This window comes from Hyla sarda, chromosome 7, assembly GCF_029499605.1.
Source record: "Hyla sarda isolate aHylSar1 chromosome 7, aHylSar1.hap1, whole genome shotgun sequence".
NCBI classification, from domain to species: domain Eukaryota; kingdom Metazoa; phylum Chordata; class Amphibia; order Anura; family Hylidae; genus Hyla; species Hyla sarda.
The window spans coordinates 106,153,888-106,225,976 of NC_079195.1; the positions used below are offsets into that span (position 1 = coordinate 106,153,888).

At 40.9% G+C, this 72,089-nt stretch overlaps 1 protein-coding gene across 1 annotated transcript; it reads right to left on the reverse strand.

The window, feature by feature from the left end:
- Window positions 1-1,802: 1,802 nt before the first annotated feature.
- LOC130282274 (uncharacterized) lies at window positions 1,803-56,730 on the reverse strand. Its single transcript, XM_056530324.1, has 8 exons — window positions 56,400-56,730; window positions 39,014-39,753; window positions 16,564-16,725; window positions 13,617-13,803; window positions 12,398-12,552; window positions 10,545-10,663; window positions 6,282-6,392; window positions 1,803-3,836 (listed from the first exon to the last, which is right to left on the reverse strand). Exons 1-8 carry the CDS (start codon window positions 56,446-56,448, stop codon window positions 3,818-3,820), a joined length of 1,542 nt encoding a protein of 513 aa, XP_056386299.1. The 5' UTR covers window positions 56,449-56,730; the 3' UTR covers window positions 1,803-3,817.
- Window positions 56,731-72,089: the final 15,359 nt, after the last annotated feature.

Consider the following 72,089-nt stretch of genomic DNA (forward strand, 5'->3'; position numbering starts at 1 on the left):
AATGCTTGTAGAAATGTAGAAACAGAGTATGGGTTAATTTTATAAAAATTATATGAAATGGAATGTGAGTATGTAACAATGGTATATAAAAATACATCCGAACCAATAAAGTGAGACTATTCACAGAATAATCAGATTAAACAATCTTTTCAGCCACACAAATGGCTAATAAGATTTGCAGCAAGAAATAGGAATATATCATTAATACATTACAATTCCAACAATTGCAGTCACATAACATCAGTCCAAATTCCATAGACAGATATATCTTGTGCATAGGACAGTATGATGCATCATCTATGCCAGTGTTTAACAACCAGGGTGCCTCCAGCTGTTTGAAAACTACATCTCCCAGCATGCCAGGACAGCCTCCGGCTGTCCAGGCATGCTGGAAGTTGTAGTTTTCAAACAGCTGGAGGCACCCTAATTAGGAAACACTTATCTATGCTCCTGGCTAGAAGTCGAGATAAACATATGTTCTTCCTATGTTAAGGTAGATATCTGATCGTTCCCTTTATGCTTACCCATCATTTTCAGGAAGGAAGGAACAGGCGTTGCACATTTCAGGCACCAAATTTTAAACATATTTGCAAATTTTTGTCCTTAGCATAATAATATTCACACATGAACTCAGATACTGTTACAATCTATTCAGGATCACAGGATTTACACCCAAAAGTGGACCCAGCAGAATTGAAAAGTCTTTCCTTTATATTTCCTATTCCTTTGGTATCCACAAATGGCTATGGTACAAAAAATACCATCAGAACCTGCCACAAAAACCTCATGTGTGATTCCAGCCTCGATATGTTTGGCATTTGGCACAGCATCCATGTTGGTGACCCTTAGGGTATGTTCACACGACGGAACGTCCGACATTCTGCTGCAACTTTCAATGGGATTCTGAAGCACTGTGCACATGGTGGACAAGGTGAAATCCCGATTCCGTCATCCGCAGAAAGAACAAACCTGTCTATTCTTTCTGAAGACTTTGCTCGGAAATGCATTGCCGTCTATGAGACTGTGCATTTTACGAGCGGTCTTAGCGCCCTAGCATTCCGCACATTTTACACACCGTGTAAACATGGCCTTATACTTCAGTCTGGAAAGGAAACAGTTAATATGTGAAATGTCTTATATTACACAAGGAGTTTGAATTAAAGGTACAGATATGGTACAGTTTTTAGATACAAATCGTATCAGGGTCAACCTGTATAAAACACTTCCATCTATGCACATGTAACTATTTACATCATATACATCTGACTTTTAACAATGTACAGTAACATCAATATATACTGCACACTGTCATTTTATATTAATATATTTAGTAGTTCCCATCTGTGAAACTCATTGGTTGAATGACATGTTGTTTAAAGGGGTACTCCCGTGGAAAACTTTTTTTTTTTAAATCAACTGGTGCCAGAAAGTTAAACAGATTTGTAAATCACTTCTATTAAAAAATCTTAATCCTTCCAGTACTTTTTAGGGGCTGTATACTAAAGAGAAATCCAAAAAGAAGTGCATTTCCTGTGATGTCCTGACCACAGTGCTCTCTGCTGACCTCTGCTGTCCATTTTAGGAACTGTCCAGAGCAGGAGAAAATCCCCATAGCAAACATATGCTGCTCTGGACAGTTCCTAAAATGGACAGCAGAGGTCAGCAGAGAGCACTGTCGTCAGGACATCACAGGAAATGCATTTCTTTTTTGGATTTCTCTTTAGTATACAGCCCCTAAAAAGTACTGGAAGGATTAAGATTTTTTAATAGAAGTGATTTACAAATCTGTTTAACTTTCTGGCACCAGTTGATTTAAAAAATAATAAAAAGTTTTCCACGGGAGTACCCCTTTAAGGTATAAGTCTTACATTTGGCACAAAGCTCCCTTATATATTATTATTGGCCTGTGAGGAGTAGTAAACCTATACTAGAGAATGGTATCAGCAGAGAAATATATGTGCCCTGTTAGTTTGCTGTATACGGCAGTCTGTATTCTTATCTATGGCACAGCAGACACATCTTTGATAAAACACATTTACTAGAGACCGGCATTTGAGTATATTAATTTTTTTTACAACAATTTGCTACTTTTGCAGGCCAGTTTTCTGTCATACAAGTCATAGTAAATTTTGGCTGCTGATGACTGGCAGAAAAGTTGTAGAGAATCTGAGGCGCTTGTGGCCTCACTGCTTTATTATCTGACCACTCTTATATTCTCATCACATATATATCTTATATAATAGCTATACTTGACATTTTGCAATAAGCCGACATACACTCTACATCTAAATGCTAATCCTTATAATATTCAGTAGGTCCATAATAAAATCAATGAGTGCTATTAATATAACAAAGTGTTGCCAATATTATAAACCAAATAAAATGTTCTATTGTGATCTATGCCCTAGTACAGTAATAAGTAATAATAAAGGTTTTCATAAGTGCTTCAGCTATACTTGGGGTCAGTTACTGTTACATATTATCAATAACATTAAAGAGGATCTGTGGTGACTTCTGACTTTTCCCGCTTTTCTGGCCTGATTGCGGTGAAAAGCCTAAAGCAGCCGTAGAGGGGAAGATACACAATTTGTGTAACTTCCGTAAACTTTATTGAAAGTGGTGCAAATGGTTTAGCCCCACAACCCGCACCTCTTATGCCGATTATCCTGCAGGGTTATGCTACTGAAACAGCTATTATTAAAGTCATTGGGAGCTCTGCAAATTGCGTAACTTCCCATCTTTGGCTGCTTTTGGCTTTCCCAACCATATGCTGCTGCAAACAGGCTGGAGGAGCAGGAAAACCCTAAGGGTGCGTTCACACTACGTAATTCTCATGGAATTCTGCGGGCAGAATTCCACAAGCAAAATTACACCCGGCGAACTTTAACACCAGTGGGAATGAGTCTCCCTCGAGACCCATTCACACTGAGCAATTTCAGCAGCAGAAAATTCCGCTGCTGAAATTGTTCTGAGCAAAGAATGAACATGGCGCAGTGCCGAAGAATTTAGGAGGTGGCTGCCAGACTGAATCTCCGCGAGCAGAGATTCAGCGAGATTTACTCAGTGTGAACGCACCCTAAATGTTATAAGATGGGACAACCCCTTTCTTACTACTGACATATATAAACGGAGGGTAAAAAGCACAACTTTAAGGCAAATTCACACATGTAGTAATTTTATGTTCACGTTCGATGTGGATTTGAATGCAGATTTGCTGCAGACTTGTTGTGGACGGATCCATGGCCTATGATTGCACCACGTGTGAATCCAACAGAATCATTCCTTAAAAATGTTTTTTATACTCAAAGTGCATCCTGTGCTGTAAAATGATGGTCACTAAATATTACGTGTATACATATAACAAATCAAGCGATAACATTTTTCGATCTGTTTCACAAAGTAGATTTTCATGATTTCTCATGAAAAGGAATAACATAATATATCACATTTTCATAAGGTGTAGAGCTGTGGTTTATAACAATGGGAGAAATTTAACTGGTACATAGGTGACTACTCTGCATTTCCTTGGCACCACATATAATGAATCAAGATACAATACAATTATGTCTGGCTTCATGAGTCCTCCTAAAATTAGGGTTATAGGGAATAAATAGAGAGAGTGCTTCATAGGAGCACATATGGGTATAATTCACAGATAACCATCCTTCCAATAACTCTGTGTATAAAGATGTAAATTCTTATAAACTTCATAACACATTCTCATAACACATTTTCCGTATTTTTTAGTTAAACATTCTGAAACATTCTACACATCTGTCTTCTATATCTTCTTTTTGTTGCTCTGACAACCGGATATTCACATATCTTCATCTTTCCTGCAAATATACAAGATACATTCTGATTATATTATGCTACATGCACAGAGGTTAGCAAATTATCTTATTAATGCCCTTTTTCACAATATTTTTCACAAAATATTTACCCCTAGTATAAAGGGCAATAAGTCACGAAAAAACAAACTCAAAATCGCTTCGCTCAGTAAAAGCATTTCAAAGTTATTACCACATAAAGTGCCCGCCACCTGGGGACCCCCGCAATCTCTGGGCCAGCAGCAGCGGCATCCAGAACATGGAAGCCTGCAGCTTCCGCATTCAGGGTGTTATGTAATGCCCCTGGGGTTATGAATATTGATGAGCCGGGTGGAACAGCTGCCTGGCGAAGAGGACGTCAGTGTGTCCCAAACTTAGATCGGAGCTCCGCCCGTGCCACAAGGCCCTCATTAGCATAAATAGAAAAACGTGATTTGCGGCGGGACTGCTGGTCGAATCTGGACAATGTGAGTACCGCTTTAATCAGCATGTGTGACAGGTTTAGTGTGGGTGATACTACTGACAGATTTCCTTTAAGTAGACTATGTTCGTTCATTTAAAGTGTATGGCCGCACCATGGGAATGCGTTGTAATACAACAGCATACAGTTTTTTAAGTATTTGTTCATTTCTTCACTTTTCATCTAAGCGCGGGGTTAAAGTTAGTGGCTCATATCATTACCACTATCCACAGAGGCCGCTTTTTCATATTTGTAAACAGTGCCACTACCTTGATTTTTTTTTTCTTTTAAGATATACTATGGTTTGGTTTTCTGGAATGCATACTACCCGCTTAAAGTCCTACATCTTAAAGGGGTACTCCGCCTTTAGACATCTTATCCCCTATCCAAAGGATAAGGGATAAGATGTCTGATCACGGGGGTCCCGCCGCTGGGGACTCTCACGATCTTGCTGCACCCTGAGTTCGTTTAGAGCGTTGGGTGCAGCACTGGAGGCACGTAACATCACGGCCGCGCCCCCTCAATGCAAGTCTATGGGAGTGGGCGTGACGGCCGTCACGCCCCCTCCCTTAGACTTGCATTGAGGGGGCATGGTCGTGACGTCACGAGCCACCGCCAGTCATCCAGCACGGAGTGAAGTGCACTGGACACCTGGGGCGGTACCCCCGCGATCAGACATCTTATCCCCTAACCTTTAAATAGGGGATAAGATGTCTAGGGGCAGAGTACCCCTTTAAGGCACAACTAACAAAAGTTTTGTTTTACTCACTATGGTTTAGTGATTTGCAGCCCTTGTTGACCTAGTGTGTTGCCTACTTCTATTTAATATTAGTTTTTTTTGTGAAATTATTTGGATATATACCAGCATTGTGGCCCTACATAAAGATGTGCATGGGGCATATCCTCTGTGTGTAGTTAACAGTCTTGATTTAATATTGATACAATTTACCTACACTAATACAATGTATAAATGTATCAGAGCAGGGGGGAAATTTATGCTAGAGTTACCTAGAATATACACAGATGCATTCCCTTCTGAGTTGCGTAAAGTATTAGGATTCAAGGGTAGGTTTTTAAACAAGTGTAATATGATAGCATTTCTGCTTCTGTATAATGGCAGCAAGCCCAAGTCCAAATATGGGTCTAATAAACCCAAACTAAAAACAACAATATTGCTGTCAGTTCATATCATTAGAGCTACAGTCTGTCTGGGACTCGTGACAATAATGCAAACACAGAGATGCAGGCATAGTAAGCTTGTCTAAAACTGGCCTAAGGGATTGCTCATCTGAATAGAGTTGTTTTTGTAGCAAAAACACTGATTTTAGTATGCCCCATTAAGATAAATAGGAGTTGTAGAAATGTATGCAAAAAAATCAGTTGCATGTGAATAGATTGTAAACACGAATATTCCCCATTCAGTAACAGAGGTAGAGGTAAAAAAATGAAGGGTAACTCTCTGGTAGATAGTAGGAGAAACGAAGGGGCCCAACTCGCCACCCCATCTTGGGTTTTGTCCTGGTCCACCGGGAGATTCCAGTAGAGCAAAACAGAAACCCTCTGCGGGGAGAAGGATGAGTGGGATCTATGCAGTGTGCAGCTCACTTTCCCTTCTTCAGTATTTCCATGGGTACGGAAATGTGGATGCGAAGTAGACAGGAAAAATCAGGGGATTTTTGGTGGAGCACTTCTGCTTGTAAAGAACAGGACTCAACAGCCACGGTTGCACAGGACAAAAGGATTTATTGAATAGAAAATGATAGGACAACGCGTTTTGGCGCTAGCAACGCCTTCCTCTGGTCCACAGAGATCAAGTGAGTGCGTCCTGTAGGTGTTTGCTGTGCATAGGCGGCGTCGCCGCTGCCTATGCACAGCAAACACCTACAGGAGATTTTGAAATAGTGAAGAATAAAGTACAAATTATATTAGAAAGTTGCATAGACAGTCTGTCACACAATGATCATATAATCTTTACACACTGTTGTATTCACCTGTTTAAGACAAACAGACTGGACCAAGTGTTTTCTCTGTTCACATTCTGTCCAAACAAAATCATGGAGTTTCTGTCTCTTCTCTTTATCTCACCATGTACAATATCAGGCCTGGAGGAAAACAGTGCATTATATGATTGTCTTTATGAGCATAAAACAAGAAGAAGAGCGTGAAAGGTTATCACAGCAATAATGATTCATTCTACATGTAGACATGTTAGTGTATCTGGAGGTTCTGGACACCTGGTGGAAACATCTACGTTATCATTCCTTATGATTCACATGTAACAAACATTCTATTCTTAGCCACATGAATAATTTGTGGAAAGGCACATTCATGCTCACTTTGCCCGGATTTGGCACTAGAAAATATGAATTCTATAATGAGAAATCTTTAGGTGTCCCCCAAACTATATAAATGAAGGGGCAACAATACTAGTCCTACCGGTTGAAGCTGTGCTATGTACATTGTGTGAGGAAAGCATAGAGGAAGGCAGTGTACAGGCTCTCAGCCATGGTTGGTCCAGCCAGGAGACATATTAAAAGAATTGTTTTCAAAACAAATAAATAAGAAATGTTATGTATTCAGCCAATACTTAAAAACAAAAAAAGCAAAACAAAAAAAAAACAGCTCAGACAGCCCAGTTGTCTACTTTGGAATTTCTCATGCACATCACACAGATGGTCATGGTCAACAAGCATGGAAGACAGTAGGGAAGGCTCTATTTCCTGGATCTAAGTATCTTAAGAGAAATAGCAGGTATGAAATGGTAGCTTGTAACCTGGCTGTATAGAGAGGCAACTAGCCCCTGATGATTACTCTTGCATAAAGAAATGCGTTGGAATATATTTCATCTATAGGCGTCTATGTGATGTGTCTAAGAAATAGTGGTTGGGAGCCTCATTACAGCATTGTACTATAAATGTTGTGTAAAAAGCATTTAATAAACAAGGCAGTTAAGTAAAACAACTATTCAAGTTTCCAATTTTTCAGTGAATGCATTCTACAAGGAAACCAACTTGGTACTAGGGTAACTTATCTTTAGGTAATTACATTAATTGAAGCATGAACAAAAAAAAAATGAAATTTTATATAAACATTTGAACGATAAGGCTATGTTCACATCTGCCCTGGCATTTCCAGTTTATGTTTCATTATAAAAATATAAAACTAAAATAATTGTACAGGGACCTGCTCATGGCGGACACTACCAGCCTAATGGACTCCATTGACTGTAATAGGTTCTGTTGGATTTCTGTCATGGTGTCCTTCTGTCATGTTATTTTAGTTAAAAATAGAGCAACATGCTGTACTGTCTGATATTTTACCAGGCTCTGCAATACAGTGAATATAGCCTAAGAGATGGAATTACACATGAATCTTTCTCTGCTCTGTTCTTGGACAACAGGGTCAAAAAAGTTATGACATTGTTAAAAAAGGAAATGCACAGAATATGCTGCAGTCTGGGTTTTCTTTATCTTCAGACAATAGAAGGAAATTCAGAGCTTGACTACAGATGTTAATGTGAAAGTAAGGGCTTTGTATAAAGAATATGCATATATATATATATATATATATATATATATATATATATATATATATATTGTTTCCACTACACTCATGTACAAAAATGTCACCTCTACTTTTCTCTCTATTTCTGTTGTATGAATTATGGCCACGAGAGGATATCACACACGCTCTAAGCACAGAATTGCTAGGAATGTGGAGCTCCATTTTTAAGTCCATAGTTAATAACAATAGACCAACAAGGCCAAGTATACCTGACATCTGCAAAAATTATTCCCACAGGCTCTACATCAGCAGTATGCATTTAAGGCCAGGGTTATGTGTGCTCGCCATTTTTGAGATTCATTTTGAGCTTTTAAAAAAATCGTCCATTCCACAGGTAAAGAAAAGTCGGAAAATGTCAGATGTTTTTTTTTTTTTTTTTTTTGCCTAATTATTATGCATTTAGATATTTTATAAACCTTTTTTGGCCGGGCACTTTTTTAGATGTTTCCTGAGCAACTGCACATCTATAGCCCAATAAACATGTAAACGAGCCCTTATGAGGCAAAATACAGACATACACAAAATCAGCCAAAATAAAGACCTTTATCCACCCAATGTTAACTTTAACTATGTTTTCCCATTGAATTGGAACAAATACAGCCTAACATATGCTATTTTTTTCTTTATTGTAATCCTATAAAATGTTTATTATGGTAAATCCTATTTGCCCTGTTTAAGAAGCTAGGTTAGATACCACACAAGCATGGAGTGTTTTTTTCTTAGCACTGTACATGTAGAGTAAAACTATCCCAACCAGGTAGTATTTTCTCTACAGCCTGGTTCCAAGATGGAGTCTGAAGGGCACAGGGGTTATGTGGAGAAGGAAATGAGGATTAGAAGAGAAATGATGTTGGGATGTTAGGGACTGAAGGGGACACGTAAGGGCAAGGGGTGGCTGGTCTAGTCATAGCCGGTGTTTGTGATACTGTACATCTGTAGTGCTTATGTTGCTGTATCTGATAAATCTAAGCATTGGAAAAAGATAATGAAGTTCATACGTGTGTGGGATGGTTTTTATTTCCTCTCAATGAAGGGAGGACTCTGTGCAGGAAGCACATGTGTAGCTGTAGTATAAGATGGTAATATGTTTCATTGGAGAAGCATTGGCCTACTTAGTTGCATGCTGTGCCTACTCTATAGTGCAGTGTTTCCTTATGCGTGCAAACCCTGTAAAAATCTATTTAACACCAGTACTATGGATAACTATGTAGCATTATATGTAGAGTTTGCATTGGTATGTTGCTGGCTAACACAACTGTTTTTCTCAGAGAGACAAGAGCACTATTTACTGACTTCATTCCATGTGAAAATAGCATGTGGTTTAAAAAGCACCACCTTGGTAAATGTAAAACCTTGGTTTGGGGCCCCCTGAAATCTTAAGAATTGGGATCACAGCCTCCGGTTAGAAAGGGGCGGCTCACTCTTTCATCCCTTCCCTCTCTATAGACTTCTATGGGCATCATGTAAAAACATCCCTCAGTGAGCTGATATTGTCTCTTATTAGGAATTCAATAAACTGAGAAAGAGGCAATAGTGAAGGAGGCAATAGGGTGTGATGAAGAAATTACTAAGTGAATAAGCATTATTCTCTAATAACATATTTGACAACATTTTTATATTTGCTTGTATTATTGAAAAATGCAAAGTTTTATGGAATTGAGGCAGCCATTTAAAACTGTACCTACTTTCTGATGGGCCACAATGCTCTTCAATAAAAACTGGACAATGCCACCAATATACATACTGTCGGGTATTAACAATGATTACTCATGTGCATGAAGTTACAAAAAGTAACAGATGTCCTGCTTAAAGGGGTACTCCGGTGGAAAACTTTTTTTTATTTAAATCAACTGGTGCCAGAAAGTTAAACAGATTTGTAAATTACTTCTATAAAAAAAAAAATCTTTACCCTGCCAGTACTTATTAGCAGCTGTATGCTACAGAGGAAATTCTTTTCTTTTCAAATTTCTTTTTTGTCTTGTCCACAGTACTCTTTGCTGACACCTGATGCTCATATCAGGAAGTGTCCAGAGCAGGAGAAAATCCCCATAGCAAACCTATGCTGCTCTGGACAATTCCTGACACGGACAGAGGTGTCAGCAGAGAGCACTGTGGACAAGACAAAAAAAGAAATTCAAAAAGAAAAGAATTTCCTCTGTATTATACAGCAGCGAATAAGTACTGAAAGGATTAAGATTTTTAAATAGAAGTAATTTACAAATCTGGCACCAGTTCATTAAAAAAAAAAAGTTTTGCACCGGAGTACCCCTTTAGACAAAAGCACTGGTATTGAAATGGGGGTATCTGGTCCTGGCAGAAGGGTTAATTCCCCCTGTGTTCGGCTTTGTTACTGTGAGGATGCCTGGCATATCAAGGGTTTGGACAACAAGCCAATTACATCTGTCCTCGGGGTCCTCGCTCTTCTCAGGTGGGCTATATTACCTCACCCCATCTGTGATTCACTTGGCTTTGTTCGAATTTTCTATCAGAACTAGGTCGTGTGTTGTTCCCTGCTATATTTATCCTGCATATTCAGACCTTGGCTAAGTGACCTGACTATCCTCTGTTTTCCAAATTGGTACTGTGCTGCCATCGAGGTTTTGATTCGGCCTGTCTGATTTCTCTGCATACAACAATGAGGAATATGTTAGTGCAAAAAAAAAGTGAGTACAACATTGATTCTAGTTTACCTGTATAGTTGAGGGCACGATCTTTTTAATGAAGCTGAGGATAGTCCCAGTTTATTTTGGTTCTTATTTTTTGTCTTTTTAAGAAGATCTCTGACTCTTCCCCACGGCTGGAGATCAAGCTTAAAGAAAGAAGAAGGATTATGACAAAGTGCAGACAAGCCATATATGCTACTCAATAGCTGTTACCCTATGACCCTCTAAGACTAATAAGATAATGATGGAGTAATATTTATACAATATCCAATGCCATGAGACTAGGCCACATAGAATCAGAAACATATTTTTCTAGTTTATCTTTTCCATGCATGATAGCACGTTAATAAAACAGGCTTTGCTATTGTGGCTTCACATATTCTGATGAAACTTCTCTGACCCTGTGCATAATAATATATTTCCCACTGTGGAGTAATGTCTTTTGTGCTGGAAGCTATTTTCTTATGCTGCAATGGACTTATCCAGTGCTAACAACCCAATCCTGCCAGAGAAGTCATGCCGTGTGGAAAGGCAAATAATGAAGTGCAGGTTTAGGCTTGTCCAGAAATACTGAAGGAATGTCCGAACATGCATTAGGCAAGCAGGCTCTTATACTGTCTCAAAAGCATGGCTGCGGATTCCTGTGCTTCCTTGTAATCACAGTTGTAAGAGCCAGACTCACACCTGGTACTATCATTAGAAAGCCTTTAGTACCCTTCCATTTGTTAGTCCTGCTTCAAGGTGTCTGTTAAAGGATCAAATCCCTTTAACCTAGGACATATAGCAGATATCCTAAAAATAGCGAGGCACTGAGTGTCCCTGCGCCCAATGAATGATGCAAGATAGCTCACCCTACTATGCAAACTGAATATATTTCATTTTTTTAAGGCTATGAACACCATAGATGTTCTTTTGTTTCTGGAATGCAACTTTCTAAGTAGTCTTTATTAAATAAATTCCTACTATTTAGCTGCTACTTGAAAGCTAGACTAAATCTATCAGATTAACTTTCTGCTATCCTGGTTTGAGGCTAGGTTCACAGTAGCAAAATATAGACACTATTTTGCAATTATGACAGTAAGTCCCGACCCGACCGTGGGTCTGATGACTGCACCATAGTGGCTATGCAGCTCCTTACTGAACTTGTTGGAATTATATTAGATTGTAATATTCCTAAAATAGACAACATAACATAAGCATCCTGCTTCAAGGAACATATTAAAACTATTTGAGAAAGTCACTTCAAAGTCTATTTATTCAGCTGCATGTTTTATGTAGATGTTTGGTTTAAACACCAGATGACATTTTATGTATGCACTGTTACTTAATATAGTCTTCCCTGTAATCATCTGCCAAGTAATGTAAAGGTATTCCAAAAACTAAAATACTGCTTTTAGAGTCTTAAAAAAGAAATTTAAGAACTGTAGTAGCTACATGCTAAACCTATAGTTAGAAGTTCATACTATTATCTCACTATTTTGCAAGCACTTATTTTGGGTGGAGTACTGATGCATTAGGTAGTTATTTAATTTTGCAATAATAAAGTTGTTTTAATATAAATTTGACATGGGTTAGCCAAATCCGCTAGCAGAACCAGCGGATCTTATGTGTATATGGGCCATCCAATTCTCCCCCGAAAGGTGATGTTAGGGGATAGAAGAATCAGTCATAATAAATTTCCACTGCCCAATCATTTTGTTTTCGGAAGACAAACCTCTGCCAGAAGCTAGCAGCAGCTTTCCCCCTCTTCCAATTTTATATGTGTATTAAGGGATCCGGACATATATGTCTGAATGAGCATTTGGCCAACAAGTATCTGATGTGTAAAGCTACAACAAATCAACATGAATAGGCATAAAAAAAGGAAAAAAATAAAACACCTTTTTCATATCTTGTTCTGATTGTGCAAAGGGGTCTCCGAAATTTCTGTCCCACATTTGCTTACTCTCTTTTTCATCACATTTCAATTTGGTAAAGGGTTTTCTTACACCCAGAATAGAAGGACTTCTCCAGCCATCTGTCTGTGCAAGATTTCCTAAAACGAAGTAATAAAGATCTTAAAATTACATTTTTACAGCGCAACGTAACAAAGTTTAACCTAACCATTCACTTCGGTCATGTTCTGTTTTTGAAATGATGACTTCACCTTTCTCAATGCAGACAGCTACTAAATATCTGTATTTATCTAGGTGTTGGTTTGTAAATGTGTCAAAAAAAAAATCTTCAGGAATGTATGTATTCAAGAACTAGCCTCTGTCTCCAGAGAATTAGACTGTAGCTTAGGTTGGGTCTACATTATCATTCCAAAGGCAACCAAGCTTCTAAACCTGATATACATGTAGTGGTCCCTACAATAGTGCCTGTATGAGAACATGTTTGTCAAGCCCCGTACATTTCAATGATGGTGCCAGGAACTATTCTCCATTGAAATAGAAAATTGAAAATCTGCTAAAATGTTTGACGTGACACAGAGATGTCAACGTTTTGATTGTTTAGTGTCTGGGTGTTCAGGCACTTTCCTAACTGGCTCGCTGCAATCTTCATCTTGCTGCAGGGGACAGGCTCCATTGTAAGTCTATCCTACAAGATCATAGCAAGCCTAGGAGAGAAGAACTCAAGAAAAGCCACATACTTTTCCTTACTCGTTGTAATAAATGGTGCGGGTCGGAAAACACAAAGCCAAAGTGTCAAAATTGTTTGTAAATGACTGGGACACTTTAAAATACTTCTCACATGTCATGCAGGCATCTCTAGATATAGCTGGGAGATGCACTTGGCAGCATGCTTCACTCCTCGGCTAAGCACTCAATCCTTCTCATTGCAATATAATAATGGTGATATCTTTTGCATTGTCAGATTGAGAGTAAAGCACGCTGCCAAGCGCATCTCCAGGCTAAATCTAGAGATTGCTGCGGGTCACAGCCTTGAGACCCTGACCAATCAAAACTTTTGACTTCTCTGCATGTCAAAAGTTTTTTATTTAAACGATAGTAGTAATGCTTTAAAGTGTACATCAAATAAAACTCATCCTTCGTACTATTGTTCTCTTGACTTGTATCAGGGCGTGTTAAAACAGACACATTGAGATAAGAAACCAACCTTTGTAGCCAAACTTTTCAGAGTTAACGCCAATTTCTGGGATCATGGAGAGGTCAGAGTGGTTTCCACTTTGTACAAACATACTATGTGGCCGATTCCTCCTTACAGGAAAATGCTTCTTAGACTCCTGGTACGGATTGAGGAAAATATTCGCTGCTCCACAGGAGCAGTGCTGTCCAACGTACTCCTACACCAAGAGGAGAAAGGAGTCATGCAAATGTTACATCTCAAGCCTTCCAGTGAGTGCAGTGATATCATATGCCCACATTGCTGGCATTCCAAAACTAAGCCCCTTCTAATGGAATTCCTGGATCTTTGACTCAACATTTTCTTTATGCGCTCTCTGGGTAAGCAGGCTCGGTGATTGATTATTTCATAGATTGATTACTTTAACATATATTTACAGCATCACTTAAAGTGTGTTTGTATGGTAGGTTATCTCGGTTCTGTACTCAGCATTACCTGTTTTTCATGTCTAGCAAGTGGTATAATAAAAATACATTAATATATAGATCCATACATTTCAGACCACTGGTAATAGGTTTATAAGAGGTTAAAATACAGGTATAGTAGGACAGCATCTCATTGAATTGTAAGAGGAGAAGGTGTGGACTCTAAAGGGGAATTTATAAGTGCTTGACAGAAGAAAACTAGCACAAAAAGTAGCAAATTTATGTGCAACTCTAAATTTTTGCACGAAACACTGGAAAAGTAAAAAAAAAATTGTCCAAAAATTTGTGAAGACTATCAAAGTTCCAGCTCACCTTCCTATACACTAGACACATGGATCCACACCGGACGGGCGTGTGTGGCATTTAAAAGCAAGTGATGAAGAATTGATCCAGTTCTTTTTGTAAAATAATTTTGTCTTTATTGTAGCTTTTTAACCCCTTAATGACCAAGCCCATTTTCACCTCAAGGACCAGGCCAATTTTATTTTTGCGTTTTCGTTTTTTCCTCCTCGCATTCTAAAATCCATAACTCCTTTATATTTCCATGTACAGACCCATATAAGGGCTTGTTTTTTGCGTGACCAATTGTACTTTGTAATGAAACCTCTCATTTTACCATAAAATGTACGGCGAACCCAAAAAATAATTTTTTAGGGAGGAAATTTAAATGAAAACCAAAATTTTGCACATTTTGGAGGGTTTTGTTTTCACACTGTACACTTTACGGTAAATAATGATAAGTGTTCTTTATTCTGTGGGTCAATACGATTAAAATGATACCCATGGCTAGATACTTTTATATTTTTGTACCGCTTAAAAAAAATCAAAAACTTTTTGTACAAAATCAGTAATCTAAAATCGCCCTATTTTGACCACCTATAACTTTTTCATTTTTCCGTATATAGAGCGGTATGAGGGCTCATTTTTTGTGTCGTCATCTGTACTTTTTTTAGATACCACATTTGCATATATAAAACTATTACATCATTTTTTATAAAAAATTTTTATAAAATGTGACAAAAAAGCAGGATTTGTGGACTTTTTAAATTTTTTACGTTTACGCCATTCACCGTACGGGATCATTAACATTATATTTTGATAGTTCGGACATTTACGCACGGGGCGATACCAAATATGTTTATTAAAAAATGTTTTTACGTTTTTTGGGGGTAAAATGTGAAAAACTGACAATTTTCATTTTTATTTGGGGGAGGGGATTTTTCACTTTTTTTTACTTTTTATTTTTACATTTTTCAACTTTTTTTTTTTACACTTTTTATGTCCCCATAGGGGACTATCTATAGCAATCGTTTCATTGCTAATACTGTGCAGTGCTATGCATAGGACACAGCACTGCTCAGTATTATCGGTCATCTTCTGCTCTGGTCTGATCAATCTCAGACCAGAGCAGAAGACCCCGGGAGACAGCCGGAGCTAGGTAAGGGGACCTCCGGCTGTCATGCTGGATGATCGGATCCCCTGCCGTGTATGACGCGGGCACCCTTCCGATGCTCACGGTCATACACAGGACGTAAATGTACGTCCTGGTGCGGGAAGTCCCGCCAAACCAGGACGTACATTTACGTCCGTGGTAGTTAAAGGGGTACTCCGGTGGAAAACTTTTTTTTTTTTTATGAACTGGTGCCAGAAAGTTAAACAGATTTGTAAATTACTCCACAGAGGAAATTCTGTTCTTTTCCTCTTTTCCTGACACCTCTGTCTGTATCAGGAACTGTCCAGAGAAGGAGAATTGTCCCCATAGCAAACCTATGCTGCTCTGGACAGTTCCTGACACGGACGAGGTGTCAGTAGAGAGCACTGTGGACAAGACAAAAAAGAAATAAAAAAATAAAAAACAGAATTTCCTCGGTAGCATACAGCTTCTAAAAAGTTCAGGAAGGGTAAAGATTTTTTAATAGAAGTAATTTACAAGTCTGTTTAACTTTCTGGCACCAGTTGACTTATAAAGACTTAAGAAAAGTATGTTTTCCACCAGAGTACCCATTTAAGGGTCTATTCACACGTACAGTATTCTGCGCAGATTTGATGCCCAGGATTTCAAGCTGTGTTCAGTCATTCAGTTTACATTGAAATCTGCAGCAGAAAATCCTGTGCATCAAATCTGCGCAGAATACTGTATGTGTGAATAGACCATAAAAGGCAACATCACACAGTGCGCATATGCGCGAAGTGTGTCCAGAGGTCTCTGTTTTCCAGAGGTCTCTGAGGCTCAGCACCCAGACATCTCTGTTTCTTAGCACTGTGTGATGTTACGGTCACATGTGCCATTTTTTGCTGCATAATTTCTATATTCGCTACCCATTGACTTCAGTGGGTAGGAAAATATGCAGCAGCAAATATGCAGCACAATATGAAGCAAAAGATGGCACTTGTGACCCTACCCTAATAGTGTAATAGGTTTTTTGCAAAATGGTATTTCCCATCTGATCACATGTGAGGTATCTAAGATTATCCTAGACCTTCATGCTTCTTACCTCTTTCATTTGTTTCACTCTATCTTCCTTTTGCAGGACAAATATTTGCTTTTGTAGTTTTAGATTATGCTCCTGAAGTTGTCCTATTTTTTCTATTAATTGACAAATATGTTCCAAATATCCAAGACCTGATCCAAGCGCTTTCGATGCTCCCTGGTTGACCTGTAAAATGGTTTCAACAATTACATAAGAAATGCATTCCTCAAACATACAGAAGACTATACAGAAACAGCTGACAGGATTTTAAAGAGGTAAGTGGAAGAAATAACACAACCTGGGGCTGTTTTTTTATGCTACATAGAAATTTTCTTCAAGTAATATCTTTTAGATTGTTTAGCTATGTGTGTTAGGCTTCATTCACACTGCCGTTGGAATACAGCAGTGTGATGTCCATCGGGAAAGCCGGGGAGAATAGCGGGAGGAAAAATACATCATATGGACCCTGCCAGATGGACTCCATAATAGTAAATGGGATCTGTTGGGACCTGCTGTTTCCCGTTGTGCCCCTTCAAAAAGAATGTCCGTTAAAAAAAAAAAAACTTGACGGATGTGGCACAACATCAGTGTAAAGGAAAAACTATTCTTCTAAGACCTTTAAGGATCAAAAAATATTTTCTAAGAAAACATTTGCCCTTCACGTTCAACTGAGATTTACAACAAGGTGTATCTGAGTTACAAGGAGAGGAAAGGGTCACTGCATTTAACGAGATAAAGAAGAGTGTTACAATGTGTTAAATCAACAAAGTAAGTGTAATGATGCATGGCATGACTGACCTCATGACAGGATTCTGGGAAGAAGTAAGATTTGTGTTCTGAGGGTCAAACACACTATATATTAATACCTTTAACATATCTGCTACTAACTGACAGCAATCCCTAGCCCAAGGGATGTTCCCTATGAATGCCTAGGAATTGTATTTGTTACTTTGTTCAATTATGTCTTCCTATAAGAATCTGTAGCAAAAGGATGACCTAGCCCTCTGGCATCTTGTTGGTTAAGGTGGACCTGTCGATATGTTTTGAAAAGTGCATTTAAGAAGGTGAATCATGGTGGATCTACTTGAAACACTGAGGCCATCAAGACCCATCCATCTGCCTTGAGTTCGAATATCTTCTCTAACTTTGTATGAACTGTCTCTAATAACCCAAAAGCCACACTTAGTAGGTGTTCTATATAATAAGCCCAGGATGGTGCTTAAGTGAATTCATTCTATATTCAGTATGGTGCCATGTGCCAATGCTATGGGTAAGCGGATGGTTCCTGGTGGTAGCTAACTATTACTAGCTTGTCTTAAAACACATTTTCTAGTGGATTTAAAAAAATTAAAGATAGATCTTAAAATGATCCCATTTTGGTGGCAGATGCCCGTCACTGTTTATACGCATACATGAGTATTGAAAGAAGCATTGGCTTTTTCCAAACAGTCCAAAAATTATATATTTTTGGGAGTAGCAACAGGCATGGCTTATCAAAACCTGCCAAAAAAAAGATGTAATTTTCGGGGAGTGGCAACAGGATTGGTATCCAAGAAAGTACTCAAACATGACATAAAGTGTACCACAAAAAAAGAACTGGCACTATTAACTTACAATGAAACAGATTTTGCACAGAATAGATATTGAACACTCTTTGCTCCTTTGCTACAATTATTCTATATTTGTGGTCCTACTCCATGTGTGTCCCTCACAGTAATCTTTTCCAAACACCTTCTGTTTGCAAGGCATTATGGTCTACCCTGAGGTCACGTGATCTTTCCTCCTTCTCCTTTCTGCCATGTAGCTTACATTATTATGGCAGGTTTAGCCGAAACCACCCACCCACTGAACTTTTAGTAAAGTTTGGACCAAACCGAGGTGTGATGGTTTTTGTCCAGTCATCTCTAGTGCATTACAAAATGCCACATTTCCACATTTTTGCCTTCTACTAGAGTTTGGTGGGCTTGAAGGCTATGATTCAGTCAATCCCCTAGATTTAACTGCATGGACAGCTTATGCCAATCTTACTTCCTACAATGATCAGAGGTTTGATGCTTTCATAAAATGTCCCCAAAAATAATAATTTAAAAATAAGGAAGGGAAAGGGAACTGTGTTTTTTTTCTTCAGTAACTCATAGTATAAAATCCTTTGCATACACAGACTCTTGGGCGGAATTCAAAGGAATCCAGAAGGATACAAATAAACTGTTCAGGATTTACATATAAGAACTCGGCACCTGTTGTGAATGGCCGCCATCGTCATCTCCATGACACATATTAGATATTAAAGTTTTTTTGTTTTTTTTCATTTACCGAACAAACATCAGCTTTTCCTTGCTGCCAATGTCATCACTTTGTAAAAATAACCGAGCTGATTTGTGGAAACAAGCTGTACTCATTTCTTTTACACTCTTCATCTCCCTGTACAAAGGCAGGATGTAAGCTCAAAGCTTTCCCATAACAAACGCAATATTTAGGGAAATGCCAAACCAATGACTTTCCGTTCACTGCATTATGTGTGGACTAGTGTGGAGATCAAATGTTTAACAATAACACCACCCGGAGCACATGATGAATGCGCAAGATTTCAAATGATGTGTAAATTCACAAAATTTTTGATCTATGTGGAATTATACAGTAATGTTTCAAAATTATCTACACAAGAAGAAGTATTTGCCCCCTTATCTTTTTACTATGGCCACACATAAGAAATTCCCATTTAAAGGTGTCCAAGATATTTTGACATAAAATTAATGCTGTAGCTGATTCTCATTTTCCTGTAGGCTAATATGCACTTCCTGGAAGGTTAGATAATGTAGGCATGCTACAGTGTTAAAGAACAGGGGCTTTTTTAGCAGCCTTTGGCTAAGTTCACATTACCATTATGTTCTATCCTGTTCCGGACCCCAAACCGGGTCACAGCACAACTGCCTCCACAAGGTCACTACCGGTTCCGATGGATTCAATTGACTTGAATGGGGTCCATTGGGGATCCGGTAATTTACCAGAGTTTAGCAGAAAAAAGAAATAGCCGTTGCACTGTTTTTATTCTCCGCTAAACTCCCGTTGTTTTGATGGAGCTCCATATAGCGGAGCCCAACCATAATGTAAAAGAGGCCTTTAAGGGATGTTTTGTTGGTAATTAGCTGTTATCGCCATATTATGTTTGACCCAGGTGTTCTAGATGAATTTCGACTTAGCGGGACCCTATCGAGAAACCAACGATGTCCATTCGTCCTTATAGACAAACCTTTCAATGTCAATATTTCTGTGATTCCATCATGATCTAGTCAAAGCACAATGTATATGAGGTCCACCTGACTGGCTTTTTATATTTCAAAATGCTCCATTTTTCTACTATAAGAAAATTCACTGCTGGAGGTGTCTGGCAGTTGCATGTCTCCCCATTGAGATGAAGCAAAGATTTACTGTTCCCTTCCTGACAGTTAAGTGTTGGTTTTTGTGACACAATTGTTGGGCACTTTACAAAAACAAACCTGAACAACCTCACAAATTGCATTTTTAACCCAACATGGTGGATTTGTCTACAAGTTTTTCTCAAAACTCTACAGATTTATTATTTCAAACTAGTGATGAGCAGCAGGGTCCATATTAGAATTTGCGATATTTCACGAATATTTGCATAATCGCTATGTTCATTCTCTTTTTTTTTATACGAACATTTGTAATGAAATTCGCATAGTGTGCATGCGCAATTATATCTTTCACCTAAAATAAGGGAGGTCCAGCCTGGAAGTGCCGATATTCGCATAAATCCGCATATTAAAAAAATCTAATATTCGTCATTACAAATGTATATCACTATATTCTAAATGTTTGTGAAATTGCGACGTGCCGATATTCTCGGAAAAAATTCGCATTCCGAATATTCACGCTCAACACTATTTCAGACAACACAAATCTTAAAGGGATCAGAAAATGCCAAATGTGTAGGAAGAGAAAATTGCTGTGTTTTTTTTTTTGTATTAAAATGTTTCTGTTAAAAGTTTGTTTAAATCTAAGTAGAGCACAATGCAACACTTTTTTTATCAGTATGCCACAATTTTACAGTTTTTGGTGGAAAAAAAGCCAAGTCGGATAAAATCCAACTAGGGAAAACATCTACAAAAATTGTAAATCTGGGCCAAAGATGCATTTTGCTGCTGTGAATGAGGACCCAGAAACGGACTATGAAGGATCATCTGTTACCCACCATATGTCACATGAGTTTTTTTTCCATGTTTCCCTGTATGTGTGCTAATTATAGGAACCTCTAATAGTTTTATAACAATTTACTATAGTGGAGTATGTTATTCTACCACAATATGAAATAACCGCCGCTTATGTATCCTATGTGATTTTGTTAACAGAATCATGGGATGCTCCAATATTATTTCACAGGTCACTGACGTATATTATTTGCACGTGAAGCTTGTTCCCACATGCCTGAATTCCACAAAAAAAAAACCTTCTTATTGCTCCAGTAATCTCAGTCTGAGGACGTGTAGCTGGAAGAGCAGATGTACACTATTGCCTTAGGTCAATAAATAGAGCTTTCTTTGAAGTTAAATAAGCATGTAAACTACAAATAAAAGATGAGACTGGAATGAAGTGATATTTTCATAGAAGGCATAACCTTTGTGGTTACATGAGTGTAATTAAATTGCAGGGTCTATTACCCAGCTCACCCGCCACAAGGTATCTCCATGTTCCATCCTGCACTTAAAGGGGTTTTACCATGATCCACTTTCTACAGCAAACATAATATTTTGTTAACTTGAAGGAAATTACATGTCTGCCTCTGAAAAATAATGCAGACATGACCTTATTTCCTTCCGTCTCTGCCTTCTTTTTATCCTCTTCCCTTTTTATATGAAAATCTGTGGGGGCGGAGCTTCTGACTGTCACATGATTTGCTTTGTACTTTTTTTTCCCCCAGCAGTCATTAGTGCAGATGATCATTCATGTGTTAATTAGCAAGAGTCATTTGTCATTTATCAGGAGAATGTACTCTTTATAAGGTAAAGGAAAGGGATTTAGGAGTAATTATTTCCGAAGACTTAAAGATAGGAAGACAATGTAATAGAGCAGCAGGAAATGCCAGAAAAATGCTTGGATGTATAGGGAGAGGTATAAGCAGTAGAAAGAGAGAAGTGCTCATGCCGCTGTACAGAACACTGGTGAGGCCTCACTTGGAGTATTGTGTGCAGCACTGGAGGCCGTATCTCCAGAAGGATATAGATACTCTAGAGAGAGTTCAGAGAAGAGCTACTAAACTAGTACATGGATTGCAGGATAAAACTTACCAGGAAAGGTTAAAGGACCTTAACATGTATAGCTTGGAAGAAAGAAGAGACAGAGGGGATATGATAGAGACTTTTAAATACATAAAGGAATCAACACGGTAAAGGAGGAGAGCATTTTTAAAAGAAGAAAAACTACCACAAGAGGACATAGTTTTAAATTAGAGGGGCAAAGATTTAAAAGTAATATCAGGAAGTATTACTTTACTGAGAGAGTAATGGATGCATGGAATAGCCTTCCTGCTGAAGTGGTAGCTGCAAATATAGTGAAGGAGTGTAAACATGTATGGGATAAGCATAAGGCTATCCTTCATATAAGATAGGGCCACGGACTATTCATAGGATTCAGATTATTGGGCAGACTAGATGGGCCAAATGGTTCTTATCTGCTGACACATTCTATGTTTCTATGTTAAAGGGGTTCTCCGGTGCTTACACATCTTATCCCCTATCCAAAGGATAGGGGATAAGATGCCTGATCGCGGGAGTCCCGCCGCTGGGGACCCCCGGGATCTTGCACGCGGCACCCCGTTTGTAATCAGTCCCCGGAGCGTGTTCGCTCCGGGTCTGATTACGGACGACCACCGGACCGGCGGCGTGTGACGTCACGCCTCCGCCCCCGTGTGACGTCACGCTCCGCCCCTCAATGCAAGCCTACGGGAGGGGGTGTGACAGCTATCACACCCCCTCCTGTAGGCTTGCATTGAGAGGCGGAGCGTGATTACAAACGGGGTGCCGCGTGCAAGATCCCGGGGGTCCCCAGCGGCGGTACTCCCGCGATCAGGCATCTTATCCCCTATCCTTTGGATAGGGGATAAGATGTGTAAGCATCGGAGAACCCCTTTAAAGTTGTCTCTTCTCTCAGTGTACTTAGTTATAATAATATCCTTCCCCCTTCTGTCAAGTGAATTTAGTGTTACAGACTGTAATATAGTAGCTATAACAGTACATTATATTATATGAGGTATATTTACCTTATCCTGGCCAGTGAATATTCAGCCAGAAAGCCCTCCTCATACATCAGTATGTAAGTAAACTGTATGCAGTACAGCAGCTGTATATGCTGCAGTCTATGGGGCTGTATGTTCATTGGGGGAGATTTATCAAAAGATTTAGTCTGGTTTTTCCCATCTAAAATTGTCGCACAGAAAGTCGCAGTCTAAATACGTGTGACTTTATCGCGACTTTTGCTTTAGAGTATTTTTAGAACATGATGCATTCTAGTCCATTTTAGATGGAAAAATGCATTGGCACTGAATTTATCAATAGCGACTTTTTAGCAAAAAGTCGCATTGCCCGAAAGTACGCTGAAATGTCCGAAGATGCTGAAGCAGGTTTAAATATAGTCTAAACCATAGATCCCGAAGTCTGTGCGCAGAATTTATCAAGAGCCGTGCGACTTTTGATAAATTAGGCGCACAATAGACCGGCCTAACCCTCTGTAGTTTGGTCTATATTGATGCAGGACATGGACAGTTTTGATAAATCCACCCCCCCCCCCCATTGTGTGTGAGGAGAACTGAACAACTGAGCATGCCTGACCAGAAGAGGAAACTGCCTACAGGACGAATCTCATAGCAACAAGAAACCATCTGTATGTGTTGCTGAGCCCACAGTAACAACTGATAAATAATTATCCAAAGGATAATATAGTGTATGATTTACCCATGAACATCAAGCTTAGTCCACTAAGGAGTACACTGTACATTTCTCCTGAAGTAGGAAACAATGTATGTAAACAGTGTTTTGCAATACAATAAAACAAGTAGTAAGAACATCGTATCTCTTGTTTAATGTAAAGTGGGTTGTCTAGGTTAGGGTGGGTTCACACCACGATTTTGCTATACGGTTTCGGCACACGGTTTCATAAAAAAACTTATACAACCGTACAGAAAACCATGCCCATAGACTTCCCATTCAAAACCTTATGCACCATAATGTATACGGTTGTCTCGGTTTTTCAAACCATACCTTTTTTTACTTTTTTTTTTTCCGGACAGAAAACCGCTGCCTACCACGGTTTTTGGTCCGGGTGAAAAACTGTATTAAACCGTACATGTTTTTTTTAACATGGGAGTCAATGGGAACCATACAAAACCAATTTTCACCTAGGGAGTGTTAGTGTGTTAATGAAATAATACTGTTATTCAGTATGACATGCAGATTACAGGCATCGCTATTAAAATCGCTGCCAAAGAGCGTCTGGATGTGGCAGCAGGGTCGGGAGACCATATGGCGTCACAATTGAAGAGATAAAAGAGATTTTTGAATGTAATTGTTATTTAATTTTAATTTGATTAAAAATGTTTTAAGCCTTTTTTGAGGACCCATTCTAGTGAGCATCGAACTGGCGGTCTGCCGCGGGGCGAGCTGCCACCTGTTCCAGTCCCTGCCTCTCAGGGCCCCCTCCCCCCAACTGTCTTACTCTGTGTGGAACAGCGAATGTTTCATTTAATCAGTTATGGTTATCGCTCCAACCTGTTTCATTGAATTCTTGTGGTATGACCATGGGGTCTTGAAAAGATTACATAGATTTTTTTAAATTTAAATAGAAGATTTTGAATAGATTCAAGTTTAATGTGCCAGCAGCATGAGGAGATCACATGGTGGCACAATGACAGAGCCTGGTAATTGGAGTGAGCAAACTTTAAATCCTTTTTTGAGGACCCATTGGAAGGCAAGTCTGGTGCCATATAAACTATGGCATAGCTCCTAGTTGTATCTTAAAATTGAGCTGGCGGTCCGCCACGAGGCTAGCTACCACCTGTCCCAGCCCCTGCCTCTCAGCGCAGTACTGCAGTACCAGCAACTTGAACAGGAGCACATTCAGCTTCTGTGCCACTGGATAAGTGGGCGCATAAAGCTACAAGTGGTTGCAGTGAAAAAGCTTGTACTTGTATCTTAAAATCGAGCTGGTGGTCCTCCGCGAAGCGAGCTACCACCTGTTCCAGCCCCTGCCTCTCAGCATCCCCTGACTGTGAAAGTGGGGGATGCTGTATGTGTCGAGTCAAAAAGGATGTCTTATGTACAGTTCCCTTAATGGTAACATAATTTTAAATCTTTAGATTTATATCTTCCCAAAAGGAACACAGTACAGTAGTTGGTAAAGGTATAACATTTCCGTAGACAGAGGTACATCATTTACTTTAATTACCTCTCCTAAGCAGGATTCAGTGACCTTACCCCTTCCCTTATCCTTTTCCTTCTCCTGCATTCCCTATGTTTTTTTTTCCGTTTTTTTTCTGTTTCTTTTCACTGTCTTACATCTCGCCCCCACTTGTTTATCTTCATACGTATACTCTTATGTCCCAAATACTGTGAATCTAGCACGTATTTCAGCTGACAATATTGTTCTCTCTTTATGCTGGAGAGAATGACTGTTTTACTTCCATGTTTGACATTTTTACTGCCTTTCTGGAATTTCTCCTCATTATGTTGCGGAGGAATAACTCCTTGTTTTCTATTATTGTTGTTTTATCATTAGTATATGAAATGTTCTGTAAAAAACAGTTAATAGAAAATAAAGGTATAACTTTAAATGTAGGACAATGTGGCAGCTGGTAGAGTAGTTGTTGAGCTGAAAATACTTTTACATAGAACCTGTGGCCTTTCCTGATCTATTTTAGTAAGTACTTGTATTCTCCATGAAATACTAACTCTGACGCAGCTTTCCCTATAGTTCTGTGTTGTGCCATCCCTCTGTTATTCTTGCTAAATAGCCAACTGGGTGTTACCAGTTGGAGGGATGCCGCCACACCGCCTTCCTCCAACCAGTAATATCGGATGGCTATTTAGTTATACTGTACATTTCTAGTAAGAATAACAGAGGAATGGCACAACACAGAGCTATAAGAAAAGGTGCTCCAGAATTGATATTTCATAGGGAACAGAAATATTTACCAAAACAGAGAGATTAGGAGAAGCCACAGATGCTTTCTTTTTATATCTGGCCACCATTTTCTTTTGTGTCTGACAGGTTTCAGTTTAAGGGTGTGCTTTTAGCATTAATATGCCCCAACTGTATGGGGCTAAGCTGCAATACCAGACATAATTTATGAACAAGAGTGGAGCTGTACCTATTGGTTGGATATACCCACAATAAAATGAATAGTGCGCTGTTAGACACTCTGCTCTTACAGGTATCCCTACTGTGTTTGCTCCCCACTTTCATCTCTAGATAAGAAGTGGCACAGATGCCCAATAATTAGTCTATCTTCCTCCTGCCTAGGAATTACTATTTCCCCAATGGTAAAAACCTTTTGCCCAGCGGTAGCTATTTATCACATGATCATATATAGTTCATGTATGCCCCACACAAAAAATACATACAATTGCTTGCATGCAACTGGCACATTGCTTCATAAAGCTTAGTACCAAGCATATAGCTATTACTGGAAAGAAAAAAAAATCATGCTAATCCTTTTATGAAATTGACCTTAAAGGAGTACTGCAGCCATAAACATTTATCCCCTATCCTGTGGATATGTTTCTGATCACGGGGGTCTGACTGCTGGGACCCCTGCGATTTTCCGTATCTGGATCCGACATTGCCGCAGCTAATGCGCTTGTCGTCGCCCTCCCTGAGGTCAATGACACGCCCCCTCCATACAGCGCTATTGGAGAGGCGGGGATGTATAAATGCTGCATCTCCACCTCTCTCATAGAGATACATGGAGGCAGAGCAGAGTCAGGGCCCCGTATAGGAAATTTTTGGAGTTCCCAGCGTTCAGACCCCCCCGCGATCAGACTCTTATCCCCTATCCTGCAGATAGGGTATAAGTGTCCATGGCTGCAGATCTCCTTTAATGTGAGTAAGAATTCGACTGTCTGCATAGTGACATACATACAGTGTCATACACATCTATTTGGGCATTCAGAAGTGAGACTGGTGAATGGGACACAGACCTTCACTCCTGTTATATTTTCTCTGCGACTGGATTAGCAGGTTATATGGAATTTGAGTTATGGTCTTTTGTATATGTTATTTTTTCAGCATCAGTGAACCACAAAGAAACAAGAAAGCAAATATGGACTGGACTTCCTTGCCATTCTAAAAAGTTAGAAAATGTCAGGTGTTTTCTAACTTTACAATTGTATTAATTTCTATATCTATTTATTATAAATGACATGGACTTAAAAAAAAAAAAAAAGATCCAGATCTATCCTACAGTGTGTCACCTAGTAATACTGATTTCCATCAAATAACAAAGGTGACATAAAAATAAAAAAAAAGGACAAAATTCCCCTTGAATACCAAAAACCTGCGTAGTACTCAATTCCCTGAGGAATGTGCAAGGCATTGTCTACTTGGTGAACTTCTTTTAATAACATCCCAGTGATTAGAAATAGAGTCTGCAGCTGGGAACAACTTCACAGCATGGTTTTCCTTTTCTTGATCTTAGCTTCCTCTACTGTGAGGCTCAGGACGTGCGTGAAAATCCTGATCTTCATACTGCCTTTTAACTGAAGTCATCTGACCAGATGAGAGACGATTCACTACATACACTGTTATTTTCATGTTTGGATGTTCAAATAAAACATATTAAATAATGTTGAAATGAATAGCTATCTAAGGGTGCGTTCACACGGCCGTCTGTCCCCGTTTGTTTCCCCATTTAGGTTCCGTTGTTGCAGCGTGTAAATGGATTACAAGCGGTTGTAAAATAATCCCATTGATGTCAATGGGATTTTTTTTTATAACCCTTTCACATCTGTTTGCACCCATCTGCGCTCATTTCCGTTTTTTTTTTTTTTGATGGGGGAAAAGACGGATACAGTAAATTTGACATTGAAGTCTATGGGAAACAGATGAGCCTTTAATGTCATCTGTTTGCATCCGTTTTTTTCAATCCCTTTTTTGATCTGTTTTTACTTCCAAGCATGCTCAGAACAAAAAAAAATTTGGGGGGGTGTTTATTAACTGAACAATAACGGACCCAAATGGAAACAAATGGATAACATCCGTTTGCATCCATTATTGTCCGTTTCTTTTTTTTTACTGGAGAAGAACAGGACGGGTCTAGATGCCCATGTGAACGCAGCCTAAAATGACAGGATTCCTTTTGAATATGTCCCCCAGGGCGTGTATTTTGGAACTGTTTGAAATCAACAGTTTGGATACAAGAAAAGTCTTATGATCAGGCATGAGAAGCCATGCTTATTGCCATTGGGGACTTTGAGGGTGGATCTGAACCCTATCTATACTATTGCTTAGTTCTACAGCCCCTGTGGTATTAGTTTTCTGGTGTAATTTAAACTCTCTGATATATTCCTGTTTACTGACCAAGCTCAACCCTAACATGACTCCTATAGTTGAATTCCAGATGACTATACATTCTTGCTGATGTGCTTTAACAGTCCACGATCGGCGCACGAGACTGTCTGCCCCTGCTGCATGCTTTACGTGCTTTGGCCTTCTCCCTTTTCCAGCTAAAATGTAAGTGCTGATTTAGAATGCAGAGTGCTGCTATACTTTGCTCCACCTGTATCTATGTTTCAACTTATGCTTTCACAGTTCGAGTGTCCCAACCAATATTTGGCTCTAGCTACATCTAGGTTCTTGCTTATACATCTCCCTGTCTGTAAGTGCCACTCCAGAATTCCAACCTCTGCTGTCTGCTTAGACTGTTCACCATATTGTAATGGCATATTGTCCTACTTACTCAAGACTTACACCTTAGGGATATCAAACAAATCAAAACTCTTCATAAGAATAAAAGGGGTACAATGCCCCTAGACATCTTATCCCCTATCCAAAAGAGAGGGGATAAGATGTCTGATCACAGAGGTCCCGCCACTGGGGACCCCCATGTTCACTCTGCTGCACCTGACGCTCGTTTAGAGCTTTGAGCACAGCGCCAGAGGCTCGTGACATCACAGCCAAGCCAGCCCGTGACATCACATCACGCCCCCTCCCGTCGATTTGCATTGAGGGGGCATGGCTGTGACATCACAAGCCACCCCCTCGCATTGCCAGTCATCCATCACGGAGCGAAGTTTGCTCCATACACCGGATGTCTGAGGTGCCACAGCCCAGATCGCAGGGGTCCCCAGCGGCGGAGCCCCCTCTATCAGACGTCTTATCCCCTATCCTTTAGATAGGGGATAAGATGTCTAGGGGCTTTAACGTTAATTTCAACTACTAAGTCAAACAAACTTTATGGTCCTGATTTTTTTGGGCTGTGTGGTCTACCAAATAATGAGCATGTTTTTACAACCCAACCTATTTATTATTGAATTCACACAAAATCCTGTGCATAAATTTCCACCAAGAAAAGTCAGAACTTTCCTGTCCTGTGTGTCCCAGTAGTAAATAGACTGGAATCCTGCAAGTTTGAAACCCACTAAGAGTGTTGAAAAACCCAACACTCATAGTATATCTGGCCTATTTTTAATTTCCCCTCAGACCAACACCAAAGGCCTTTCTCCTAGCCAACCAACAGCCTACTTTATACTGACAGGGGACAAATACCCTACAGATGGGTTCTCTGGTTTCTGGTTTGGCCGTCAAGATTCAAGGCTCCTTAAAGGAGTAGTCCAGTATTAGAAAATGTATCCCCTATCTTAAGGATAGGGGATAAGTTTCAGATCGCGCGGGGGGGTAACGACAGCTGGGACCCCGACCGCTGGGATCCCCCGCAATCTCCCATATGGGGCCCCCGCTCTCCGGACAGATAGCTTGTGTTGAACACCGCACGAAGCGGCGGCCGACACCCCCCCTCAATACAGCGCTATGGCTGAGCCAGAGATTGCCGAAGACAGTGCTCCGGCTCTCCCATAGAGCTGTATTGAGGGGGCATGTCAGCCGCCGCTTTGGTGGTTGACACACCCTCTCCTGTGGCCTTCCGGGGCCCCGTAGAGGAGATAGCAGGGGGTCCCAGCAGTCAGACCCCCTGCGATCTAAAACTTATCCCCTATCCTTAGGATAGGGGATAAGTTTTCCAATACTGGAGAACTCCTTTAAGGGATCATGCCTCAGTAGGTGACATAGGATTATATGCTCTGGTGACAGACCACAATCCACTTTCTTCACTATAATCTTATTTTATTCACGGTCCTTTGAAAATTAGAGCTGCTTACTTTATCTTGATGTATCCTATAACATTCACTATACATATAGTATTGTACTTTGTATTCAGTAGAATGTAAGGCTACAATGTTTCTTCGACATGTCATTATGCTGTAACATTGTTTGAGTCTTCTTGTTGAAATAACAGTTCGCTGGCCATTTCCTTTACAGGAAATGATGGTTTTGGGTGAATATGAGTTCCAGCAGATAAAATGTAAAAATAAAAACGGTGTTGAGTAAGTCTTAGAATATTCTCCCTGCCTTTGTTTTTACTGAATCAGACAATAACCTAGGGCAGGAGGAATGAAAGATGAGTTATTAAATTCTGGGAAAACTCTAGAATATGTTTTCTTTAAAATGTAATTAATGTTATGAAAGATACTAAAGCAAAATATAGTTATTTACACTCACAAACCTCCCTGAGAGAATAGCTGCTCTATCTTATTGAATACTACAGTGTGAAGGAAATCGAACAGGATTTCAAAGTATAAAATATATTTTTAATATTTTTATTTTAGGTATGTAAATTAATATTATTTTTAGCAACATTTTGTATTGCACAGTTGTTTCCTTCTGCTAAACCTGTTGGCAGGAAAATGCAACCACTATCAGCCATTGAAGGCTTTGTAATGCTGTCCATGGCCACATGTGTATATAGACTATTTGTATATAGACTATAGTATTTTTTTTCCCCCTTAACTCCTTTTCATACTTCCATAATTACATACCGGTGATTTTTGTGGTTACCCCTACAGTGATTTAGAAAAACCTTTTTGACAATTCACATGTTTCCATGTGGCTTCTTCATGTGTCCATTGCAGTGGTATTTAATGAAGAGTGAGGGTTATCCCGGAAATACAAAATACTAAAACCTCCTAATATGGGGTGGCCCAGTTAAAATAGGCTTAAAGTGGCCATAGACATAGGATCCCCCCCATGCAAATGCACGCTTGAGTACTCATTTGTTCTCCATTTTGGAGTGGGGACAAATCTGCTGTCAAGCTATAGTGGTGGCTTATCTCCCCAAGGGATAACAGATTGGGCAGTTAAGATCCTACATGTCTAATTGGGAGGTCACCATCACCACTTAGATGTCCCTGGGGCCAATTTCTTACCCAATAGCAAAGGTGATGGGATCAACCAGGACTTGACTTCTACTCCCTGGTCTTCTTCTGCAGTATATACACCACTGACCACTGACTTTAATAAGGAATCTGCAGCTCTGGTTTTTATTGCAAATCTTATAAAACTGTTTTCTCTGTAGCAGGTAAATGTGCCCTAATATTTATAAAGACTAATCGGCTATCTGGTTTATTTATATTACTAATGGGCTATCTGTTTTTCCAATTCCTTTATGTTCCTGTTGCATTCTAGGTTGTGCCCTCCATCTGCATGCATTCGCCAGCAAGATGGGATGCCGACATATCTGTGAATGGCCAGGCATGAGCCCCACTGAGTTAAATGGCACAGGTCAACTACTAACTGCATTCAGAGTATTTCCTGTTTTGACTCAAACCCAAAAAGTGCGTCAGACCACAATTTTGAGTACGAGACACAGCGATATAGAAAATGACCAAAACTAGTCCCTAGCTGATTACATTTGTGCCACTGAAATCAATGGGGCCATGCCTGTCCATGCACACACACATTGGCATCCCTTTTTTACACATTGCTGGCATATTTATGCCCCCAAAGGCACAATGGTAATGCAACCCCATCGTTGGTTGACTTTTGTTTTTATGTTAAAGGAGTACTCCGCCCCTAGACATCTTTGCCCCTATCCAAAGGACAGGGGATAAGATGTCTGATCGTGGGGGTCTTGCCACTGAGGATCTGGCTGCAGCACCCCAGTCATCCAGTGCAACTTTGCTCCTTGCCGGATGGCTGGCAATGCAGGGCCGGAGGCTCATGATGTCATGGCCACGCCACGCTTGTGATGTCACAGCCATGCCCCCTAAATGCAAGTCTGGGAGGGGGTGTGATGGCCGTCACGCCACCTCCCATAGACTTGCATTGAGAAGGCGTGGCTGTGACATCACGAGCCTCCAGCTCTGCATCCGATGCTTTAAACGAACGCTGGGGGCAGCAGGGAGATAGGGATAAGATGTCTAGGGGTGGTGTACCCCTTTAACTATATTCTAGTTTACTGATCTTAACGATACTTATATTGTACACAGAGATGATTATCTGAAAAGTTCATGTGTGATCTGCTATGAGTAATGTCGTAGTGTATCGAGTAAAGATATCATCCAATCCTTTACTAGTGTTTCATTTTTATTTCAATGTTTACAATGTCCTCGTAAGATTGATGTCATCGTAACTGAATGTTTAACAAAGCGCCATATCTCTGATCACAATTTTCTTTTTCTACTGAAGATAAATGACACGATTGCTTTTAAAGGCCGGCGATGATACAGGTTGAACAGAAAACAACAATCTGTCAGCGCAGAGGATAAACCTGAGCTTCTGAAGTATAGAAGCAACGGGAGCTGGAGCGGTGCCAGACTGATTATAAAGCCTTATTCAACAAAGATGCCTTTATTGGCTTGAAACATAAATAATTTAATCAATGTAGAACCTGTGTTGAAAAATGTAGCTTATTGTACCATGTAGAAGTTACATGGCAGGACAAAAGAAATGCATTCTTCATGACCTGCAAGGACTTTAAAGTCATCTTTAAATATTATATAATGGCTGTTCTGTGTCTTATGTCCAGCTTGTCTGTCATGTGTGGCCTCCAATGAATGCTAATAACTATGTGAAGGAGCCACATAGAGAGAAGGAATGCCTCTAGGCTATTAGCTAAGGAACAATGATGTGTGCAGCCTAATGGTTGGAAGTCAATGCACTTACAAGCAATATACAAAGAACCAAAAAACTCTTTATTGCTGCTTAATCCTTCAGGTTCTGCTTTTATGAATCAGTCAAAGACAAATATCCATTCTCTCATATTAGGCATGCGTCAATATTTCTTCACCAAATTCTTTACAATATAATCAAACATTATTCCTCTCCAGTTGGAATTTTAATACAGAATACTCAGTGTCAAATTCTGGAGTAATATTTACATTGTCACGTGTGTATAGTTAGGACTTAAAAAACATAAAGCCAAACTTTCAGCACTAACACTGTAAACTACTTTGAATGGTTTATAGTATATAGTACTATGAAAGCTCAGGAATACCTCCATTACTAAGGCTCATTTGTGCCAATAGCTTAATAATATTTTCATCATTGGTGGTATTGTTGCTTCTAGTTTAAAAATCATTCTATCCTTTTGTTCTTAGTGTGTACCTCTAGAGCTTTTTTCAAGAGTTTTTTTGATTAAATATGATCCATTTTAAAGTGGAAGCTTTTCTCCCTTCTCCCAGCTACTTTCAGGTGTATATTGCTGTGGCATATGAGACAAGTTTTTACTGCATCTCCATAGGACTGGTCTCCAGCAACGATACCCAGTGTATTATAATTCTATGACACTAGGTCTATAGAGATGCAGCGGAAAGCTTGTCTTATAAGGCATAGCGATATACAAGGGAAAGCAGCCGGGAGCATGGAGAATGTGGTGGGCTTGTTCTTTGGACAACAGTTAAAGGGGTATTCCGGGCAAAACATCTTATCAACTATCAAAAGGATAGGGGATAAGATGTCTGATCGCAGGGGGGCCCACTGCTGGGACCCCCCGCGATCTCCCTGCAGCAGCCCACATTCTATGCGTAGCTGCATCTGAAGTTTCGGAAACCGCCAGGCTTCCGAGACGGGGACATGACGTCACACCACGCCCCCTCCATTAATTTCTATGGGAGGGGGCATAACGGCCGACGTCACATCCCCGTCTCGGAAGCGCGGAGGTTTCAGAAACTTCAGACGCAGCTACGCATAGAATTTGGGCTGCTGCAGGGAGATTGTGGGGGGGGGGGGTATCCCAGTGGCGGCACCTCCCCCCCCCCCCCCCCCCGCTATCAGACATCTTATCCCCTATCCTTTCGATAGTGGGTAAGATGTTTTTGCCCGGAATACCCCTTTAAACTAAAGAAGCAGAGTTGCAGCATAAAACCTTTGAGGGGCCTAGAGCTAAGCAGCATGCAGATTCTCTGACTGGATTATTCCATTTATATAATGCAACTTAGTGGTAGTCACTGATCATATTGTGTCTTGAAGAGTACCTGTCACCAAATAAAACTTTTAATATAGTGTTCCTTGTGTAATTAGCAGACACTTTCCCATTCACTTGATTTTAAAATATGTTTAAATATGTTTAAAATGTAATATAAAAAACGGGTGGCTCTGTTTTGTTCCCTGCCACAATTAATACAGTGAGTTTGGTCTCCTCCAAGCCTGGCGGGAGTCCAAACTCAAGAAGTGTTTCTCTGCACTGAGCTTGATTGACAGCTGCACAGAAAGTGAAAGCTCCACAGATTCTCACAGAAAGCTGCACAGACTGAAACCTGCAGGAGAGCCTCACTGAAAGATACACAGACTGAAACATGCACAGAGCTTGAGGTCTTATATTCATCACAGCTCTGAAACCATGTGAGAGTGGAAGTGGTCCCCCGGCAGGCTTCTGTGATGTCATGCATGCTGGGAAACGCCCACTTTCTCCTTTTGGGAAATTGTGAGCAAGAAGAAAGGTATGATACACAGCTTTTTAAAGCTCTGAAGGGGTGGAGAGGTGTTAGGAATAGTTAGGGAACAGTTTATTTGGTGACAGTTACTTTAGAAGCAAGGTGAGTACTGTATGTAGTTAAATGGGCATTCCCAATGTTCAAAGTAATCTCCTATTTAAAACATAGGGGGAAAAATCTGATCAATTGAGGTCTCATCAGTCATGAAAATGGAGGAAAACTTAAAGGAGTATTCCAATATTTTTTTTTTATTTGATTATGCTACAGGGGCTGCAAAGTTTGTGTAGTTCATAATATAGTGTCTGTACCTGTGTGTGATGGTTTTCTCTCAATTCTTATGTGATTTTCACCCCAATATTTATTTTTAATAGCATACAAAATGACTGTTGTCTCACATTATTCCCAGGTTGCAATGCGGCCTAGACCTGACTCACTAGTCAGCTGATGACAGGGAGCCTGTCTGCTTCAATGAGTGGAGTGATCGCTTGGTGGGAGAGAGATTAATCTTCAACTAATGCATCAGCTGTAGGCACCCTGATTGAAAACCACAGGTCTTTTGAATGGATGCAGCTCATTTATGTTTCAATGGGTTGGTGGCTGATGTGTGGGAGGGAGGAAAATGGAATTCTGGGATTTGTAGGCAAAAAAGAACTGGATCCCAGATGTTACGCAACCAAAAAGGTGACCCACAATAGATATCAGATGCCCCTATAGATAGCTTGAGGCATAGGGAGTAAGTCCCGACCTTACAGATATGGTACTGGATAGCGAGGCGGGCCGCTGATAACTTAGCTCCCATCCATCATGATCGGTGTAACACAGACTGAGTCAAGGTCCAGGAAGGGAGGGTGGGACCAGCACTTCTCTGTGCTCACTCTTGTCCTATCAGACTCCAGCATGAGGGGAGTAAGCCTGCAGTGCAGGATAAAGAGACCCAGCACAGAAAATAAAAGGAGGAAATGAATGCATGGTAAGTGAAGGCAGGCTCAGTGCTTGCCTTGGACATGCCCTTCCCTGATGTCAGAATGAGTGAGCAGCAGATCAGAGGGATCTGTGAGTCAAATACAGAAGCTAGACACATAAAAAGACATGTAAAGAATCTGCATGACTAGTGAGTAACATATATAAGCATTTTTTTTTTTGTAACACAGAAGCTCATCTAGTCTGCCCATTATTCTGAATACTTATGAATCGTCCTTGTCCCTATCTTTTATGAAGGATAGCCTTATACCTATCTCTATCTTATATGAAGGATAGCCTTATACCTATCTCTATCTTATATGAAGGATAGCCTTATGCTTATCCCATACCTGTTTAAACTCCTTCACTGTATTTGCAGCGACCACTTCTGCAGGAAGGCTATTCCATGCATCCACTACTCTCTCTGTAAAGAAATATTTCCTCATATTACTGCATACACCTTTGCCCCTAAGTAATATGACAGGTATGCTTCAAGCAGTCAACACCGTATAAAAGCAGGTTTGCATTACACATGTGCAATGACCTAAATATCAGTTGTATGACCACAACTATACATTTGTGAAGACAACCAATACATTTATGCCCAATACCTAGGCCCTTTTTGAGCCAGAAAGGAGAATCAATCAAGTCCTCCTAATGGCCACAGGGGAACACATCAGATGAGATGGCCATTTTTAAAGTCTCCATGGGTCCTTTGAGAATAATGGGCCTAGGTTTGGCTAGTTCCATATCCCTGCTGCTCTATAGCAAGATCCTATGCAGGATTCTCTTTTTCAGACGGGGCTGTGGAGGGAAAACCAAACACCAGGCTTTCCGGTTTTGGGTGAAAAAAATCCAGCCCCATAATGATGCACCTATATTAATGACTGTGATGGGTCCCCTCTCTTCTTTGTATGCCAATAGTATTGATGTAAACTGGATTAAAACCTTATTCTTCTTGATTGTCCAGAGTTTTAGGATTAGCGATTGTCTTGAACTTGTTTTATTATAAAGTTAAATCAAAACACTTGTCCTTTGTAGTTTATACACCTTTGGCTTTAGTACAGTAAACAGGCATTGCGTTTTGTTGGGCAGGTAAATAAGCTCCAGTAAGTAAAAAGTTCCGCCACATTTTACTGGTTTGGATGCTATACTTAGCAGCTCAAATAGTTTCCTTTGTCAAAAAGACATTATTTGTCAGCGGTCCAGAACAGATGTATTCAATAGCACTACCTGGCAATGATTAACTACTATCAGCTATATTGTTGGCCAGCCCCTCCCTACTAACAGAAGTGTCAGGGAAATGCTCTTAGCTACTTACTGAATTACACATAGGAGACAGTACTAGGTAAATTCTACTTTCTTAAACACAGACAACAGCTTTGTGCAGGGTAGTGGATACCCTTTAAAGGGGTACTCCGCTGCTCAGTGTTTGGAACAAACTGTTCTGAATACTGGAGCCTGCAGCATGTGATGTCATAGCCCCGCCCCTTCATGATGTCACGTCCCACCCCCTCAATGCAAGTCTATGGGAGGGGGCGTGACAAACGTCACGCCCCCTCTCATAGACTTGCATTGAGGGGTCGGGGGCGTGGCTACTATGTCACAAGCTCCTGGGACCGGCTCCAGCGTTCGGAACAGTTTGTTCCAAACGCTGAGCAGCGGAGTACCCCTTTAACGGCAAATGTTCAACCAGATATTATATCAGATTGAAAACAGGAAAGATGTTATGGTTCATTTTTTTTCTACCAAACCATATGCTATAAGAAGTCTAACGTAGTACTCCCTGGAACCATAAAGTCAAGTCTACAAGATGTACAAGACTTCCATGTTGTATGGCTCCGTAACACAGTACCCATAGAAATCCCAGTGGTCCCTTACTGTAGCTCTGTGTGCTTCCAATATCATACACGGACACACAGTTTTTTTTTCTAATTGATCACAAGGATTTAGATAGCATCATCTAGGGAACAATACAACACCTCACAGAGACACCATACAAAGCTATATAGCATCCGTATAGCCCTATAATAAGGAACTGTTGGGACTCTGTGAGCAACTGCAAGGCTCTAACTTTATAACACCATGAAAAAGCACAACATTAAAGGGGTATTCCAGGCAAAACCTTTTTTTATATATGAACTGGCTCCGGAAAGTTAAACAGATTTGTAAATTACTTCTATTAAAAAATCTTAATCCTTCCAATAGTTATTAGCTTCTGAAGTTTTCTGTCTAACTGCTCAATGAGGATGTCACGTCCCGGGAGCTGTGCATGATGGGAGAATATCCCCATAGGAACTGCACAGTTCCCGGGACGTGAGACATCAGAGAGCAGTTAGACAGAAAACAACAACTCAACTTCAGAAGCTAATAACTATTGGAAGGATTAAGATTTTTTAATAGAAGTAATTTACAAATCTGTTTAACTTTCCGGAGCCAGTTGATATATAAAAAAAAGTTTTGGCCTGGAATACCCCTTTAATCAATACAAAATCCTCTCAGATCTTTTTATGACACTGGCAGACATCCTATTTTTTTATTCACTGTCACTTTCACAGGTGTTAAAGGAGCTCACTCCCCAATTTTAGACAACTATATAAATAATGTGTTCCCTTCTGTTGAACCAAAATGTTTGTGCCCTTCCAGAAACAGAGAATAAATATGACAAAAGTAGAACTCCAAGGTGTGGATGGGATACAGAGGCGCTCGACAGCCAGGTAGTAAGACCAAACATTTATTCACCCATAATGCAACGCATTTCACAGCACACCTGCTTCATCATGCCTGATGAAGCAGCTGTGCTGTGAAACGCGTTGCATTATGGGTGAATAAACGTTTGGTCTTACTACCTGGCTGTCGAGCGCCTCTGTATCCCGTCCACACCTTGGAGTTCTACTTTTGTCATATTTGTACTTAACGAGACGTGGAGTGGCTGCTGACACCTCATCTTCATTATTCTACACCTTGATCCATTGTTGCACTTGGTGGAGTGTAACCCATTGCGGTAAGTGTGTTATCCACCTGAGTTACTCTTTGTGCAACAATGGTATCACACTATGGAGCGCTGTCTGTCTTTTGTTTCAATAAACAGAGAATAGTTTGTTCTCTGCTAAAGACTACCTTATGAATAGAATAGTTTATTGTTTTCAGAGCAACAATATTTCATTCATAACTAAACAACTTAGAGCCCTATTACATGGGGAGATTATTAGCTAAACAGGCCAATATGACCCTGTGTAGTATGGCCGGCGATCAGCTAAAAAAACTAGCTGCCCCATGTAATAGGGGATGTGTGGATGAAAAATGACGGGAGATAGGACCGCCATAACAATCCCGCACTCGTTTGTATGGCCTTGCCGGCACAATAGTTGGGCCTTCTTATAGGCTCTTTGCAGCAGGCTGACTCTTCTTTACAGCACACATCAATTCACGTAATATAGCTCTTATTATAGGCCTAAAACCACTGAGCAATAATGTATTTATGGTGACAAGTGCCCTACATGTAGAAGTAATGGTCTTACCTCACTTATCCTGCAACATTCATCCATATATTCATCCAGGCTGTCACTTGTTGGGCATCTTTTTAACTGTTTCAAATTTTGGATTTCATCAAAAGTATCTTTATAAAAGTCATCCATGGCTTTGGTCTCTTTGTCCATTGTAGAAGAAAGCTCTGTGTCAAACAAAGTGATGGCTGCAGGTTCATTTTCCTCACTACATGGGGGTAAGTCTAGCTCTTCCTCTTGACAGTCGATAAAATCTTCGACACTATTTTCATTGTCATCACCCTCTTCTTTACCATTGTCCGTGTGTTCTTGAAATTGTTCTACGTTAGAAAGGAAAGTGTTTGTCACGTCCACAGTTGTGCCGGCATTTATATCCATGTGGCCTACAGTAGGTGATGAAGATGCACTTAGGACTCCAGAATCACAAGACGAATCTCTACTGTGCATTACAAAACTTTTCTCAGAACCTTTAGGAGTAGAAGGTGAGTTGGCTCCACTTGGCATCTCAACCCCAGAATCCTCTGACTCAAACTTATACAACCTCTTGAATTGCTGAAGAGGGTCACACATGGGCAGTTCACATGCATTATTATCTTTAGCGGGAACATCGGATGGGCAATCTGAACACGCATCTGTGTGATCAAATCGGTCTCCATTTAAACTATGAGCGCTTAAAGAGTCATTTTCTGAATCATTTATCAATTTCTTCATATATGTCAGAACTACTTCCCCTTCAGACAAGTCACTTTTCTTCCCTGTGAAAAAAAATAATAATTTGAAGAGCTGAGGGAAAGCAATGCATTCTGGGAGCTTAATACTGAGCAACTGCTCAATCAGGAAGAAGTGAGAGGCCATGGCAGGGGAAAGGACTACATGGTGATTTCAAATCTAGTTTAGCAACACTATCTTTTATATGCAATGTTTAAAGGGGTACTTAAAGGGTAATGTTTAAAGGGGTGGATTTTTTGTTTTAAAATCAACTGGTGCCAGAACGTTAAACAGATTTGAAAATGACTTCTATTAAAAAAATCTTAATCCTTCTAGTACTTATTAGCGGCTGTATACTACAGAGGAAATGCTTTTCTTTTTGGATTTCTCTTCTGTCATGACCACAGTGCTCTCTGCTGACCTCTGCTGTCCATTTTAGGAACTGTACAGAGCAGGAGAAAGTCCCCATAGAAAACATATGCTGCTCTGGACAGTCCCTAAAATGGACAGCAGAAGTCAGCAGAGAGCACTGTGGTTGTGACAGAAGAGAAATCCAAAAAGAAAAGCATTTCCTATATAGTATACAGCCCCTAAAAAGTACGGGAAGGATTAAGATTTTTTAATAGAAGTAATTTACAAATCTGTTTAACTTTCTGGCACCAGTTGATTTAAGAAAAAAAAAAAGTTTTCCACGGGAGTACCCCTTTTGGCCTTAAAAATTAAGATTATTTTAGTTTTTCCTTTTCACATTTTGATCATCATAATGTTTTCATTCACCGTCGACATATAGAGTCCATTTGTTATGCTGAGCAAGAAAATATAAAAGACAAAAACATTTTGTTTTTCATAAATGTATAGATCTTTTGTGTTATGTTACATATGCATACAATGCTTGTATATGGTTAAATCCAAAGACAACTGCTTGATCAGACTCCATTTATCTCTTATGCAATAGAATTGGTTAAGAAATAACTTGTTGTTTAAATAAAACTTTTATATCGTTTTTTTTGCTCCGGGACTGATTACCGGCGACTACAGGGCGAGCGGCGTGTGACATCACGCCTCCGCCCCCGTGTGATGTCACGATCCCCTCCCATAGGCTTGCATTGAGGGGCGGAGTCTGGCCACTAAGCTTAATAATAATCTGACTCCTCTGGTTCTGTAGAGAAAACTTTTCAACATGTGAGAACAATGCCTAGAAACGTTTCTATTGGAAAACATGTATTAAATATCACAGATACTATTTCTTTACATATTTCAATATGCACCTTTTTTTTTTCTTCTGTAATTTTACAGGAGTTCATAGAAACAATGTGAAAAATCATCTTAAAGAATAAAAGGAACCTTCATTCCCTTGAACTGAGATGTTAAATTTCCTCACACCCCAAAGTAAATCCAACATACACCTGCTGATCTAAAGGCTGAGTTCACACCTTGTAGTAGTATGTGTAAAACCAAACTGCACCTTTTATTACAAATTACATGGGTTTTGTGATGCGGTTATTGTCCACCGCCCTCCTGTAAAAAATGTATAGCCAAACCACAAAACCAGAGCAATGCGTGGAATTGTCCCCTCATTATTTGGCTATGTGGCGGACTACTACAATGTATGTGACCTGCCTAAGAGATGATTCAGAAAAAGTAGTCACACAAACGTGACAAACATACATTGCTCTTGAATGTATGTGGATATTGCTAGGACGTATTTAGTAAATAAAACTAACTGACTTAGCTTTTAGTATTTTTAATACCTTTATGGTGCATTAATGCAATGTTACTTGTTGGTACTATTGGCTATAGTAACATGTTCAGGGCTCACTGGTACAGTGTTCATGGTTTCTTTGTTTGGTGCAGCACATGCCCCTGATGAAGCATAGAAAACGAAACAGGGCGTGACCCCTGTGATCAGATATCTTATCCCCTATCCTTTGGATAGGGGATAAGATATCTAGGGGTGGAGTATTCTGACTGTGCATTTACACAGCCCCATGAGCATAAAGATGTTTTACCCTGTATGTTGACACTTATCATAGCCAGTAATAACTTTTTCAGCAATTTGTGCTGCAATAGCTACTTTGTGAGATCAGACCAGACAAAGTAGCCTTACCCCCCCCCCCCCCCCCAATGGGCATCAATAAGTCATCTGCACTAACTACTGCATCCCTGGAAGACCCCACAGGACCTGCTGTTTTAGAAATCTGTGTTGTCTAGTGATCACAATATGGCGCTTATAAAAATCCTTGCCTTGCTATTTTTGCTGCTTTGAACAGATCCCAAACAGGAACGGACTACTCACTTGCTGCCTGATATATCCCACCCATTGCCACTGTCATCATGGCAAAATCAATGTTTATTCACTTGGCTGATCAGAATCCACAACCCACAGCGTGTTTAGAGTTAATAAAAGGGAAGTAAGTAAAATGTTTGCTCAGAACAAGACCTACTTGTTATGATGCTTCCTTAATAGATGTTTACATAGCCCTAAACATGTCTGCCGTACTTACTGTGCATGGCCATTGCTGATATTGTGATAAGAATGTTAATGCATCTCTGCTAATAAACAGCTTTGATCCTGAATTGTCTCATATACTTGAGTTACAACCCATTATAGAATGTAATCATATTTTCAAATGTCAACCTAATTATTAGTATAGGATTGGTACACATTGGTTACATGCTTGCTGTACAAATATAATACAGTATAATGGGTGTTGTGTGTCAGAACAACTAACATGTAGGTAAATTCTAGCTCAATATATACAAATTCTAAAATACATATACTATTTCTGCATTGCTGTTATGTCTGTATGTTGTTTAAAGGGGTACTCCGGAGGAATTTTTTTTTTTATTAAAGGGTACCTTTCATCAAAAAAACTTTTGATATATTATAGATTAATGTATGCAGAATAACTTTCCAATAGCATGTTATTAAAAGATATGCTTCTTTCTATTTAATTTTACACTTTGAAAAAAATGACCACTAGGGGTCTCCCTACCAGTCCTTCTTTATAGATTTCAGACTCATGCAGGAGTCCTAAATCTCAGACTGCAGCCAGAACACAAACTCAGTACTGCTCAGTGCCAGGGAGCAGTGTTGAGCTTGTCTGTGTCCCGGCTGCAGTCTGAGATTTAGGACTCCAGCATGAGTCTGAAATCTATAAAGAAGGACTGGTAGGGAGACCCCTAGTGGTCATTTTTTTTAAAGTGTAAAATTTAATAGAAAGAAGCACATTTTTTAATAACATGCTATTAGAAAGTAATTCTGCATACATTAATCTATAATATATCAAAAAGTTTTTTTTGATGAAAGGTACCCTTTGTAAATTACTTCTATATACAAATCTTAATCCTTCCAGTATTTATCAGCTGCTGTATACTACAGAGGAAGTTCTTTTCATTTTGAATTTCTTTTCTGTCTGACCACAGTGCTCTCTGCTGACACCTCTGTCCATGTCAGGAACTGTCCAGAGCAGGATCAAATCCCCATTCTGGACAGTTCCTGACATAGACAGAGGTGTCAGATTAGAGTACCCCTTTGAGGTGTTCACTCCCCTTGACAACCCTTTTTATTGAATTCAGCTCGACTATCAGCTGTGGGTCTGGCTTCAGAAAACTCCAGTGTTGCTGGGGGGGAGCTGGGAACGGGTAATGTAATAGTACATGCCAGCTATTTAAATTAATCCCTATTAGTGTAGAACATTCATGGGGTGGGTCCACCACAGCTTCGACCTTCATTATGGCTAAGGTCATTTTCACACAACCAAATGTTTTGCTCAATGTCCACCTTGAGAACACGAGTGGACATTCTACAAATAGTGGGCACTGGTTGGAACATGACGGTGCTAGGACCGCTTGATAATGTGTCATCTCCATTGACAGGAATCCATTACCAAGTGTCAATTCTTACATCAAAAGACGGAATTAGAATTTCTGCTGCAGATATTTTGGAAATTCCGCCTTGTGCAGAGTGCAGCAGCATCCCATTGAAAGCAATGGGACTAGGCTGCAACAGAATTTTTCCATTGGATTCCGCTTGTGTGGACATGGCCTAATGGATAAGTGGAGTCCCCTCCCTATGATGTCCATGGGTTGTCTTAATAAGTGCCCCAGGTGTTCATAGAGTGAGTTTCTATAATAATCAGAACATTATAAGAGTAACTGAAAACAAGTACATCTACATACCTGCACAGAGCACACTGTACTTGTACTATACTTTAGACTGCTGTTACATGTTCCCCTGTATGTGCCAATGTAATTACTGACTTTATCATATGTAATTGATTTTAGAAGATTTCATGGATGATAAAAGAATAAAAGGAAGTTCATTAATGAACAGGAACATCTTTGGCTTGGATGAATAAAGTAAGCATTGTTCTATCATCCTCTGGAGAAGAAAACGTCACTTTTAGAGTACTGTACATCCACTGCAGTACACAATCATGTTATTCTGCACAGTGCACTATTTCACTTTACACAATGTATGTATCCTGTTTATCCACATACAACAATGGGGAGGTTGGAAGCCAGAAGAAGAGCAAGTAGAAAACAACAGCACTCTCTCTTACCTCAGCCAGGTTTTAATATGAAACCTAACTTATCAAAAGGATAGGGGATAAATTATAGATGGCGGGGGTTCTGACAAGTGGGACCCCCCACCATCTCCTGAACGGGGCCCTGGTAGTCTACCGGAAGCGGCTGTTCCGACCCCCGCAGGAAGCTGCATCCGACACACTCCCTCCATGTATCTGTATGGGATACATGGAGGGGGCATGTCAGCTGCCGCTCTGTGTGGGGGTCGGCTATGTTATAGGGGCTATGTTATGTTTCACTACAGAACTCCTTTAAGTAACCTCTGTTGTTTTGTTTCTTCCTTGCACTGATATTAGGTATTCATTATGACATTATGGACATAACTTTAACTGTTTCAGGGCTGCCATCAGAAATTTTGGGTCCCCTTACACAGCTTGTAATGCCCCCATACATTAAAATCCCCCCTCACATTGCCCCCATATAATATAATGCCCCCATACATTGCCCCATATATTATAATGCCCGATGCATTGCCCTCATATATAATAATGCCCCCTCACATTGCGCCCATATATAATAATGTCCCAGTACAAATCCCCATACATAATAATGCCCCCTCGAATTGCCCCCATACATTATTATGCCCCCTCACATTGAACCTATATATAATAATGCCTCCTTACATTGCCCCCATACATTATAATGTCCACTCTCATGGTCCCCATATATAATCACACCATCTCACTTTGCCCCATATATAATAATGCCCCCTCACATGGCCCCCATACATAGTAATGCAACCTCACAATGCCCCCATATACAGTAATGCCCCCTCACATAATAATGCCTCCTCACATGGCCCCCATACATAATGCCCCCTCACATTGCCCCCATATACAGTAATGCCCCCTCACATGGCCCCCATACATAAAAATGCCCCCTTACATTGCACCCATATATAGTAATGCCCCCTCACATGGCCCCCATACATAATAATGCCCCCTCACATTGCCTCCATATATAGTAATGCCCCCTCACATAATAATGCCCCCTCACATTGCACCCATATACAGTAATGCCCCCTCACATGGCCCCCATACATAAAACTTCCCCCTTACATTGCACCCATATTTAGTAATGTCCCCTCACATGGCCCCCATGCATAATAATGCCCCCTAACATTGCCCCCATACATAACAATGTCCCCTCACATTGCCCCCATGTATAGTAATGCCCCCTCACAGGGCCCTATACATATTAATGCCGCCTCACATTGCCCCCATATATAGTAATGCTCCCTCACATGGCCCCCATACATAATAATGCCCCCTCACATTGCCCCCATATATAGTAATGCTCCCTCACATGGCCCCCATACATAATAATGCCCCCTCACATTGCCCCCATATAAGTAATGCCCCTCACACAGCTCCATGGAAAAACAAAACCAAAACACCACTCACCTCTGCCTCATTCCCGCGCAGCTTCTGTCGCTCCTCTTCTCTCTCTGCTTCCTGTGCTGACAGCCTCTCACAAGCCACTGCTGCACAGGAGGCCCGGGCTGGAGTGACAGGCCGGAGCCGCCAACTCCTTCCTGTCACGTCAGCCGCAGCAGCCGAGCGCATGCTCTACACTGTGTGCGTCTTAAAGGTGCACTCAGTGTTGAAAGCTGCGGTCGTCCCGGATGTCCTGGATCTGCGGGCACCCCCCCTTCACCTGCAGGCCCAGTCGCAGGAGGTACGATGGGGCCCCCAGGTGAAGAGTCCAGTTATGCACATGCAGGGACGTGCCAGCTCCGGCAGCTTTAGGGCCCCCCTGACTGGGGTACTGGGTGTACCCCCCTGATGGCCCTGAACTGTTTTACAATTAGTTAACTTGAATGGGCACTGTCATTTTCAAAAATGTATTATATAATGTAGATAATAACATTATATGTATATTTGAAAAGCACATTGGTTGAAAAATGTGTATATTTTTGGGTGAAAAAATACTGCCTTATCCCTGCAGATACTGCCTGTGTGTCCCTGTGCAGAGACAAAATACAGGAAGTGTGAGCGGACAAGCCGGTTGTGTGAACCACTGTACAGTGAATGCAGCCCTCTGCTTCCGCCTCTGCTCACAGCATAGATCCGGCTTCCTCAGCTATATCAAGCAGGCAAATGGATATAGATGGCAAATCCTGAAAATAGGTCATCAATATGTTTATAGAAAACTCCTTTTTTACGTTTGTCCTCTATTCCAATTACTCTGATGGATAGACATCATTGACAAATATTTGTTATTTAAAGCCTTTTCATATAATATATAAAGGGAACAATAAATATATTATGACCATATATGTGTATAGATTTAATAATTGGCAAGTGTTTTTTTATGTATGGGGTGTATAGGGTCTCCACGTTTGTATTTTGTCTATACAAAGTAGACAACATCAATTTTTTCCTCTGTTGCTGTTGAGCTTCAGTGTTGTACTGTGTAACCTGCTCTTTTATTATTTGTACTTCTGTACAGCACTGTGTTAGCAATCATATTATCCTCCAAGCTGCACAAAAAATAGGCCTCCAGATACACTCGAAAATACCCCAGCACTGATCAGCAGACGTGTGGTGTCCCGGTACCGGACTTGGTCCTGTCCCTCTGTCAGTGTCCCCTCAGCCAGAGTCCCTCCATGCTGGTAGGGATCTCCTGGAGGGCTAACCCCTAGTCGCCTCTCAATAATGTCTATAAATGTATATATTTATTATATTTTATTATAGTGTATTTGTGTACAGGACCTTTGGGTCATGTGACTGTAAATAAATGATGTTATGCTTTGGTTTAAGGACCTTTGGCTCATGTGACATACCCATAGTTCCTTAGGTCAGGACGGACAGGTTTGCAGAACCAATGAGCTTTGTACCTGCCCCCTCCATATATAAGGGGCTGCTGCCACTTAATTTGGGTATTTTGCTTCTTCCTGCTGAACTCAAAGCAGCAGCATCTCTGTTATCTCCTGGAGATTGAAGAAAGCAGGTCTGTATCATCTACTACAATTCAAGCTAGGCCTGAAGCCTATTCTTCAGTAGCCACAAAACCGTGAGTTACTCCAGCTCAAAACCTACAAATCCTGTGTGACTACTGAACCCAAATCACCCCTAAATCCAGTAGCACAGTGGCTAAAAAATCCAAGCTCATTCAACTACAAAGTCCCAGCAAACCTGTGAGGAGCCTGTACCACGGTCCTCTTACAAAAGACTGTCTGTTATCTGCAATTGCATAAAATACGCAGTAAAGTTATTCCTGGTTTACTTCAACTTCTGCTGTGGACATTCCTTTATTCCTCCCTATCATTTCTGCGACGGGTGGCAGTAGGACTATTGTATTGAGGAACCCGCACCCTGGCGTCACGACAATTAAGGGTTAATCCTATACCCTACACTACCCCTCCGCAACACCCCAGACACCAATACCCCTTAAGCTCACCACAAATGTATATGTGGGATCTTCTCTGCTTGTCCTCGGAGAATGCCCTTTTGCTGCAGGTTCACCAAATGAGTGATTCCTCTGCATCACCAAGGATGAGACCATGCTGAGGAAAAAGCAGAGGTTTGGGGAATACATGTCCACCTAGGCACGTTTAGTAAAATGGACACAGTATAGGGAAAAGTGCAAATCTTTTTTTTTTTTTTTTTTTTTTTAAATAAGTTTTTTAAGTTAAAATAAAAAATATGTTTATAATTTGGCTCCTTATTTAAATAAATTAAATGTGTTCAATGGGGGTGTTTCCCAGCAAACCTATTTAACCTTCAACACCATCTTAAGTCTTTCTTAATTTATCCTCATTTTCCATTGCTATCTATATGCCCTTATCTGTTACCTTTTTGCTGGTTTTCCCTTATCTCAGTTTCCTAATAGCAGAGATTTCCATATGTCTTAGGCTGAATTCACATCTCGTTTTTGCAATACTGTTGCCGTATTCAGTTTCTGTTAAAAAAACCTATGTCACCGAAATGGACCGAAACGTATGCAACCGTATATGCCTCCTCACGTTTTTAAACTGTATACGGTTTAAAAACGGATATACGTTTGCAAACATTTTAATACATTTTTCTTGAAAAAAAATATATACGGTTTTTCAAGTTAGTCAACATTTTAAATAAAGTTCTACTTCTTTTTATTGAATTTCCAAAAAAAAATAAAAATTAAACACCATATTGTGCAAACCGGATGTAACCGGATGCACATACGGTTACATACGGTTACCATAGAACTCCATTTTAAAATAACCGTATGCAGGTTGGATACGGTTTTTGACCGGGACACAAAACCGTAGTAGACTACGGTTTGGTGTACCATTAAAAACCGCATACAACCGTAAATGATGCAAAACGTACACAACCTGATGCTACGGTTGGCATACGGTTTACAATGAAATGTCTATGTATACGGTTTGCACTACGGTTCGATACGTGTTTTTTTTTTTAAATCAAACCGGATACGGCAACCGTATTGCAAAAACGAGGTGTGAATGCAGCCTTACTAGAGTCTTACTAGAAATCGGTTTTATTTGGTGCAAATCTTCATGCTAAGTACCTACATTGTTAAATAAAGAAGAAGGAATCCACCGGATAATAAGATGTGAACAACCTTGAAAACATGCAGGCTGTACTTGCTGATATATCTGCCTGTCTATATATAAGCATCTAGGTTTGGACTTATCTGACCATTCCATATGTGTTGCCAAATTGTACAACTTTCTGTTTACAGAGCCTCCAGGAACATAAGCCACATAAGTCCGGCACTCACCTGTTTCTTGTCCGGAAGCGCTGGAGGGTCTCGGTCGCGACCACGGGAACTGAAGTCTGTGACGTCAGGACTCCGCCCCCGTGTGACGTCACGCCATGTCCCCTCAATGCAAGTCTATGGGAGACGGCTGTCACGCCCCCTCCCATAGACTTGCATTGAGGGGACGGGGCGTGACGTCACACGGGGGCGGAGTCCAGACATCACGGACTTCCGTTCCCGTGGTCGAGACCCTCCAGCGCTTCCGGACAAGAAACAGGTGGGTGCCGCATGCAACATTGCGGGGGTTCCCAGCGGCAGGACCCCCGCCATCAGACATCTTATCCACTATCCTTTGGATAGGGGATAAGATGTCTAGGGTGGGAGTACCCCTTTAAGAGGTTAATTTAATGGTTTTTTTTTTTATGTATTTTTATCGAATATTTCCTGCAGATAGTTTTATTTCCTAAACTCTTTTACAACGTTTTAAGCCAATAGTAGTAAAATCCCCGTAAGTGCGAGAAAGAAAAGGAGAAAAGGTGATGAAAGAGAAAAAGAAGGAAAGGTCAGAAGTAGAATGACAAGGACAACCAGAGAGTGTGAGAGACAAGAAGTGAAATGCAACCTTGTTTACTATTCTTTCCCAATATTGTCACTTTTATTATCACTCATTTGCCTTTCAGGTATCATAAATCACATCATCCTTATCTGCTTAAGTGGCTATTATCCAGGAGCAAATATTCAGTAATGGTGAATAATCTAACCCAGAATAACATTCATGTGTATCCATATTAGTAAGCGCCTTTATTGGTTGTATGTTGGAATACATGAAATGTAATTAGGACAAGGTGGCATGTTTCTTATCATCACACATCATTTCACAATAACAGTGACTGGAATAAGGAGGGGGATGCTGCTGCAGTTCTTATCATTCAAGAATTAAGATGTAAGAGGGGAAGGGGAACATATAGTAAAAAACTGCCTAAAGCTGGCCTTACAACTTAGAAGGCTTGTTTGGCCAACAACTATTCCTTTAGATCAGGCATAGGCAACCTTCAGCGCTGCAGATGTTTTGGACTACATCTCCCATGGTGCTCTTACAGCCAAAATGCTGACAAAGCATCATGGGAGATGTAGTCCAAAACATCTGCAGTAATGAAGGTTGCCTATGCTTGCTTTAGACTAATCCCTCCCCCATGCTCAGATAAGCATGCCCGTGTCCTTAATAAGGAGAGGGTTTAAAGCTACTGATATGGGTAAATAAGTACAGTGATCCTTCAACTTACAATGGCCTCAACATACAATAATTTTAACATACAATGGTCTTTTCTGGACTATTGTAACTGGAAACCAGACTCACCATACAATGCTATGGAATCTGAGAAACGTGTCAATGGCTGGAAGAACCGACCAATCAGAATGGACATTTTACTGGAAAAACCCCTGTAGTCCTGAAGTGCATGCACTGACTGGTGTCTGGTAGCGCCTCTCTACAGTACAGGGAGGTATTACATGTTCTGTACTACTCTTTACCTGTATTACTGAAGTGTATGCATTGACTGGTGTCTGGTAGCGCCCCCTACAGTACAGGGAGGTACTACATGTTCTGTACTCCTCTTTACCTGTATTATTGAAGTACATGCACTGACTGGTGTCTGGTAGCGCCCCCTACAGTACAGGGAGGTACTACATGTTCTGTACCCCTCTTTACCTGTACTATTGAAGTGTATGCACTGGCTGGCTGTCTGGTAGGGCCCACTACAGTACAGGGAGGTATTACATGTTCTGTACTACTTTTTACCTGTATTACTGAAGCGTATGCACTGCCTGGTGTCTGGTAGGGCCCACTACTGTACAGGGAGGTATTACATGTTCTGTACTCTTTACCTGTACCAGGTTTGGCAGCTCATTTGGACACCAGATAAGGGCGGCTCCATTTTACTTTTTTTAGGACATTGCGTGTTCTGTACAGGACCCTGAAGAAGCTTCTGTCCTCTACATAGACCAGTGTTTCCCAAAGAGGATGCCTCCAGCTGTTGCAAAACTACAACTCCCAGCATGCCCGGACAGCTGAAGGCTGTCCGGGCATGCTGGGAGTTGTAGTTTTGCAACAGCTGGAGGCTCCCTGCTTGGGAAACACTGACATAGACAGTGATTTACAGCTCCCAGCAGATCTCTCTTACTTTTATATGTAAGGACTTGCTTTATCTATATTAGTTATCTACTTATTTTTCTTTAATTCTCACTTTTTCCTATTTTTGGATGACATTTTGGTGGCTTTAGAACCAATTACCAGGTTTTCATAGAGTTATGGTCTCTACATACAATGGTTTCAACATACAATGGTCGTCCTGGAACCAATTAATATTGTAACTTGAGGGACCACTGTATTAGCACAATGAGGTAAGAGTACCTGCAGTTTACAGTACCTGTTATCTGAGGCTGCATCTTCTCTTTATACCTGTTGTGAAGCAACAAGGAGGTGTTGCCATTGTCCTTAGGTGCCCCATTCTGTGAGGCCTCTCCTCACTTTCCTAGCCCACCCTATCTAGGCCCAGCTAAAACAGTGTGCATGCGCTGTGAGCTTGACAGCTTCATTACCTTAGCATGGGTGCGCTGTCACTGTCAATTCGCTTGGCATTCGGAAGATAGAGTGGGGCAATTCTTAGCTCTAGTAAACTGACAGAGATGGCAGTGAGATTGTGAAACCGGCAAGATCACTGCGCATGCGCCTGGTGTATGTGCAGGATTGCAGCAGGACTTGGAGGGCCCTGTCTGTCAAACCAAGAAGAAGAGGAGGGGCTAGGACAACAGAAATAAGTGTTACAATACAGGGCACCTAGCCTGTGGCCACGCCTCCTTGACACTTCACAGTGGGAATAAAGAACATTATTTAGGGAAATGCCGCACTTTTTAGTACCTTTCCTAGGTGACAGATTTGACCCTGTGGTTAAAGGAATATTCTATGCAGTTAAAGGGGTTATTCATCATTAGGTGATTTCAGTACCTACCTGGCAGACAGTAATGGACATGCTTAGGAAGCATCTGCGCTTGTCTTGGGGCTAAATGGCTATGTCATGAGATTACCATAACACTGTGGCTAGCTTTTTGTCAACTGGTATTTCCTGTTTGACTTTTCATTTTTTTGACTACAAATCCCACCATTCCATTTTCCTCCCTCCCACACATCAGCCACCCCACCCATTGAAACATAAATGAGCTGCAGACCTGTGGTTTTAAATCAGGGTGCCTACAGCTGTTGCATTGGTTGCAGATTGATCCCTCCACCCATTGAAGCAGACAGGCTCCCTGTCATCAGCTGACTAGTGAGTCAGGTCTCGGCCGCATTGCAAGCTGGGAAAAATCTGAGACAACAGTAATTTTGTATGCTGTTAAAAATAAATATTGGAGTGAAAATCACAGAAGAATTGTGAGAAATCGTCACACACAGGTACAGACACTATATTATGGACTACACTAACTTTACAGCCCCTGTAGCATAGTCAAATAAAAAAAATTCCTGGAATACCCCTTTAACTACTAATAAAATAGGAAAACATTTTGGCGAAGTAATCTTGGGATCATTTTAGTCTGTAGCTTATACGGAACAATAAGTGACAGGCCAATTTCTAGTAAAGATTACAATAGATGTTTTAGCACCTGAGATCCAGGAAGCCTTATTGACTTCACTAGTGTTTCAACAATAGGATTCAAACCGGATCTGAGACAAGTGTGACTACATTAAGCCAATGTTTTCACCACTTTTTCAGTTATGGTCAGTGGATAAGAATACCACATGCATGCGACGCCACCATTATTACATGAAACGGTCACTTGGCTGTGGTTATATGGCAGCGTGTCTCTGTTGGGTTCACTGGATAACACTACACATCATCACCTATTGTACTGATACACTGACCAACCTGCCTTTGTAGTGTTCTCTATAGATCCCCCTGTTTGGAATTCAGTAGAAAACACCATGCACATCTTCAAGTGTCTAGTCTGATAAGATGTTATGGGCATGTTAAGACTTATCTAAAGAAGATTAAAGGGTAACATGTCAACAGTGTTTCAAATTGTAAAGGAAATAGGCAGCTTTAAAAGTGTTGTTTTGGAAGAACCCTCCCTGTGCTGTCTTGCGGTACATCCATTAATCACTGTGAAGAAGACCCTGATCTGTAACATGATTTAAGGCTGTTGAAAGGATTTCATCAGATTATTTTCCTTATTTGAGGCTTCAGACTAAAGGTTGTTTTTAGAATCAATGGTTTATGATCAGGGGGAGATAAGATCATTTATGGGACTTCAGTGTTTCGGCAGGGGGGTGAGTCACTGTCATTAAAGAGTTTCCAGTCCTGTTTAGACAGATGTTATAGGGGGTAGGATGTCCATCATTTGCGCACTGGCACCTTGCTGTTTCCACAATCCCTTTGATCAAGCTCGCTGCTAAAATCATACAATTACTGTTACATAAATTAAAGGGGTACTCCGGTGAAAACCTTTTTTCTTTTAAATCAACTGGTGTCAGAAAGTTAAACATATTTGTAAATGACTTCTATTAAAAAATCTTAATCCTTCCAGTACTTATTAGCTGCTGAATGCTACTTTCTTTTTGGAACACTGATGACATCACTAGCACAGTGCTCTCTGCTGACATCTCTGTCCATTTTAGCAACCATGCATAGCAGATGTATGCTAAGGGCAGCATGGTGGCTTAGTGGTTAGCACTGCTGCCTTGCAGTGCTGGGGACTTGGGTTCAAATCCCACTAAGGACAACAATAAATAAAGCATTATTATTATTCTAATAACATCCGCAGAGAGAACTGTGGTCGTGATGTCATCAGAGAGCATTCCAAAAAGAAAAGAATTTCCTCTGTAGTACTCAGCAGCTAATAAGTGCAGGAAGGATTAGGATTTTTTTTAATAGAAGTAATTTACAAATATGTTTAACTTTCTGCCACCAGTTGATTTAAAAGAAAAAATGGTTTTCACCGGAGTACCCCTTTAACCTGTCTGTTTGTTTAATGTTGATTTCTCTCTTATTCATAAAGCTACATAGTTTACGATAATTTATAGGGACAATTATTATGTAAAGGGGGTCTCCTGCTTTAGTCAAACTCCATGCTTATGCTAACTTTGCGCAATTCTTCACAATGTAACGGGTTCCCCCATTGAAAGCCAATTGTAATACGGTAGAGAATCCTATTTTATCTAGTTTCTGTTATGTTGTATTCTGCACAGATGTAACAATCATTTATCGGTGTTATCGATCCAAAGATGGCGGCATCTGGTATTACAGTTTAATCTAATGGAAATGAGCTGCAATATTAGACACAGCCCATGGACAGATGTGGAACTTTTTCTGGGAAATAAAGCAGATCCTTTTTTTTTCTTTCTAACACTACAAATTTAATAACAATACAAATACAAAAAGTGTGGTCCAATGTAAAACAAGACATACTACATACAATCCCAACCAATCGCGCAGACATACCAAGCACTGCTATCACTGCTATATCTGTGTACTATAGTTATGAATCACTGTACTCTGAATACTTTACACTTTTAATAATTGTTATTATAGCTGCTTGATGACTGCTTTCAATAACAATTACACACGTGAATACAGTTCTATATTGTTATGAAGGATGTCAACAGGGACACTAGCAGAAAAGTCATGAATTATGATTAAAATGTACTCAATAATTAATATAAATTACTTCTATACATTGTAAAATGGTGTAAAAAGGACATATGATTTTATCTGTAAAAGGCCATATGATTTTACAGTGTTCCCTCAAGTTACAATATTAATTGGTTCCAGAACGACCATTGTATGTTGAAACCATTGTATGTTGAGACCATAACTCTATAGAAACCTGGTAATTGGTTCTGAAGCCCATGAAGACAATAACTAATACAGATAAAGCAAATTCTTACATTTAAAAGTAAGAAAGATCTGCTGAGAGCTGTAAATCATTGTCTATGTCAGTGTTTCTCATCCAGGGTGCCTCCAGCTGTTGCTAAACTACAACTCCCAGCATGCCTGGACAGCCAAAGGCTGTCCAGGCATGCTGGGAGTTGTAGTTTTGCAACAGCTGGAGGCACCCTGGTTGGGAAAGACTGGTCTATATAGAGGACAAGAGCTTCTTCAGGGTCCTCTACAGTACACGCAAAATGTAGCCGCCCTCACCTGGTGTCCAAAGGAGCAGCTAACCCTGGCCCAGGTAAAGAGTACAGAACGTGTAATACCTCCCTGTATTGTAGGGGGTGCTACCAGACACCAGTCAGTGCATGCACTTCAGTAGTACAGGTGTAAATGCCCATTCTGATTGGTCTGTTCTTCCAGCCATTGACACGTTTCACAGATCTGGACTGTCCGTACATTGTAAGTTGAGTCTGGTTTCAAGTTACAATGGTCCAGAAAAGACTATTGTATGTTGAAACCATTGTATGTTGAGGCCATTGTAAGTTGAGGGATCACTGTTCCTGATTAGAGATAATTCAGACATGTGGGAATTGGCAATTAGGTGTATGCAGGGGTCAAGTCCTGGGGGAAAAAGTGCGGTAACTCACCTAAGATTTCCACTCAATGGCTGGTCCTGCAGGACTCCTGTTAATGGGAACAGTGTTGCTGCTATTGAAAAAGTGCAGGAACTCAGTTCCTACGTGTTCCTGCAAGACTTTAACCCTGGGTGTATGACATTAGGATTAGGATCTAACAATAAAGCTGTGACTTATGAGCAGTGACAGAAAATCAGGTGTATTTTGGCCAGTACTGATGTTATAGCTGTAGGCACTCTTGTATATCTGAACCAGTTAGCAAGGGACAGACCAATTGTAAGCCCTGCTCATGGGTATATACGTATATACAGAAACAGTAGATGGATAGATAGATAGATAGATAGATAGATAGATAGATAGAAAGATAGATAGATAGATCCTTCCACAGATTTGACATCACATACAGACAACACATTTCTTGCTTCTGTGGATACATAATAAGACATGACAGCTAATAATATATCTGGGGCAATTTTATTGCAGTGTTCTCATCCTTTAACTACCAATTTATTGCCCAGCAATAAATCCACTGAAATGTGCTTTATTTCACTCTATGATAACCATCATAGCCATGAATTTACTTTGTAAAAGATGCACTTACAACGTGGACTATGTAGCGGCTAATGGGTAAGTTACCTTTTCAAGGGTACAGTCTCAAACACTTATAAAACACCCTATTTTTTCTACTATATATGATTAAATTAATAATATGAATACATAAAAAAAATAATAACATGCATTATATACACTGAAACCAGAAATGTAAAAAATTATAATTTTTTAGTATATTTAATAAGAATTTTGTATAGACATTAAAGCATGAAGTATAAGCCATACCTCTCTTCCAATGTGGCAAGATAGCAAAGGTTTTGTGCCAGTTAAACATTGTCCCCCTTGCTCAAGCAGACTGTGGCAGCTTGCTGTTCACTTGGGTGTCTCTCCAAAGTGTAGTGACTTGGAACCTGTGCTGTGGAATCCTCTTTGCTTAGTGTAAGGCTAGAAAGTATTCCGCTTCTCCTTCAGTATCCATGATTGTCAGCCTTGCTGAGGTCTCCCTGACTGCAGTGAGTACAGCCAGCTATCTAAGAAGAGCTTGCTCTCCAGCTGGAGAAGGAACTGGAGCCTGGATTCTTGTCTCTGCCACAGAGGAAACTGAGCTAAAAGCTCAATCAGTGCTGGCTCTTTCAGAGACTGTTCTGAACTGTAGGTGGCTCCCAGCCAGGAGGGACTGAAAAAAAGGGAGCAGCCCTGAGGAATGTATCTCCCTTGGTTGATAAGCCAAGATGACTGGATGGGTTGAAACTACCTCTGTTAGGAGAGCACCCCTGAAATGCCTGAAACATTACACAATCTTAGCACACGCTCTGCGGTGCATCCAGCATAATAAAATCAACATATGTAGAGAAAAACTTCAGCACAGCACTCACCCTTTAGTTGCCAACGAAGTATAGCTTATTCAAAAGCACACAACAGTAAAGTGGATCGCAGGGGAGAAGAGGAAAGCGAGCTCACTCGAGACTGTGAAGCGACGGTGCCGTTTCGCGGGTAAAACCGCTTGGTCACGCCTTATGCGTGACCAATCGGTTTTACCTGCGAAACGGCACTGTCGCTGCACGGTCTCGAGTGAGCTCGCTTTCCTCTTCTCCCCCATGATCTACTGATGTGGGTTTTTTAATAAACAGCGTGACCAAATGGTTTTACCCGCGAAACGGCACCTTTGCTGCACTGGCTCGAGTGAGCTCGCTTTCCTCTTCTCCCCCACAATCCACTGTACTGATGTGTTCTTTTGAATAAATGGCATGACCAAGCAGTTTTACCCGCAAAACGGCCCCATCGCTGCATGGGCTCGAGAGAGCTCGCTTTCCTCTTCTTCCCCGTGATCCACTGTACTGATGTGTGCTTTTGAATAAACGGCGTGACCAAGTGGTTTTACCCGCAAAACGGCCCCATCGCTGCATGGGCTCGAGAGAGCTCACTTTCCTCTTCTCCCCCACGATCAACTGTACTGCTGTGTGCTTTTGAATAAACTGCGTGGCCAAGCAGTTTTACCCGCAAAACGGCACCATCGCTGCATGGGCTCGAGTGAACTCGCTTTCCTCTTCTTCCCCGTGATCCACTGTACTGATGTGTGCTTTTGAATAAACGGCGTGACCAAGTGGTTTTACCCGCGAAACGGCACCTTTGCTGCACTGGCTCGAGTGAGCTTGCTTTCCTCTTCTCCCCCACAATCCACTGTACTGATGTGTGCTTTTGAATAAATGGCATGACCAAGCAGTTTTACCTGCGAAACGGCCCCATCGCTGCATGGGCTCGAGAGAGCTCGCTTTCCTCTTCTCCCCACGATCAACTGTACTGCTGTGTGCTTTTGAATAAACTGCGTGGCCAAGCAGATTTAACCGCAAAACGGCACCATCGCTGCATGGGCTTGAGTGAACTCGCTTTCCTCTTCTTAACCGCTATCCACTATACTGATGTGTGCTTTTGAATAAACGGCGTGACCAAGGGGTTTTACCCGCGAAACGGCACCTTTGCTGCATGGGCTTGAGTGAGCTTGCTTTCCTCTTCTCCCCCACGATCTACTGTACTGATGTGCGCTTTTGAATAAATGGCGTTACCAAGCAGTTTTACCCGCAAAAAGGCACCATCGCTGCATGGGCTCGAGTGAGCTCACTTTCCTCTTCTCCCACGCGATCAACTGTACTGCTGTGTGCTTTTCTATAAATGGCGTGACCATGCATTTTTACCTGCAAAACGGTACCATCGCTGCATGGGCTCGAGTGAACTCACTTTCCTCTTCTCCCCCGCGATCCACTGTGCTGATGTGTGCTTTTGAATAAACGGCGTGACAAAGTGGTTTTACCCGCGAAACGGCACCTTTGCTGCACTGGCTCGAGTGAGCTCGCTTTCCTCTTCTCCCCCACGATTCACTGTACTGATGTGTGCTTTTGAATAAATGGCATGACCAAGCAGTTTTACCCGCGAAACGGCACCATCACTGCATGGGCTCGAGAGAGCTCGCTTTCCTCTTCTCCCCCACGATCCACTGTACTGCTATGTGCTTTTGAATAAATGGCGTGACCACGCAGTTTTACCTGCAAAATGGCACCATCGCTACATGGGCTCGAGTGAGCTTGCTTTCCTCTTCTCCCCTATGATCCACTGTACTGCTGTGTGCTTTTGAATAAATGGTGTGACCAAGTGCTTTTACCCGTGAAACGGCACCATCTCTGCATGGGCTCGAGAGAGTTCGCTTTCCTCTTCTCCCCCACAATCCACTGTACTGCTATGTGCTTTTGAATAAATGGCGTGACCATGCAGTTTTACTTGCAAAATGACACCATCGCTGCATGGGCTCGAGTGAGCTTGCTTTCCTCTTCTCCCCCACGATCTACTGTACTGATGTGCGCTTTTGAATAAATGGCGTTACCAAGCAGTTTTACCCGCAAAAAGGCACCATCGCTGCATGGGCTCGAGTGAGCTCGCTTTCCTCTTCTCCCACGCGATCCACTGTACTGCTGTGTGCTTTTCTATAAATGGCGTGACCATGCATTTTTACCTGCAAAACGGTACCATCGCTGCATGGGCTCGAGTGAACTCACTTTCCTCTTCTCCCCCGCGATCCACTGTGCTGATGTGTGCTTTTGAATAAACGGTGTGACAAAGTGGTTTTACCCGCGAAACGGCACCTTTGCTGCACTTGCTCGAGTGAGCTCGCTTTCCTCTTCTCCCCCACGATTCACTGTACTGATGTGCACTTTTGAATATATGGCATGACCAAGCAGTTTTACCCGTGAAACGGCACCATCGCTGCATGGGCTCAAGTGAGCTCACTTTCCTTTTCTCCCCCACAATCCACTGTGCTGATGTGTGCTTTTGAATAAATGGCATGACCAAGCAGTTTTACCCACGAAACGGCACCATCGCTGCATGGGCTCGAGAGAGCTCGCTTTCCTCTTCTCCCCCACGATCCACTGTACTGCTATGTGCTTTTGAATAAATGGCTTGACCACGCAGTTTTACCTGCAAAATGGCACCATCGCTACATGGGCTCGAGTGAGCTTGCTTTCCTCTTCTCCCCTATGATCCACTGTACTGCTGTGTGCTTTTGAATAAATGGTGTGACCAAGTGCTTTTACCCGCGAAACGGCACCATCTCTGCATGGGCTCGAGAGAGCTCGCTTTCCTCTTCTCCCCCACAATCCACTGTACTGCTATGTGCTTTTGAATAAATGGCGTGACCACGCAGTTTTACTTGCAAAATGACACCATCGCTGCATGGGCTCGAGTGAGCTTGCTTTCTTCTTCTCCCCCACGATCTACTGTACTGATGTGCGCTTTTGAATAAATGGCGTTACCAAGCAGTTTTACCCGCAAAAAGGCACCATCGCTGCATGGGCTCGAGTGAGCTCGCTTTCCTCTTCTCCCACGCGATCCACTGTACTGCTGTGTGCTTTTCTATAAATGGCGTGACCATGCATTTTTACCTGCAAAACGGTACCATCGCTGCATGGGCTCGAGTGAACTCACTTTCCTCTTCTCCCCCGCGATCCACTGTGCTGATGTGTGCTTTTGAATAAACGGCGTGACAAAGTGGTTTTACCCGCGAAACGGCACCTTTGCTACACTGGCTCGAGTGAGCTCGCTTTCCTCTTCTCCCCCACGATTCACTGTACTGATGTGCACTTTTGAATATATGGCATGACCAAGCAGTTTTACCCGTGAAACGGCACCATCGCTGCATGGGCTCAAGTGAGCTCACTTTCCTCTTCTCCCCCACAATCCACTGTGCTGATGTGTGCTTTTGAATAAATGGCATGACCAAGCAGTTTTACCCGCGAAACGGCACCATCTCTGCATGGGCTCGAGAGAGCTCGCTTTCCTCTTCTCCCCCACGATCCACTGTACTGCTATGTGCTTTTGAATAAATGGCGTGACCACGCAGTTTTACCTGCAAAATGACACCATCGCTGCATGGGCTCGAGTGAGCTCGCTTTCCTCTTCTCCCCTATGATCCACTATACTGCTGTGTGCTTTTGAATAAATGGTGTGACCAAGTGCTTTTACCCGTGAAATGGCACTGTCGCTGCACGGGCTCGAGTGAACTCACTTTCCTCTTCTCCCCCACGATCCACTGTACTGATCAAGAGTGAAGTAACGGGAGCAATGAAGTGTAAACCTACTGCAAACAAAGACTTCAACTAGGAGTAAATATTATTTTATTGTTCTTTTATATGATACCAGGTGTTTGTTTGCTATGTCATTTTATGATTTTGCAGTATTATTTTATTGCAGTACTACCTACATTCTCTTACAGAATGTATCGGAAATTAATACTTTACAGCAGATCCAAACCAATTTAATTCAATTTTCACTACTCCAGTTTTATATGTTTCTCTGAATAAGGCTGGGTTCCTATCTGTCCAGATTAGTGAAACCAGCCTAACAGTCGCCACAACGGATGTTCATTAATTGCACAGGCCGGACAGAGGAACACAACGAGATGCATTCCCCTGTCCGGCTCCCATGCGGCGTGTTCCACCATCCGCTACCCAACATAAAAGGGTAGTCCCTTTTAGCAAAATATATTCCCTATCTAAAAGGATGGGTTAAAAGTGTCTGATTATGGAGGGTCCAACTGCTGGAACCCCCCCTTCTATCTTCTCTTGCTCTCATTGTACAGAGAGTGGGGGTGGACACACACACACCCTACTTAGATCTCTATGAGACAGCTTGTGTGCTTGTGTATCTCTGGCTCTCCCATAGAGATGCATGGAGGGGGCGTGTGGGCTCCTGCTCCAAGCACAAAGAGAGCCGGAGCGCCGTACAGGAGATCCAATACTTATACCCTATTGTTTGAATAGATTACCCCTTTAAAATGCCAGAAAATTGTGAACTGTCCCATTCAAATGAATGGGATCAGTTCTACAGTAAGTTTTAGTTTTTTCTACAGGATTGGAGGGAAACGCCACCAAACGACACACATATGAGAAGGTTGCCTAAAAGAATAATTTATGGGTCAATATTACACTAGAGAATTGTGGAAATGTTATAAAATATGAATGGTTAGTTATATTCTTTAAAAAAGGCAGTTATCTGATGCTGTATAAGAGAAAGCTCAGTAGGAGATCTTGTACCAGCAGATCGGCACCTTAAAGGAGGACAACATAACTCAAAAGGATAGGGGATAAGTTATAGATTGCATGGGGTCCGAACGCTGGGGCCCCCCAGATCTCCTGGATGGGCCGCGGCAGTCTGCAGGAAGTTTTGGATAGGGGATAAGTTATATTGCACCACAGATGTCCTTTAAGCTTAATTCAAGTACCTGTTTAAAACATGCTCCTTGCAATTTACAGTTCCTCATGGCCTTGCTGACGAAGAAGCAACCACATCAATGGCTTCACACAACATTGCTGTCCCAGACCAAGAGATGCCATAACTTGTAACAGGTTCCCTTGACTGTGGCTTAACATAGCGTGAAGGCAACATAACATAGCAAAAGACATACGATGGAAACATACAGTAGTTCATCAGAACTCACATGCTGAAACGGGCAGCATGTGCCTGGCGCTGCAGAATAAGGAGTCACGGATATTCACAAGCGGTGGACAGCCCCGCCTACCAGCCCTGCTCACTATTACTGTGCTTGGGGGAAACCTGCCAATCACTAGCGGGTGGGCAGCGCCAGAGGTCTGGTGGGCAAGGCTATCCACTGCTTATAAATATTTGTGAGTTCTTATCCAGCTGCATTGGGCACTTGTTGCCCATGTCAGCATGTGAGTTCTTAGAAACTACTGTATGTATCCTAATAAGTGACAGACCACTGGAAACAGCATATCTATTGCTATGTTATGCTGCCCTCAGCAGTGAAAATTCATCTCATTGGACAATTTGGGTGTCAATGGGTGTCAAAATCTTTTCCATTGCTCCAAACATTTAAAGTAAACCGCCCTTTTAGGTGACTTTTCAGAGTAGCCACTCTTTCTAGCCATTACATGACTTTTATCCCTCAGTTATCAGCAGTTTCCCCTCTGTAGACTCTGTTTGTCAGTTTCTGTCTCTATGTCACTCTCTGTCTTTGTCTTTTTCCTGCAGCTCACTCTTCCTCTCTCCTCTCCATAGACTTCTATGGTAAGCATTAAACCTTAATAAGGTGATTATCCATATTCTTTTTTTAAGGACTTATTTAGCAATAGAACCTTTTTTCTAAAGTAGTGGGGTGCTATAAAAATAACAAGCAAGTCATACTTACCTGCCCTAGTCCTCTGCAGTTGCCATTCCAACAGCTCTTCTTCGTCTGCTCTATGCTTCTTCCTGCTTCCTATGACATGGCGAACCTGCTCGAAATTTCCACTCAGCCAATGATTAGATAATGGGCATTTTCTGCAGGGTAGCAGGTAGAGAGCATTAGAGATCAGGTGCTGTCTGAACAGCAGCTGTGGGGGATTGGAGCAAGGGAGTATGTTTTGTTTGTTATTTTTAAAGCACCACCACGCATGGAAAAAAAATCCCATTGCCAGAAAATCTGTTTAGGATAGGGTCACATGTGTTGCTGCGTATTTTCCAACCCATTAAAGTCAATGGGTAGCAAAATCAACTGCAGAAAAATCTAAAGCATAAAATTTGCAGCTTCAAATCCCACACATCACAAATGTGCAGGATACTGTACATGTGAATACACGCTGGATTTTAGCAGTAATTGAGAGTGATTGATCAATGCAGCAGGCAGGGACGAGAGGAGAAGTAGTGTAAAAAAGAGGTATTTTCCTATAATAAGGTATAATGCAAACCTTTTTCTATCACTTGCACCATTAATTTATTTGTTGAGAATAGAAGGGATCATCCTGTTTTTAAAGAAGTCTCATACAAAAAAACTTACCGAAGATAGCTCTCCCACAGAGATATATAGAGGGCACGTGACGGTCCCCGCTTCGGGCTAGGGTCATGGCGCCCCACTCCTGGGGAGAGCTGGAGCTTCGTACAGAGGATCACGGGGAGCCCCAGTGCTCGGACTACCCGCGATCTAAAACTTATCCCGTATACTGCGGATAGGGGATACATTTTTTTTGTATGACATCTCCTTTAAGTTTTTTACAAGCACTAGCTGATTCATAAGTGTGAACTAGCTAATTATGCTGCCAGGACCATGTCTGGTTTTGAGTAGGAGTTTCTGATTGGTTAGCTTCTTTTATTTTCCCTGACTTTTGCAGTGGGGTTTGGTTTATAGCATATGCTCTGTGTGTTTAAGCCTAGTATTCCATGTATTTCTCTAGTGCCTTTTCAAGACTAGTTTTCTTCCTAGTTGGTCCAATTGTTCTTTTGTTTATATATATATATATATATATATATATATACATATATATATATATATATATATATATATATATATATATATATACAAAAAAAGAGGGTTGCAGCAGCACACATTGGTCAAAAAAATTTGGCTCTTAGCGCACTTTTTGATCAAAACGTGTCCCCCATCCACCACGGGGAGGTGGCCTCATTTAGGATGGGAACCTAGCACAAATTCTGAGCCTAACACTCAACTATCCCTCTTTTTTTGTATACTCTGATGCCATGGCAGTGTGCACCCGTGTATTAGGCTGTTGTGCTGGCTATCTCTCTTTTTTTCTTATATATATATATATATATATATATATATATATATATATATATGTGTGTGTGTAGGTCTTGTGCTTATATCTTGTAGCTGCTGTTATTTCTTCCAGTTTCATCTTTTGCATTTGCACTTTAGTTTGGTACTTAGGCTTTTGTTGTGTCTCTCAGCAGATCAGTGTTGTCATTAGGGATATCTTTAGGGGCAGTGATGGTCATAATATGTGGTGTTAGGGTCAGTGTTCAGGGATAGATCTAGAGACATTTTCAGGGAAAGCTAGTTAGAATCAGTTTCTGTAGTGTTTTATTTTTTTATGTTCAATTGCTGCAATTGCAGACAGCCCTTACTACCCTTACTATCCTGGTTCTGTTAACTCTTCGACAGTTCCTACTTTTGTATTTTGTTACCTGTTCGCATTCATACATACTTTCACACAGTTCAGCTCTACTGCACATTCTGAGGGTATTTGAGTACAGGTTAGGATCCAGAATCCACTGTTAGGATCCATTGAAGGCATCTCTTATAGGTAAAGCCTAGTTCTGTTGTCTTGTGACCAACTGGAGTCATTACATTATGCAAAGTTTTTTCAAAGTACATTGTCGATTCGATCTTATTGCAATTCATTAGTTATTATACTCATAACAGTTAAATGATTTGTCCCCTTTGGCAGCCCCAGAGAGGACAGATTGTCCCCAATAAGGCCATTTAGAAGTTATAAGGAGGGTCGGTTCCCTGGAAAAGGACACAGCAAAAGCTACTTAAAAACTGATGTAATGCTGAACTGGTTGAGTAGTTTGATAACAACGGTGGCACATATTGAAGAAAAGAAGGTGCAGTGTTAGGTGGGACCTGGCGCAGTACTGCAGGCACAATACATCAATGTCAGTAGCAGGAACAATATAAGGTGTAGCAGCAGGTGAATTGTAACTGGAAGAAGTTTAGATAAGTTTTGGGGTCTGTTACAGAGGAATTTATGCAAATGACTACAAACAGAGTAAACATTGGCAGACTATGCAGTTTTTGCCTCTGCTTCTACAATTTGTATTTTGTAACCTACATCACGAAAATAAATGTTGGGTTGTGAGTTCTTGGTGAACAATTTCCTTGAACACATTTAGTTGTTTCTCTCCTGACATTGTACCAGGTAAAGTAGTATAGAAGTGCACCTCACCTTATCGAATGTACTGCATTCCTTCATAGCACAATATAAATATCGCACATTTCCACATACTACCCTGTATGCAATCGCATATCATGGAAAGTAAATACAGTTATAAGTGCAAATATGCTGCAAGTGAGAATGGTGCCTATAGCCTAAAACTGTGTACATAAGCTGAGAGCTACATGTAAATTATGGAAAGAATCTTCTTAATTCAACTACATATTCTTACTCAGACTCTTCCTACATTTAGTTTTCATAGAGATGTACAGTAATAGTTCGCTGACTCATCCAAAATTAAACCAAAGCAGATAAAGAAGACAGGAGTCTGCAGTGTGATGGAAACCATGCCTGAAAACACATAGGCATGCAAAAAGAAAGGATTTTCAGTGACCCATGTTCTATCCAGCTCATTTTATTATCACAGGTCTGGTGCCTCGAAGTTTATTATATAGTACACATTGCAGGTGGAGTGTGATCTCATTAAATAATACTCAATAAATACTAAATAAGCCTAATGCTCATGAATGTATTACACCTTCATAGAACCTCTACATTGTACGGAGCTGTGATATTAAAGGATGATTTCTATGGGTCCCTATTTTACCTACACATTCTGCCAATGGGATGGGATGTTTGATTGTATGCCATATTACGTAGACATATCACTCAGCCAATCACTGGCTAACACAGATTACTGCTGCAGTGATGGGCTACATGGGCATTTCCTGTGTGTGAAGATACAAGGGGGAATCACCCAGCAGTGAGGACATTCACTGTCGGAAAGGCAACAACAGGGTATTATAGGTGAGTGAGTATATGTGTTTTTATTCTCAACCACCCCCCCCCCCCCACCCCCATCATGAGCAAGTTTGAAAATATTTGACATTTTTTTTAATCCATGATGTAGGAGCATGTAGGGGTATAGAGGTAGAAATGTATTCCTTGACTATGTTCACATGGCAGAATTTACGAGCGGAATTCCACAGAAATATTCCACTCTGAAATTTCACTGCCCCAATAATTTCAATGGGACTCTGCTTTACTGTGCACAAAGTGGAATTTCTGCAGCAGATGTTTCTGGCGGGAAAATTCTGATTCCGATGTCCACAGAAGCATTGAAATGAGCAGTCTTAGCACGGCCAAAACAAGCCAAGGTGCAGAATGTCTGCCCATGTTTTCCGGGTGGACATTCTGGACTTTTTAAGCCATGTGAAAATGGCCTTAGGAGGTTTTAAAATGGTGAGATGTAGTGCTTGAAGGGAGGATAGTGGTGCTACGGGGACATCAGAAAGCAACCCAGAGTAGGGTGTTTTCTTACCACTTGGCCCAGTTAATATGTTTAGGGTTTTACATGGATTAGCACAGTTTTTGGGCTATTATCCACATTAAAATTCAATACCAATCTGTAGGCCTTGTTTCCACAACCCCATTGATGCACATTTAATAATTCCTGTTTGAAGTCTTTTCCGTGCTGTGGAAAAAAATTCTACCTATTGCTTCCTATTCTCACAAATTCCCATATCAGAAAAGCTGGGGGCTTAGTGACACAGGGAAAGCCTGTTTGAATAAAACAAATCCTCATGTGGAAGGGTCTATGGTTTGAGAAAGGAGGCATGACCTCTAAAAAGGTTGTGTAGTGTTTGTCGATTTCTCTGCCTTGTCTGCTTTGCGAGTGGAGGGACTCCATGAATGGCATACTCCAGAGGGAATGAGAAACACTGTAATGGAGACAATGAACTACCTGCACTAAGTATACTAAGGGTATTGACTGTAATTGTCAAATTGAAGAATATACAAACTCATACATTTCTCTTGTTTGTGTGATTGCAGATGGATTTGTTAGGGTCTATGATTTGCCTGCCATGTATGTTAATCAGTAAAGACCATGGAGGGAAGGGGAACTAAGAAGGCATGCCTTGTGGGGGCACATCTCACCCCCCCTCTTCTGGACACCTAAACCAGTGAGAAAAAATGTGATTTTAAAGGTTTGGGATAAACCATCGGTTACTACACAGGGATTATTTGTTTTATTGGTCTACTAGCTGAGTACCCGGCATTGCCCGGTTTTTCCTTCCTAATCCTTGTTGGGTAGAAACATCAACAAAGACGGAAGCTTTTGACTTCATATCCCATCCTCATATATTGTTGTCATATTCCGCCCCAATATCCTGTCCCCATATCCCGTCCTCATATCCTGTCCCCATATCCCGACCTCATATCCCGACCTCCTATCTCGACCTCATATCCCTATCTCAAAAGATATACATCTTTTTTATAAGGAGCGTAGGTAAGGGTTAATTTAACTATCATATATTTTTATTTGACATATAAGTAATATGTGTACCAGGTATTATTATCTCCAGCTGGAAGTTATGTGGGAACATACTGTACATTTCCCATAGATTTGCATGGGACTTTAAGCAAAAACCCTGACCCTCACAAATGGGGGTAGTTAAGGGTTAAATTAATTATCCTATATTTTAAGTGGACATGTAAGTAACATGTGACCAAGTATTATCGAAATATCTCCAGCCGTTTGGAAGATATGCAGTAACATATTTCCTATAGACTTGTATGGGATTTTAAACAAAAATCCCAACCCTGGCAAATGGGGGTGAGTAAGGGTTAAGTTACCTACCTATGTTTGTTGTTGACATATAAGTAACATGTGTGCCAAGTTTCACAATAATATCTTTAGCCGTTTGGATGTGATGCTGGGACATACACACACACATATACACAAATTGGGGAGATTTATCAAAACACTAGCTTAGCACTCCCGTTGCCTGGTTTTTACCATCCTTGTTGGGGAGTAAAATCAACAAAGGAGGAAGCTTTTGACTTCATATCCAGTCCTCATATATTGTTGTCATATCCCAACTTCATATCCTTTCCCCATATCCCGTCCTCATATCCCAACCTCATATCCCGTCCTCATATCCCGACCTCATATCTCAACCTCCTATCCCGTCCTCATATCCCGTCCTCATATCTCGACCTCATATCACAACCTCCTATCCCATCCTCATATCTCAACCTCATATCACAACCTCTTATCCTGACCTCCTATCCCGTCCTTATATCCCAACCTCATATCTCAAACTCATATCCCGTCCTCCTATCTCGACCTCCTATCCCGTCCTCATATCCCGTCCTCATATCCCGTCCTCATATGCCATCCTCATATCTCGACCTTACATCCCGACCTCCTATCCTGTCCTCCTATCTCTCCTATCATATTTCTTTTTTGACATATAAGTAATATGTGTACAAGGTATTATTAAAATATCTCCAGCGGTACGGAAGTGATGTGGGAACATACATTTCCCATTGATTTGCATGGGACTTTAAACAAAAACCCCGACCCTCACAAATGGGTGTAGTTAAGGATTAAATTAACTATCCTATATTTGTGGGCTTATAAGCAACATGTGACCAAGTGTTATCGAAATATCTCCAGCCATTTGGAAGTCATGCAGTAACATATATTCCCCACAGACTTGTATGGGACTTAAAACAAAAACCCCAACCTTGGCAAATAGGGGTGAGTAAGGGTTAAATCACCTATCCTATGTTTGTTGTTGACATATAAGTAACATGTGTGCCAAGTTTCATGTTAACATCTTTAGCCGTTTGGACGTGATGCTGGAACATACACACACACATACATACATACACACACACACACACACTGGCCCTGATTTACTAAGAGTGGAGTGTTTATTCTGGAGTGACTTCAATATCACTCGTCTTTTTTTCAGGCTTATTTACTATTCTGTCGCACATGTCAGTTATTTTTCTGTTGCACGTTTTTTTGTGTCGCTTAAACTCCGAACTAAAGAAATTAGTTGTGTGAGTCAAAATGGTTTAGACTTGTTTGTTTAAAAATGTTTCCATGAATCAAAAGTATTCATGTGTTATAATTTTTCAAATATTACAACAATTATCCTTGTTTTTCAGCTTGGGTGTTAAATTGATTTAAGCCTAATATTGCAAATGTGTTAAAAAAAAATATATCTATATATAAACATAAGCATTCAATATTTTATTCATAAAAGTGTTCAACTGTACAAAATGTTTTCAGGTTACAACACAAGTTACCTTCACAAAAAACACAATGGCAAACAGTCCCTTGTTAGAAATCACATCATTTTTTTGAATTTCACTCGGCCTCTTGGTTGTCGGTTATTTTTTGAGGCAAACTCATACTTTTTCTCGAGTGATTTTGGAAGTACTCCTGGTATTTTTTTGTTTTTGTCAGTAAAACACCAATTTTTTGCATAAAACACGCCCATTTCAGAGTGAAAAATACACTCCGAGTGTTTTCAAAAGTGTCGGTTGTGCGACAAAAATTTGGTCGCATGAATAGTCGCACAGACATTGCAACAAAAATTTTGGCTCAATAACCGAGAAAAAGAGTCGCTTGGACTTTAGTAAATGAGGGCCATTGAGTTTTATATATATATATATATATATATATATATATATAGATGAGCTTTCCAACTATCTATGTAGCTCTGAACATAATAGTATTGAGCTGACAGAATCCCTTTTAACCAAATATGTGTAGTTTATACCACTTGGTTTTGTGCCCTGGAGATCACTTGCACAGTTATTTCCATATTATTATTGTTTTAATTTTAATTTTTACTATTTATGGCTCTGTTCAAAGCATTGACATTTTTTCTGGATCTGTTATTAAAGAGGTACTCTGGCGCTTAGACATCTTATCCCCTATCCAAAGGATAGGGGATAAGATGCCTGATCGTGGGGGTCCCGCCGCTGGGGACCCCCAGGATCTTGCACACCACACCCCGTTAAAATCAGTCCCCAGAGCGTGTTCACTCCGGGTCTGATTACTGTCGATCACGGGGCCTGAGCGTTGTGACGTCAAGGCTCCGCCCCGTGTGATGTCATGCTCCACCGCCTCAATGCAAGCCTATGGGAGGGGGCGTGACAGCTCCGGCCCCGTGAACAACAGTAATCAGACCCGGAGCGAACACGCTCTGGGGACTAATTTTAACGGGTCCCCAGCGGCGGGACTCCCACTATCAGGCATCTTATCCAAAGGATAGGGGATAAGATGTCTAAGCGCCAGAGTACCCCTTTAAATTGATTTCGGACAGATCGAGTTACATTGACCGAATGGGGTCCATCAGGTTTCTGTTTGGGCTCTTGTATTTATGACGGCAGACTGCTCCAATCTTCTCCACAAGGCTGTACCTTATGAGTTGTAACTCAGAAGAACTTTGTCAAAAACAAATTTGCCTTAATGGTGAAGAATCAGTAGAAAGAAACGTGTTACTACCATGCACCCTTACTGTGACATCCCTTTTAGTCATAGCAATTTGTGTAGCACTGCTTTGTATGTGTGATTCTTCATTGTCTACAGTTAGGAAACAGAGGAGGACTTGGGCTTCCCTGTGGTCTTTTACTAAACAGTAAAAAGTTCAAACCTTCCGCATGGACTCTTTGAACTAAAGAGTAATAGACGTATAGGCAATTTAATGACTATGTAGGAAATCACATGTTCATATCTCTTGAGTTTGTGTATGTAGACTTGTACGTCATGATATTTGCTTCAGGCTCACAGAGCAAGACCTTTATGACTTCCACATATTATGTGATACTGAGATCATTTCTAAAGAGAGAGCAATGTCATCTGCATGTTCCAATGTCACTTGGTCTTTTAAGATATCATTCATATGTTTACAGTCAAGAAATATTTATGAATATAATCAGTTCAAGTTAAATAAATCTCTTAAAGTATGCTTTCATAATGTTATAAAAGTATAACATTATTGTGACATTGTATGGCATGTTTATTGCACACTAATAAAATCCATAGTATCATCATTAAAATACATCTAAAACTACTATCTTGAGGGAAGGGTTTTGAAATGTGCTTAGACTCCAGAGAGCTAACTTCTGACCTGACCAAATTCATGATGCAATTATTTCTAGCAAAAGAAAATTTATGCAGAATTTTCTTTTATATAGAATTGTGTCAAGAAGATTCTCAAGGCAATGCCAGAGAAAGAAAAGAACCATTGATCAAGGGTTATGGACCTTAAAGGGATTATCCAACAAAAGGTGACTTTTCTAATTATCTGTCAGACAGTAATGGACATTCTTACCAAGGATTTGTACTTGTGTTGGTGGTAAATGGCCATGTCCAGTGTCCCCATCACGCTGCTGGCTTGTTTGTGTGAACTGGCAGTTTATTGTTTCTGTGCTCTCCCTCCAACTATAATCCCCAAAATATGTGTGTTTTTTTTTAAATAATTACTTTATTTACATAGGAGACTGTTATAAGCAATCAATGGATAGCCAACACTCAATAATGTTATGTCATGTGTTATTGGCCATCTACTGATAGAGTCTGCCTCAGAAGACTCAATAAGAAGATCGGACCGGAACCTGCACAGAGCAGGTGAGGGGACCTTCGATGGGCATTTAAACCAATCTGACTCCCAGTTATTTTGCTGGTGGACAGTCATTTGGATTCTTAAAGGGGTACTCCGCACCCCTAGATGTCAGATCGCCGGGGTCCCGCTGCTGGGCTTCCACCTCACACCGGTAACGCTGGAGGCTTCGGATCCTGACCACAATGGCGGACGAGCGTGTCACGACTCCACCCTGTGTGATGTCATGCGGGGCGGAGCCATGACGTCACGCTAGTCCGCTATTGTGGTCGGGATCCGAAGCCTCCAGCGTTGCTGGTGTGAGATGGAAGCCGTACAGGTGGGTA

Bases quoted from the DNA above. Each gene is read 5' to 3' on its own strand.
- LOC130282274 (XM_056530324.1), bottom strand. From the start codon at position 56,448: ATGTTTAACTGGCACAAAACCTTTGCTATCTTGCCACATTGGAAGAGA. The intron at 39,754-56,399 runs GTATGGCTTATA...TTTTTTTCACAG, and splicing joins CTTGCCACATTGGAAGAGAG to GGAAGAAAAGTGACTTGTCT. The intron at 16,726-39,013 runs GTAAGACCATTA...ACCATTTTACAG, and splicing joins AATGTTGCAGGATAAGTGAG to GTCAACCAGGGAGCATCGAA.